Consider the following 72089-nt stretch of genomic DNA (forward strand, 5'->3'; position numbering starts at 1 on the left):
GGTATGATGATGGACACACAGGCCCACTTTCTATCACATGGAATTTGATAAAAAATCAAGAAATGGAATGGTGGTTGATTTTTCTCTTAATCAGGTACCAACACCTCCTGGATAAGATTTTAACTTCTGTCAGAGCAGTAATCAGCTAACACATTCCTAACCAAAGATCAATCACCGAAGTCAGACGCCTTATCCAATCGTTTGAACTCCTCATTTTGTTTCAGTATCATTCAAGCCAAACTTGTAACTCATCAACTTCCATTATACTTCACTGCAACCATGTATTGTTGCATCTAGATGTTGCACTGCAGGGCACCCTGGTGCTGCCCACTGGCACTCTGGCAGTGCCAAGAGGGTGCAATATGAATGGAGATCATGCCTCTCAAATTTGGTTGAGTTTGTTGAGGAGGTGACAAAAACGATTGACAAGGGAAGGGCCATGGATGTCGTCTATATTGATTTTAGTAAAGCGTTTGACATGATCCATCATGGCAGGCTGGTGCAAAAGGTTAAATCTCTCAGGATAAAAGGTGAGCTAGCTAGATGGGTGGAGAACTGGCTTAGCCATAGAAGACAGAGGGTAGCAGTGGAGGGGTCTTTTTCTGGTTGGAGGTCTGTGACTAGTGGTGTTCCGCTGGGCTCTGTACTGGGACCTCTGCTGTTTGTGATATATATAAATGATTTGGAGGAAGATGTAACTGGTGTGATCAGTAAGTTTGCAGACGACACGAAGATTGCTGGAGTTGCGGATAGTGATGAACATTGTCAGAGAATACAGCAGGATATAGATAGGCTGGAACGTTGGGCGGAGAAATGGCAGATGGAATTTAATCCAGATAAATGCGAAATGATGCATTTCGGTAGATCTAATGTAAGGGGGGAGCTATACAATAAATGGCAGGAGCATAGACACAGAGGGACCTGGGTGTACAAGTCCACAGATCCTTAAAGGTGGAAGCACAGGTGGAGAGGGTGGTGAAGAAGGCATATGGCATGCTTGCCTTTATTGGACGGGGCATAGAATATAAAAGTTGGCATATGATGTTGCAGCTGTATAGAACGTTGGTCAGGCCACATTTGGAATACTGCATCCAGTTCTGGTCGCCACATTACCAGAAGGACGTGGAGGCTTTGGAGAGAGTACAGAGAAGGTTTACCAGGATGTTGCCTGGTATGGAGGGTCTTGGCTATGAGGAGAGATTGGGTAAACTGGGGTTGTTCTCCCTGGAAAGACGGAGGATGAGGGGCGACCTAATAGAGCTGTATAAAATTATGAAGGGCGTAGATGGGGTGAACAGTGGGAAGCTTTTTCCCAGGTCGGAGGTGACAAACACAAGGGGTCACAGGTTCAAGGTGAGGGGGGCAAGGTTCGGTGAACAGTAGGAAGCTTTTTCCCAGGTCGGAGGTGACAAACACAAGGGGTCACAGGTTCAAGGTGAGGGGGGCAAGGTTCAACACAGATGTCAGGGGGACGTATTTTACACAGAGGGCGATGGGGGCCTGGAGTGCACTGCCAAGCAAGGTGATTGAGGCGGACACGCTGAGATCGTTTAAGACTTATCTAGATAGCCACATGAACAGACTGGGAATAGAGGGATACAAAAGAATGGTCTAGTGGGCACATGAGCGGTGCAGGCTTGGAGGGCCGAAGGGCCTGTTCCTGTGCTGTATTCTTTGTTCTTTGAGGTGGAGATATGACAGAGGATGAGGGAATGGAATTCCGCAGGGGTGGGGGTGGGGGGTGGGGGGGGGCGGGGGGGCGGTGGAAACTCTTGTCAGGGAACTCTGCAGATGGGGTGGTGATCAGGGTGGGAGGGTAAGGGAGGGAACTTTACCGGGGTGGGAGGGAAGGGATGGGAATTCTCCTGGGGGGGCAATCGGTGTGTGAGGAAAGGGAGCTCTGCAGAATGAGTGGCATTCCGAGGGTGGGAATTAGCTCTGCTTTGTGGGGGGAGGGGTGGTGGTGTGGCGGAAGTACACTGGGAGATTGCGGCATAAGGGACATAAGATGGCATTTTCAAACTTGCCCAAAAAAAGGTCTGAAACTCCCCCATTTTCTTGCTCGCTCGGCACTTGAAGAAAATAGGTGTGTTTTACACCTGTTTTGTGGTCTTGTGGGCAAGATTGGCACTGCAATCTTACCCTACTCAGTTTTTTTGACTGCAGAGTGATTCACACTGGTTGGGGGGGACGGAGCCTCAGATTGCTGGGGAAACCAGCCTCAAAGCATTTGGGCGCCATCTCAGTGTACACTTCAGTGAACCGGGAGACCTCCTCCCACCTCCCCTCCTGTCTCCGCCATGGACTTCAGACCCCCTGCATCACTGGGGGCATTTACATTTCTATAAGACTGCCTCTCTAGCAAAGAATGAAATCCTTTTTGCTTTAAACCTCAAAGAAGCCTGTCAGGTTTGTCTTCCTATCTGATCAAGATGGATAATGGCTCATTCAGGGGGTTAATAACTGGAACCTTACAGAATCTACTCACTCACCAGCCATGAAACAAAGCACCATTGGTTCAAACGTCACATAAACACCTGAAATCATTCTGAAATCTCTGTAATACAGTATGCAGGCTGCAAAAAGTGTGGCATAGTCTGGAAAAGCTGCCAATGGAACAATAAGGAGCTCCCTTCTCTCCAAATAAAAGATTCAGTAGAGAGAGTGATTTTTCCATCAAAAGGAACCTCCGATGCAAAGTTCATGGCAACTGGAAGAGCCAAGTTACGGATTTAAAATAAATTTTCTTTGGCAATTGCAGATACATGGCCTTCAACTCAACTCCAGGAATCAAAAGAAAATTGGAAAAATCTATTCTGGAGCCAAAGTGACGCAGCCAAGAACTCATGAACTGTGAATTTCTTTTTCTATCAGCATTGTACTTCAATTTGACTAAAAAAAATAACTACCTACAGTATGACCTGTATGCTTGTGTGTGTGTGTGTGTGTGTGTGTGTGTGTGTGTGTGTGTGTGTGAATATGGGTTGCAGAAGTTCGAGAAGAGCAGGTTTATCTTTTTAAATATTTTGCTATCTTTGGCTGGGTTTTTAACTCGCTGAAATCCTTTTTGTTTTACACCTCAAAGAAGCCTGTCTGTCAGACTTCTTTCTTTGAAATGAGTTCATAAATGGTTAAACAGACATTGAGTAAAATTCCTTCATCCTCCTATATTTATGATAAACCCTGTCACGGTCAAATTTGGGGTGTGGGAAAGGGGAGTCATTTTTAAATCCCCCTTTACGTGGCCATAACGGTGTTTGATTTGATTTGTTATTGTCACGTGTTAGCATACAGTGAAAAGTATCATTTGTTTTGCACTATACAGATAGAGCATACTGTTCATAGAGAAGGAAAGGAGAGAGTGCAGAATGTAGTGTTACAGTCATAGCTAGCATGTAGAGAAAGATTAACTTAATGCAAGGGAGGTCCATTCAAAAGTCTGGCAGCGGGGAAGAAGCTGTTCTTGAGTCAGTTGGTACGTTGGTATGATGAAAGGAAGACTAAATTGAGCCGATATTTTCTGGAGTTTAGAGGAATGAGGGCCAATCTCATTGAAACTTGCAAGATTTTAAAGGACTTGATAGGGTGGATGTTGGAAGATTGTTTCTGCTGGTCAGGGAACCTAAAACACGGGCACAGTTCAGGGTAACAGCTGATCATTTAGATCACTGAGATGATTTTGTAAATTCAAAGGAACTTGAGTAGGTCCTGTTCAAAACCTCAAGAAGGAAATCAATTTTGAATATTATTATTGTGGAGGGCTAATTCGGTTACAAAAATTATTATTAGTCCTTGTAGCTTTAAATTCCTGATTCATGAGATATATGAAATTATATACTCATCTGTCAAACCTGGTGCAATTCTATTTAGTAGAAAATTAATCAGTTATGTTTTAGAATGATTCCGTTCACAGTTCCAATAATAGGATTCAAGTTCATTAATTTGCTGGTCAATCTCTGGTAGCATTTCTGAAGCACTTTCCTCGCACAAATAAACTAAAGGCACTGTGTATGTGATATTTTCCGTTTCAGTCTCAATTCAATGAGTGTTTCCTACCATGAAGGATTTTTTTGTGTAAATGTTAATCGATATATTTTAATTAACATCACGTGCTGTAATCTAAATTGGATAGTTTCTGGTTTCATCTGAAATTCATTGATTAGATTACAATCTTGCAATTTCACGCAGCCATTATTTTGTATATAATTCAGATTATATTATATCTTGAGCTAGAGTCATCTGAACTCAGTTTATTGTATTCTTTCATGTGTCATTGCACATCAAGCATTATCCTAATGTGACTCTCGTTCTCAAATTATGTAAGGATGTAACAATGCATCAGTGTTGGTACTAAAGTCCAATTTGCATTCTAGAATAATAGTTCTGGGGTGAAGTTGTGTTATGTGAACACAATGTATGAATGTGTGAAAGCATCTGTCTGAAATTCCTTAGCCTAATTCTTTATTTTTTCTTACTAACTGGGATGAGAGAGAACACATGCTCCAACTTCCTTTTCTTACTGTCTGTAATCGGTATGTTTTTTGAAAAGCAAGATGTGTTTTTTCTCAACCACGGTGTGTGATCAATTTTTGGATAATTAACAGCATGCTTTCATTGGTTTAAATATAGAAGACTATTTATTCTCACATTCAACCTGAAAAATTAATGCTACATCACACTCTCATGCACGCACACACACAAACACACACACACAGTTGCAGAGGCTAGTGAACTTTTACCAATTATAAACAAAGGAGCAGTTTGTAGTTCACATCTTTGGTTCACCTTTAGGATGAAGCACTTTGCGGAGCTGTTAGAGGGCATTTTCACTCCTACAGGGATAGTCTAGGCAGGTTCAAACAGCTGGAAGTGTTGCAGGATTCTCTTGAAGAGATGGAATTTTGAACAGGTCACAAAGTTGGTTACTTGTGATTTTCTTACCAGGACGTCAAGTTTCTGTACTGGTGGACTTTGAAAACGAGCAGCTTTAAGATGGAGCCATCACCAGGTTTAAAAATCATGCAGCTGCTGTTTCTTGCTGTTCTACAGGCTTGTCAGTTTCTCTCTGGATCTTGGTATAACAGATTTGTTATCTGAAAGCTGTTTTGATTAGGTGAAGACTATTTAAATTGCCCATCCAGAATGTTTTAAAGCTAGAAACCATTGCTTTGTAATGGAGAATGGTGGGGTGGTGAATCTGTTCACACCTGCTTGTGATGAATTGGCTTCTTGAAGGCTCCCTTTGTTGAGTTTCAAGCTTGGAGCAAGGGAGTCTTGGGCCTGTAGATTTTGAGTTTTGGGCCAGTCCACAAACAATGGCAGATGTAAATCCCACAAATGGGTTTCACCTTAGTATGTCCATTCAAAGAAGAACCCCAGCCATGGTCGTTCACTGAGGAATATTCCAGAGAATTGAGATAGTGTGTGAATGTTGCAAAAGTCACCATACCTTTGTTAGCAATCTTCGCAGTCTTGTTAGTATTAATTTTTCAATTGAAGATAGTTCTGGAAGATTATATACTGAATGCAGTCCATGTTTAAAGTTCCGATGGGACATGCTTTCACAGGACATGACAATTTTAAATGGATCAACATATTTGTTACTATATTCAATGTCGGCATTTCAAACAAATGGCACTATTGCAAAGCAAAATTTTATCCTGTTGCATTATACAGAATTTTTCCAACTATGGTGCTTTACGACACAGTACAGTTAATATATTTCAATATCTCTTTTTATAGAATTGTATTATCACCGGAATTCTACTGCCCTGCCTGCCACGGAATTGGAGCGGGGAGGGGCGCAAATGTCTGACTTCGGGCGGGAATTTCTGATCTCGCTCAAGCGAGGCCGGAAAATCCCGCCCTATTTGACAAATTGTTTTTAAAAGTTCTCCCTCCTTTTTCTCCTTTCCCTGAAGAGGATGCCTCATTGTGATCCACTTCCACAGTTACTTGAGTCCTCCAATAACTTAATGCAGAGACCTAAATGAGTTATGCGATTTGTATATATAGTTTATCTGATTGGCAGTGAGGGGTGGGGAATAGGTCGGGATAGGACATGTGCCTAATTTTTTGTCCATTCCTACTTCAAAGTGCTGAACTTTGATTATAGTGATTCTATATCAATTGTTGATGTCAATTCACTCAGCACAGTTGGAGATAAATGTGGGCCAATGATTTTTAACAACTGTTGTTTAATTACTCTGTAGTTCAAATTTTAGTTTAATCAAATGTTCTGTTAAACTATTTTTCTTTGAGTTTATTGCAACTGCATATAGAGTCATAGTGGTTTATAGCATGGAAACAGACCCTTCGGCCCAACTTGTCCATGCTGCCCAGTTTTTACCATTAAGCTAGTCTCAATTGTCCACGTTTGGCCCATATCCCTCTATACCAATCTTACCCATGTAACTGTCTAAATGCTTTTTAAAAGACCCACAGGGCCTTCTGCCTAACACTCTATATTCACACTTCAGGACCTTGTCCTTTTTCCTACCTATGTCGTTGATACCAATGTGTACGACTTTTGGATGCTCACCCCCTCCCTTAAGAATGTCTATTATGTTATGTTGTATATTGCTCTCGAAGAATTTTAGAATCCGTACAGTCCAGAAGGAGGCCACTCGACCCATTGAGTGTGCACTGACTCTCTGAAAGAGCATCTTACCCAGGCCCATTGCCACCCCCCTCTGCCCCGCATCTTATAATTCCACACATTTAATGGCCGGAATTTTACCGTCCCGCTCGCCACAGGAATCTGAGCGGGAGAGAGGTGGACCATGGAAAGGTCTGTTGACCTCAGCAGTATTTTACAGTTTTGGGACAAGCGAGATCATAAAATCCCACCCGTCATGTCCAATCCACCTAACCTGAACATTTTTGGACTGTGGGAGGAAACTGGAACACCAGGAGGGAACCACTCAGTCAAGAGGAGAATGTGCAAACTCCATACAGGCAGTCAGTCAAGGCTGGAATTGAACCCAGTTCCCTGGTGCTGTGAGGCAGCAGTGCTAACCACTACTACCCCAAAAGATGTTTTTATTTGAATTCAAATTTCACCATCTGCCGTGGTGGGATTTGAACCCAGGTCCCCAAATCTTGCCCTGGTTCTCAAGGTTAGTAGTCTAGTGACAATACCACTACACCATTGCCTTCCCTCTAATTCTCCTGAGATTCCTATTTGTTTGCAATGCAATTATTGTAGACATAAGATTAATGTGAGAATGCTGAATGGAGGTTACTTTAAGAAAGGCCACTATCCTAAACACTATTGCAAACCCACACAACATTTTCATTGCCGAACAAAATAACTGAAATAATCCCAAAATCATGAAAAAAATTGTTTTTTTTAAATTTTGATGAATATCTGGTCAAAAATATTTTATCTGATTCACCTCGAAGTGCTTAGTAATTTAAGATTGTTAATCCTCCTGAGGTAAATTGATATGTGGAAATGTGACCGATGCTGATGTACAGATGTCAAAGAAGGGCCTGATACAAATGATGCAAAGTAAGAAGCTAGGAATACAGTCACACACTCGATTGTGAAGGCATGCAACCTTTTGCTCACTCTTATTTACGGTGTAAAAACAACCAGACTCAGATCTCAGAGCATGAGGCGACTCTGAAAAGAAATTGACTGAGATTCCCCAAAGGAGAAAATCCCATTCTGCTTCATTTTGGAATCCAAAAAGATCATGGTATGTAATTTGCACTCCTTAGTTTAGCATTTGTTCAAACAGATCTTTAACGTACATTAGAATAGTTAAACATGGTGGCAGTTTGAATATTATTGGTGGCATTTCATTTAAAGAATAGAATCTCAAAAACTATCCTGCAGTAAAACCATACTCCAAAGACCGACCTTAAAAACGACCTTCAAGTTTTTGTTCACCTATCCTATTATCTTCAGATCAGTGTCCCTTTTCTCATTATAGGCGTCTGTGAAGTGCCTTGATTTTTTTTCCATGTGAAATGTGCTCTATAAATGCAAGTCATTGTTGGTGTACTATGTGTAAATGCTGGTGGATTACGTGCTCCAATCTTGAGTAGGTATTGAACAAAGAATTTCTGACTCAGATAATGTGCCAACTGTGGCAAGTTGATAACTGTTTCTTCTGGAATTTTCTGCTTAAGCAGAGTAGTCAGTGGAGCATGAAAATGAAATGCATTGATTTTTTTTTTAAGCAAAACTCTGAATAATGTTGTCATTATACAGCTTACAATGGTAATAGAGTAAATAAGTCGAACGAAATTTCACCAGCCCGTTGATCTTGGAGGTGGAGTCTCCAATTATATCAATCACAGTAAATACAAATCGCTGGAGCAAGACTATAAAATCAATGCAACATATTTTGTGCTGATATTAGAAGTGACAGCAAGTCTTAAGCTGTAGGAGAGCAACTGCTTTTCTAAAGGGAGCTCACATCTTTCTTTTACATTAGTTGTCAATCTTGATATATTATTTTGCTATTTTAAACTTTTTCCATCAACATAAAAAACCTCTTCATCACCAATCTATAATGGGCAGCGGTCACTTGAAAAATTACTGTATTTTTATGTTCTCTCCTAAGAATCTAACTTAATGCATTTTAGCATAGCTTGCCCCATCTTCTCTAGCAGTGCATATTGCTGAAAGATTATTGAAGCTTTGCAAAACAAATACAAAGCAAAACTTTTTGTCAAATGCCTGAATTCAACCTCCTTGGCCTCTGTACAGAGCTTGCAAACTCCTTGGCTTTGAATTTTCTTGTTGCCATGGGAACAATTTTGTTAACAATTTGGTTTTCTGCACACCAGTCTGGGGAGAAGGTCTACAGTTGGTTCTAACAGACAATCCCGATTCATGCAGTTGAAAAGAAATTAGAACAATATGGCTATTGGATTTACTGATCATCAAATTTAACACACTGGCCCTGATCTGCGGGAAGTAGCAATGAGCATGGGATTGCTGATTTCCTCAAATACTCCTTGAGTCAATGCTCCTATGCATTTCTATCTGGATCTTCCAACCTCTGCTTCCACAGAAATGCGCAGCATCACTTGAAGAACTCTTGGAGCGGAGTAGAGTCGGAGGAACATTGGATGCAATTAAATGCCGTATAGTAAGTTTCAATGTTCACTCTGAACATTAGTGAATTGGTCAGTGGGTGAATGGCTAAGTGGGTGAGGTTTGTGGATAAGTGGGTAAAGTACATAGATGAAGAGAGTAAGTGGGGGGGGTAGGTAGGTAAGAGAGTAAGTGGATAAGTTGGTAGGTAGGTCAGGGGGTCATCAAGTCTGGTTAGGTAGTTGGGTGATTAGATCAGATAGGTTGTTGATTAGTGAGGGGAATAGTCAGGTCGGGGTGGGGTAGTCGGGGATTAAGGGTTGATCAGGTTAATTTGGGGTGTATTTGAGTGATTGGTCATGTAGTCAAGCCAGGGGTTCATGTGGCTGAGGTGTTCAGTTTTGTGGAGTTAACAAGATATTAGTCCAGGTTTTAATCTGATCAATATTTCCTGGGAAAATACCCAGGTAAATTCCATGAAATTGTTCAAAGTTTCTGATTCTAGCTCCGGGTTGGTGACATTCGCAAAGGGTCCCAGAAGTGGGAAATTGCCGTCAGAAGTTGAAACCTCCCAGGCAATTCCCACTTGGTCAGTGCATCAGGATTTCCACAGGATCCTGACTTGTATTTCAGTCATGCATCCGGTCTCCAACAATCCAGGAACTGGAAGATTTGTAAACTAAATCAACTCCAACAGCACACTCTTTAAAAAAAATATATAATGTAACCTATAACCTGTGGAGACTGGTAACTACCAATATTTTTAATCTGACCATATTCATATGCAGTAATATTACACATTCGTTGCAAAAAATACTCAGCAACTCAGAATTATTCATCTCTTGTTGCCATAAAAATAGAGCTTCCATCAACTATTCCAATGTTATGTACTTCCGTCTTTCTTAATGTTTAAAAGTACATAGATCAATTCTAACTTATTGCTTATACTATTCTATTTCAAGGCACAGATCTACCACAAAAAATAAGTAATGAATTTTCCCTATTCTCTCTTCCTTTCTCTTTGCAAATGTACATTGGCCCAAACACTAAAAGTTGGGCCAGATACTGTTAGGATCCATGCCAGTGAGCTCATGGCAGACATTATATAGGAACCTGCCAAATACTTCACTGTTTCATTTGTTTCTTATAAACAATGCACATGTATTTTTGTGTGTTTGAAATGTCACTAACCATGCTGTTTGTCAGCCTATCCCTCTCTGAGAAATCTGAAGCCTGCGTTTTTGGCGGCTCTCAAAGGAAACTCAACAAGATAGGAGCCCGAATGATTTTTAAAAATGGTTGTTGGCAAAACTAGCTGTCTATAGACCACGCTGAAATCTGATGGCCCAAAAGATTCTCGGCCCATTATGTAAGTAAATTTTAAAAAAAAATTCATTCGTGGGACATGGGCATCGCTGGCTGGCCAGTATTTATTGCCCATCTCTAGTTGCCTGAGCGCAGTTGAGAGTCAATCACATTGCTTTAGCTCTAGAGTCGCATGTAGGCCAGACCAGGTAAGGATGGCAGATTTCTTCCCCTAATGGACAGTGAACCTGATGGGATTTTCTGACAATTGACAATGGTTTCATGGTCATCAGTAGATTCTTAATTCCAGATATTCTTTTTGAATTCAAATTTTACCAACTAACTACTGTGGCCGGATTCAAACCCATTACTCAGTACATTAGCTAAGTTTCTGGATTACTAGTTTAGCAATGATGCCACTAGGCCATTGCGTCCCCTTGTGGCCAGCTTTATGCCACTATGGGCATTTTCTTGTGCACCCATCAGAGGAAGAGAATGGAAAAACTGATATTAAGCTGTTTGATTCATTGTCAAATTGGTCCCTGATGAGACAATATCAGTAAAGCTGTTGAAACTTTGATGAGGGGTCGATGTGCAAAGACCTAAGCCTGGAAGCTCGGGTGGCTTCCACTTCTAATGCAAAGTCCAAGATACCAAGACAATCCTGGTGCCCAGATCATTCAGCATTAGGGAGGCTGTTGGAAAGCTGCTAGGTGAACATGAGTTGCACAAAAGAGTCAAAAGTCCTGTTTCCTACATCAATGTTACTTTGCTGCTAGAAATCCTTGGATCAATTTTTATAAATGTATTATATTTATTTTCAAAGAAAAAATAAATTTAAATATTGTATTGAGACAGTTTCCATAGCAACAGATATAGGCTCCAAAAAGCACTAACAAATGGTAGTTTTGGCCAAGTAGCCATTTGCCAGAATTTTACCGCCCCACCTGTCACGGGAATCATAGCGGGTGAGGGGAGGGCAACAAGAAGGTCCATTGACCTTGGGTGGGATTTTACGGTTTTGGGACGACTGAGGCCGTAAAATCCCACCCATTATATCAGTCATTTGTGTAATAATTCTGTATCATGGCTCACCCTGGGATACCTTTAACATCCATTGCTGGGTCTTGAAATCTAACTGGCATAGAAACTTAAAATATGTTTCTTTGACTTACACAAGGGGAACCATGTGACCTCTGGATGTCCCTGCAGATTGTCAGGAAGATCACCTCTCTAGACAGCCTCAGTCTTTAATTGCAATTTTTTCATTAGAGGCAAGTATTTCCTCCTTTGTTCTTATGACCCTGGTATAGTGGGATCTTAAGTAAAGTTTATTTATTAGGCACAAGTAAGGCTTACATTAACACTCCAATGGAGTTACTGCGAAATTCCCCTAGTCGCCACACTCAGGTGCCTGTTTGGGTCAATGCACCTAACCAGCATGTCTTTCAGACTGTGGGAAGAAACCGGAGCACCCGGAGGAAATCCATGCAGACACGGGAAGAACGTACAAACTCCACCCAGACAGCGACCCAAGAGCGGAATTGAACCCGGATCCCTGGCATTGTGAGGCAGCTGTGCTAACCACTGTGCCACCGTTAAGTATGTTATGAACCTTTGTTCTCTCTTTTTATTCTATCTCCTGCAGTCATGTAACACATTTTCTGCAACTCTAAGGCTGCATCTATCCTGGAGATAGAATTGGGGAATTTTTCCCTGCAGTGTGGTAAATCCCTGAAAAACGACTTTGGATCAGGTTTCCAACATCATTCTGTTCTCCTCCTGGTTTCACCTGGGTGGGATTGAAGGCAAACAGATAATTTGTATGCAGTTGTCAGGTAAAGCATTTAAATATTAAAGGTAATTAATTTCTTTTTTAACCTCCAATTTTGGGTTTAACCGTGAGCTTGCCTCTTTTTCTCAGCTGTCAGGAGCTTATCTGGGTGACTGCACAGTGGTAAATGCTGCTTCAATGAAACTAATAAGGCTTTGATCAGTGAAACAGCAGAGTTCCACTCATAGCCAGATGAGAGGCTACTGTTCCATGCACTCTGACAGAGTGCTTTCACTACTAGACGGGTGATTGTCAATTCCTTGGAAGAGTACTTCAACTGCCCTGCACTTCACTCATTCATCTGCACTTCCCTGTTGCCAGCTTTCCCCATGGCTTATGCGGCTCTACTTGCATCTCTGCTGAGGATAAGTTAAGAAGCAAAATGCACATCACAACCAATAGTAACTCCCTTGTTTTTGGCTCCACATGGCTATGGGTGTGGACGCAGAGATAAGATCCCAACACAGGAATTAAAAGTAGAGAATCCGCTCTCGACTTATGTGAGAACCAGTGCCTCAGAAACCTCGGGCTTTCATAGCAGATAATTGCCTAGAACAAGACCGCCTACCCAGTGTAATAGCTGGGCATGCTTTGCCAGTGGCAGATAAGATGCCTGTTACTGGAGGGTCACCCATGGGTCTCTGGTTCTCCCCAAGGTTGTTCTCTCTTTGACTGGTAGTAGAGAAAGCAGAGTCAGTGTTGGCTTATGTGGAGAGGAGGGAAGGACAACATGACTTCTGAGACGTGAGTGCAAGAGGGCAGTAGGATGAGTGTGAGTGTTTGCTGCTCGGATGAGGATGCAAGGAGGTGCTGGGAGAAAGAAGATGAGTGCAGCTGAAAGATGTGTTGCTGTGTGGAGGGCTGTGGGGCTGGGCATTTGAAAGTGTTATGTCATTCACCTTGATAGTCTTGGTGCACTGTTTCCCAGTTGGAAGGACCACATACCTGCTACTAACTTCCTTGCCCACCCTTACCCATATATGTTTGTGCGGGAAGGTTGTATTCTTCCCCTCGTCTTTGGGAAAGCACACCTCACTGCAATTCATCAAGGCTCCACTGCAGGACCAGAATGAAAGACCTACAAATCCCAGATGGTCTTTCTATTCCTGTGGTTGCTGCAACTGAAAAAAAATCATGTCTCATTCTAGCCCTGGCCAGAGTCTGTTTCATTAGAAATCCTTACTTTGTCAGATCCAGCATATTATCCCACTTTTCTTCCTGCTTGGACCCTGAGTCAGGAAGCTAATGTTGTGGCTCAGATAAAAAGTCTCAATGAAGCCTGCTACTCAGTGAACAAGTTTCTGATCTGATCAAGAGCGAATTCAAAAAGGTTCACCCAATAATTCAAACCGAGATTGAAAACAACAAGTGCCAGTATAAAATGCAGAACACAAAATGCAAAACAACATAAATTGATATTAGGAGGCATTAACACATCTTTAATTAGTGTAATCAAGCATTCAGCATTAAAATATTGGTGGAACATTAGTGATATGTTGTTATCTCAGGGCAGAAAATAGTGCTGAAATCATCAGATGATGTTGCTACAGCTTCACCTCTGTTAACAATTGGTGTTAGCAGTGCAGAACATACTTGAATATAACTTTAAACTTCATAGGTAGGTAAGTGTGTGTAATCAGCCCATAACAGTGTTGAGCCATCAATTTTCCTTTCAAGCTGAACAGCTATTGCGTATCATACTTTGGGATTTTCCACTTTGGCAGAATTCGACTGTAAACTTGGCAGGATGGGTTTTGTGCCTACCCCATGCCTGTGCTCCTGAGGCCTGCCAGGTCTTCAGGCTCAGGCTAACTAGCATTTTTTCAGCAGTCTCTTGTCATGATTCACACCTCCCTTGGGAAACCTGCCTTCAGAGATGGGAGGACAAAGACTTTGGGCACCTGCTGCAAAGATGCATGAAAAGCAGCCTCTTGGGCGGAGAAAATATTACGTTTTGAGAAAAAAATTACATCTTAGTTACGAGGAAAGGTGGTCCCTTAAATTTTAATTCTCCTTAACCACAATAGCAACTCTGGTCACTGGGAATCTGTGGAATACCTAACATATAGCTTTGCTATGGTACAAACGACAGCATATAAATCATGTGATTAATTTTTCTAAAACCAATTTTTGGAGGTTCCTGTAACTTTCCTAGTGTTTTCTCACATTGCCTCAATGCATTGTAGCATTTACTTATTTTTCCCCCCTTTGTATTGCCTGACCAGATCATTTAGTCATGTTTCTTTAAACTGGGCTTATTAATTCTTCTTTAAATAAACTTAGTCACCTGGTACTGCTTTTTTGAGAATTTTGGCCCACTTGTATGTATTCTTTTGGTAGTCTTACTTGCCATTTCTTGTTATTTGGGAATTTATTGAAAACAATCTGACAAATCGCTGTACACTATATTTTTCTTTGTAAAGCTTTTTGGCAGAAACATATATATCTAGCAATCTTCATGGGGAGGAATTTATCTGGTATTACAGCACTGATATTGTAAATACATTCCAAAATAATCTATTTGCTATTTGGCTGCATATAGTGATCAGAGGAATTCTGTCCCCTCCATATGGGTTTCATTCTCTACATCCCAACTGTATGTATGATAGCAATAAATGAGCATTTGTATTCAATGAGATCAGCTCAAAATCATAGAATAAATGGTTAAACTGAACAGAGGGGAGTACGATAGGATGAGGGTGGAATTGGCTAATGTAGACTGGGCGAGCAGACTGGTAGGTAGGACAGCTGAGAAACAGTGGAGGATTTTTAAGGAGATTTTTTAAAGTACTCAGCAACAATATATTCCAGTGATAAAGAAGGACTGTAAGAAAAGGGATAACCAGACGTGGATAACGAACGAAATAAAGGAGAGTATTAAAATAAAAACAGATGCGTACAGAGTGGCCAAAAATAGTGGAGAATTAGTGGATTGGGAAAGCTTTAAAAAACACCGAAGAATGACTAAGAAAGTGATTAAGAAAGGAAAGATAGATTATGAAACTAAACTAGCTCAAAATATAAAAAAGAAAATGATAGTAAAAGTTTTTAAAAATATATAAAAAGGAATAGAGTGGCTAGAGTGAATGTTGGACCCTTGGAGGATGAGAGGGGGGATTTAATAGTGGAAAACGAGGAAATGGCTGAGACTTTAAATAAGTTCTTTGTGTCGGTCTTCACGGTGGAAGACACAAATAGTTTACCGAATATTAGAGATCGAGAGTTGGTGGGAGGTGAGGTCCTTAATACAATTACTGAGGTAGTGCTTGGTAGACTAATGGGACTGAAGATACACAAGTCCCCGAGCCCAGATTTGGATAGGCTGAGCGAGTGGGCGAGGATCTGGCAGATGGAATATAACGTTGGCAAATGTGAGGTTATCCACTTTGGAAGAAATAATAGTAAATTGGAATATTATTTAAATGGAGAAAAATTACATCATGCTACTGTGCAGAGGGACCTGGGGGTCGCAAAAACTCAGGGTACTGAAAGAAATGGCTGAGGTAATAGCAGATGCGTTAGTAGTTATTTATCAAAATTCGCTGGAATCTGGGGTAGTGCCGGTTGATTGGAAACTGCTACTGTTACGTCGCTGTTTAAAAAAAGGAAGTAGACAAAAGGCGGGTAACTACATGCTGGTTAGCTTAACGTCCATCGTTGGGAAGATGCTGAAGTCCACCATTAAAGAGGAAATAGCAGAGCACCTGGATAAGAATGGTTCGATCAAGCAGACGCAGCATGGATTCATGAAGGGAAAGTCGTGTTTGACGAATTTACTGGATTTTTATGAAGATGTGACTAGTGTGGTTGACAGAGGGGAACCGGTGGATGTGGTGTTTTTAGATTTCCAGAAGGCATTCGATAAGGTGCCTCACAAAAGGTTGCTGCAGAAGATTGGGGTACACTGAGTTGGGGGTAAGGTGTTGGCGGGGATTGGGGATTGGCTATCTAACAGGAAGCAGAGAGTTGGAATAAATGGGTGCTTTTCTGGTTGGCAGTTGGGGACCAGTGGCATGCCGCAGAAATCGGTGCTGGGGCCTCAACTGTTTATCATTTACATAGATGATCTGGAGGAGGGGACTGAGTGTAGGGTATCAAAGTTTGCTGATGACACAAAGATGAGTGGGAAAGCGAATTGCGTGGAGGACGCGGAAAGTCTGCAGAGAGATTTGGATAGGCGGAGCGAGTGGGCGAGGATCTGGCAAATGGAATATAACGTTGGCAAATGTGAGGTTGGAGAAAAATTACATCATGCTACTGTGCAGAGGGACCTGGGGGTTGCAAAAACTCAGTCTGCAGGTGCAGCAGGTGATCAAGAAGGCGAATGGAATGTTGGCCTTTATCGCGAGGGGGATAGAATATAAAAGCAGGGAGGTCTTGCTGCAACTATACAAGGCACTGGTGAGGCCGGAACTGGAGTACTGTGTGCAGTTTTGGTCCCCTTATTTGCAAAAGGATATATTGACCTTGGAGGGAGTGCAGAGAAGGTTCACCAGGTTGATACCGGAGATGAGGGGTGTAGCTTATGAGGAGAAATTGAACAGATTGGGTCTGTACTCGTTGGAGTTTAGAAGGCTGAGGGGTGATCTTATAGAGACATATAAGATAATGAAGGGGCTGGATAGGGTAGAGGTAGAGAGATTCTTTCCACTTAGAAGGGAAACCAGAACTAGAGGGCACAGCCTCAAAATAAGTGGGGGCCGGTTCAGAACAGAGTTGAGGGGAAACTTCTTCTCTCAGAGGGTAGTGAATCTCTGGAATTCTTTGCCCATTGAAGTGGTGGAGGCTACCTCGTTGAATATGTTTAAATCACGGGTAGATAGATTTCTGATCGATAAGGGAATTAAAGGATATGGGGAGCAGGTTTGTAAGTGGAACTGATTCGCTTCAGATCAGTCATGATCTTGTTGAATGGTGGGGCAGGCTCGAGGGGCTAGATGGCCTACTCCTGCTCTATTTCTTATGTTCTTATGATAACATTTTTAGTGGCAGATGTAAATGGTAATGTGACAATGTCATCACACCACCAACTGAATCGGTGCATTACCTCCAAAATTAACAGTGACTTTAAAGGAATTTTGCTAATATGACACAGTCCTTTAAGTCTCTGCCTTATCCCTATCTCAGGTTTAATGCTGCCTACTTGAAACTATTAATTATCCTTTTAAATCAGCGGGTCTGCAGTTCTTGTATTTTTTCCCAATCATATCAATATGTAAAATAAATTCTGTCAATTGATTGGTTGGAACATATGTTGTGTATTCAGCCAATGGCTTAGACTGAGTTCCACTGGTCCCATGATGGTCAATGGACAGCAAGACTCTACCACTAGCCCCAGTCCAACACAATCTCTTTTGCTTTAACCCAGGTGGTGTCTCATTCTTCAAGGTCCTTTTTAAGTGTACTTTGCGAGGTCTTCTTTGGATGGCTCCGTCTTCTTCTGCCTGGTGATGTCTATTCTACTGTCATTGCAGCAGGGCATGTGTTTGCGAGGCAAAATACATATCTTGCCAGCCTCCGTCATCTCTCTACCAGTCTCTCATTGGCACCTTTGACCAGTTCTCTGTAGTACCTCATTGGTGATGGTATCTCTCCATGTAATGCCCAGGGTCTTATGTAGGCAGTGCTGGTGGAAGACACCTTTGTTATTCCCTGCTATGTCTGGCTGGCCCTCTGTGCCCTAAAACTAGAGGGCTTCTCAATCCACTGAATGGACCACACAGCGGCCTCAGGCAAGACTAGGAAGGTGGGGCCTGCCTTTTAATCAACACCTCGTGGTGCCTAGACATAGCCACACAGGTGAGTTTCTGCTCCCCAGATCTAGAATACCTGATGCTAAAATGCCGCCCCACTACCTTCTGTGTGAGTTCACCTCTGTTATCCTGACAGCAGTTTACATCCCATCCCCCACACGTGAAGACCGTGATGGACAAAATATACACCACCACAAATAGCCTTGAGACGAAACATCCCGAGGCCTTGTTCATCGTGGCCGGGGGCTTCAATTAGGTCAAGCGCAAGAGCATTCTACCAAGATACCACCAACACACCTCCTGTCCCAGCAGAGGTCCAAACATCCTAGACCACTGCTACATAAATGTCAAAAATGCCTACCTCTCTATTACCCGCCCACACTTTGGTAAATCAGACCACAAGGCTGTGCTCAGAGCAGGACGAAGGGTCATCCAGACTTGAAACGTTAGCTCTGTTCTTGCTCCACAGATGCTGTCAGACCTGCTGAGATTTTCTAGAATTTTCTGTTTCCATCCCAACAAGGTAGTTAACGCTCCCAGTCTGAGTCACTCAGTATTTCTGGTTCACGTTGACGTCATCTATCCTCCGTAAAAACTTCATGATGTTTCAATTCAGTCTGTGACTTCTCTGCAGGTGCTGAGAAGAGGAACTTTGCCAGAGAAATGGCAAACTATATATGTTGCAGCATTAATAAAGGGTTTTAATAAGTATTTAATTTTTTGTAAATGTTTAAAATATTGTTCCTGATTCTCAACATTGTTAAAGAAGATTATTGTATACAATCTAGTGTTTGATAACATTTATTTGTATTTGTCTGTCTGGTCTTGTTACAAATGCAACAATGACCTTCCATTCCATTCCCCTAGGGGAGAGGGGAGGTACCCCAGAAGATGAGCAACCCTTAGTAGTCCCCATGCAAGGACTGCATGGAAATTGCCTGGGAAGTTTAAACTTTCGTTTTGCAATTACCGTACAGCTGCAGCCATCAGATATTCTGATTCTAATCAGAGACTTTGGATGGTTCCAACTCTCTGAACAGAAGAGCTACCCCAGGCAAAGGCAGAAGAACTAAAATTACTTCTAACTCCTGGGTAACTGTGGTACTGACAACCCGCTGCACCCGCAAGCCCCCCCCCCCCCCCCCAAGCCCACCAGCCCTTTCAGCTTCTTTTAAGTTGAATGATTTTTCCTGACTGCTCAGGAATATCTTTTTACAGACTGCCTTAGGTGCCTCTATCTCCCTGTGCAGTTCAGGCATTCTTCTTTGGAAAGCTTCTTCCCTTGCCCTCTCCCTTTCCTGTCCTGTCTCTCGTTCCATTTTCTTTGGAAGCCTTTCTCCTTCCCTTTCCTCTTTATTTCCCTTCTTCTCCTCTCAGATTCTAATTCTTGGAGTTCGAACTCTGTTCGCAGCAATTCTACTTCTTTTGGTTGCCTTGTCTTAATGTTTGTGCCATAATTTGTTGGCCATGGGCATCTCATCTCATCTCACTTGAGGGAATTTTTACTCCTAGACAGATCTTTTAATCCTTTGAGGGCAAAGAACGTTTAAATCCTCAAAAGTAACTTCTCCTCCCTCAAGAAAAGCACTTGAGCCAAAAGTGGACATTTTTACCCTATCACAGTATAGACTCAAGAAAGCCTTTTTGCAGTTTCTTAAGAGTGGTTTGAAAGGAATAATTTACTTTTCCCACTCTAATTCATCCATTTTGTCTTTGGGGACAATTTTGGCCATGAGCCCTCAATTGGTCAAACCAGTCCCTGGGCAGGGTCCCCAAACTTGTTACCTTCCATCCCCTCTATGGGAACTGTCTTGACATGAGTCCCAATTCATTAAATTTCATGTGGGATACCCCAAAATTATGCACCCAGGTGAAGGGATGAACTGGCTCCCTTTCTTAATTCAACCCTCTTGGTTGGTTGCAACAAGATTACTTCAAAAGGATCCCTTCTCTCGAGGATACCTTTTCCCATTCCAAATATATGTCTTAAAAGGAACTAATTTAACCAAGCTTTCTCGAGTTAAAAAAAGAATGAATTTATTAGCTACGGAAGTGCAAGAAAATTCTAAAATGCACACACATACATGCATAGAACATAGAACATAGAACAGTACAGCACAGAACAGGCCCTTCGGCCCACGATGTTGTGCCGAGCTTTATCTGAAACCAAGATCAAGCTATCGCACTCCCTATCACAGACTAGAATGAGAATTGAATCCAAAAATAAGTCTTTTAAAAAATCAGAATTGGTCCTTGATTGTCCATGAGGAGTAGGTGGTGAAAAGTTAAGGCCATTTGAGATTTGTGATTTCAGTAGCATTGACTAAAGCAATTGAATTGTTGGTTGAGATTCCAGGGTTCTGCAGTTTAGCTGACAAGAGTTGTCCTGCTTCCTTTTCAACTGTGGCTTTGCTGACCTGGCTTGCTTTTAGTGATCAGAAAGAGAGTGAGACTTTTATTTTACTTGCCACAGCAGGGGTGGCTTCTGTGCCACACACTCTGACACACCCAACACGAGTCCACACTCTGTATCCTTGGAAGGTGAAAATCCACAAAACAGGTTTGGAGCATAATTTGCAGGAAATAATTCCTGCTGAAGTGATAATTAACTTTCATTATCTCCACAGGAGATGGCAGTTTATATTGGCATGTCTTCGTTGTTTGCAATAGCTGTCTGAGAAAAGGTGTGACATTCCATTCTCTCTCTCTTAGTATCACCCACAAATAAACCTCTCAATCACTGAATTTTACATTCTCAGAATTTACATCTTCAGCTTGTATGTCCATTTTTAAATCACATGTCTTATTTAAAAGTCCATATGTGATTCAGGGCTTTTCTCCATCATGACATATAGCAGTATCAGATGGAGGAACAAAATATTAATCCTACAGTGAATGTGGTTTCAAGAGTAATTTGATTTCATTTTCCCATCTCAATATAGTCTGTTGATCAATGTGGCCGGGTATATGCTGCTGCTAACAACCTTCTCCATTTTTTTGTGAGGGGGGGAGCCAAAAGAGTCATATTACAACAGAATGCACTTATAAATCTTGTGTAACCTTGTGAGAAGACTCAATGCACGTCTCAAAAAGAAGCTTTATGAAATGAAATCAGAGAACAAGAATAATTAAGATGTGGTTGAAGAGAGAGATTTTGAAGTTTTTGAAGAGAATTCTAGAGTGCAAGGATGTCGCTCAAATATTGGAAAAGTGATGGGTTTGAACTGGAGATATCAATTTTATACTAAAAAGCAAAATATTTTAGATGCTGGAAGTCTGAAATAGAAACAGTGAATTCTGGGAAAACTCAGCACATCCGGCAGCATCTGTGGAGGGAGAAGCTCTTTTTGAAGAGTCAAATGGACTCAAAATGTTAACCCTGTTTCTCTCTCCACAGATGCTTCCAGTCATGATGAGCTTTTCATAAACATTGATCACTGTTGAGAAAGATGAAATCTCTTTGTAACCTCGGATAGCCTTTATCAATATAAAATTATGCCATTTGGAACAAAAAATGTACCAGCTACTTTTCAAAGGCTATCAAATCAAGTTATTAATGGACCATCGAACAATCTTGCCTGATGATTTATTGGTCTACAGTGACACTTGGCAAAACATAGAAACTAGAAGCAGAAGTAGACCATTCGACCCTTCAAGCCTGCTCCGCCATTCATTTTGATCATGGCTGATTTTCTAATTCAATATCCTGATCCTTCCTTCTCCCCCCCCGCCCCCCCCCCCCCAATATCCCTTGATCCCTTTAGCCCCTAGAGATGCATCTAATTTCTTCTTGAAATCAGACGTTTTGACCTCAACTACATTCTGTGGTAGTGAATTCCAGATATTGACCACCTTCTGGGTGAAGAAATTTCTCCTTACCTCAGTTCTAAATGGTTTACCCCTTATTCTCAAACTATGACCCCTATTTCTGGACTCCCCCACCATTGGGAACATTCTTTCTGAATCTACTCCATGCATAACATCTCAGTGCAGTATTTGAGAAACCACAAAAAAGCTAACTTTGTGATAAATTTGGCAAAAAGTGAACTTGCTAAGGCCACTTATTTGAAAAGTTTTGCTGGGCAAATTTGAGTGTTGCTCAGAGAATCTAACATTCAAGCAATTATGCACTTCCTGTTCCTAAAGGCAAATGAGAGATGCTGCGGTTTCTTGGAATGTGTGGATTTTACAGGAAGTTTTCCGAATTTCAGTAAAGTAGTTGCTTCATTAACAAACTTATTAAAGAAGGAAGTCAGATATGACTGGACAGTGTGTTAGGCTGCCTTTGAGATATTAAAGGCTGTCTTAATAATGAGCCGGCGTTGTTTGTTCCTAATTTAAAACAAATCAAGCTAGCAATTGATGTCAGTGATGTGGGTGTAGAAGCTGATGCTAACATCCAGTTAGTAATTTTTTTGAGAAAACTTAATCCTTGTCAACTAAAGCACTCCACAGATGAAGCATTAAACCTTGTTTTGGCTCTTAAGCAACTTGAAATTGCCAGAATTTCCAGAAATGCCAGAGATACTGTGACCTACATGGACCGTAATTCATTTGTGTTTTCGGAGAAATTCTGGTGCAAGAATCCATTTGTTTCACTGGAATCTGATGCTGTAATCATTTATTTCAAAAAAATGTTCATTTTGCATGAGGGAACAACATAATTGTAGATGCTTTATCCAGAGTTTGACTATTTGTTTAAATAACTTATAACTGCATCAAGGAGAAATTCAAAATTTATTTATACAAAACACTTGACCACAATCACGCCATCTGTTTAAACAGTCATCTTTTGATCAAAGACCTGCAATCATAAGACGTTGGACATTTTGATTGACTTACAGAATGGGAATTAATGTGTATGTTGCAAGGGGGGGGGGGGCAGGGGCAGGGGAGGGGGGGGCAGGGGAGGGGAGGGGGGGGCAGGAGGAGGGGGGGGGGGCAGGAGGAGGGGGGGGGGGGCAGGAGGAGGGGGGGGGGCAGGAGGAGGGGGGGGGGCAGGAGGAGGGGGGGGGGCAGGAGGAGGGGGGGGCAGGAGGAGGGGGGGGGCAGGAGGAGGGGGGGGCAGGAGGGGGGGGGCAGGAAGGGGGGGGGGGGAAGAAAAAACTTTGTCAGCATGATGGCCCCTTTAAGAGTTGGGTTTCTCTGAAATATTGCTTCTTTAAAAAAAAAACCTTGTTTCCAGTACCTGATCAGGTGACCAAACTGTCTGGGAGATAAACAACAGAAAAAAATGGTCACCCAAAAGTTAATTATAGGGGTGAGCAGATTCCTGTGTATGGTTCTGTGTTTAAGCAGTTTGGGTTTAGTTTTGGAACAACCTGACTAGCGAGAACATTTATTTCAGGGAGGATTCAGCTGAAATTCTGTTGTTGGGCTAAATGGTTTCAAAAGCCCCTTTAAGGGGAAATCTCAACCCTTATAATCTTCAAAGCAGTGCTCAGACTAAACGGTTAAACTTACAATTTCTGCTAAGTGTCTTGAGTTTTGGGAGTTTTAATCAAATGAATGTAGAAGGATATTTTAGTGAAGAGGTTCAGTTTAGAGTTTAAACAAATGTGTTCTTCATACTTTTAATACCTTAAATGTAACTGATTAGTTAAGGTACAGTGTAGTCATTAGTATTCATGTTCTTTGATTTTTTTTTTAGTAATTCTTTTTTGTTTCACCCTATGAACCTTTTGGCTTCATTCTTTTAGTAGATCCCTGGGTTTTTGGATTTCCAAAAATAAACATTACTGACCTCACAACACTAGCCTACTGCTATTATACTAAAACTTGTATCAAATTTGAATATATTTACACTCCAACATTTCACTTTTTATATTGTGAAAAGTAGGAAGTTACACGATCTACTGATGAATGCTTAATTTTTCATACTATACATAAACTGTAAATAATTTGATTTTGATTAATGCTCATGTGGCACGGTGGCACCGTGGTCAGCACTACTGCCTCACCGTGCCAGGGACCCGGTTCAATTCCCGGCTTGGGTCACTGTCTGTGCGGAGTCTGCATGTTCTCCCTGTGTCTGCGTGGGTTTCCTCCTACAGTCTGAAAGACGTGCTGGTTAGGTGCATTGGCCATGCTGAATTCTCTCTCTGTGTGCCCGAACAGGCGCTGGAGTGTGGCGACTAGGGGATTTTCACAGTAACTTCATTGCAGTGTTAATGTAAGCCTACTTGTGACAATAATAAATAAGTTTGATTAAATCTGTCTATCTTGCCAGCACTTTTAATTGGTTGATAGTAAAGTTGACTAAGGAAATAATTTCCCTCCATTTTATCCGCAGTTTTGATGCTATTGCATTATGTGAATTAACTGGATAATTAAAACATAATAGCAACTGGCAACTGAATGTTCAATCACCAATTTACATGAAACTGCATGAATTGAGTTAATGTTTAACAGTTTTGAAAGACTTCTTAAGCAGACAGTCCTAAAAAGAATGGTTGATAGTTAATGCTGCCCAAATGGATGAAGAGATCTTTGGTCTGATGTGGCAATGAGTGATACGGCTAAGGAATTCAATCAGGTTAAATTATTGATCTGTTCTGAGCTTGCCAATTTCAGCCAGACATTGCTGTGACACAAGTGAGTGCATTTATTTCCAGGCTATAATACTTTAGTTGTACAGTCATGCAGAAATATTGCTATACACTTTATTTTTGAGGATTTTTTCTAATAAACTCAGTTATTTTAAACTAGGTGCAAAGCAAATCCCTGCTTCTGTCCAGGCCCAGGAGCATTGGGATTTCCTATCTCTGGATCACAGGACAGGGTATAGTGCTTGAGGAAACAGTGTCCTAGGAACTAAGAGCAGGAGTAGGCAATTTATCCCCTCAAGCCTGCTCCGCCATTCGATACAATCATGACTGACCTCCTCTCAGCCTCAACTCCAGTTTCCTGCCTGTTCTCCATAACTCTTCTACCCATTTCTAACTAAAAATCTGCCCATCTCTTAAATTTGCTCAATGTTCCGTCATCCACCTCACTTTGGGGTAGGGAATTCTGCGGATTCATGAGCCTTTGAGAGAAGTAATTTCTCCTCATCACTCTTTTAAATCTGCCACCCCTTATCCTAAAGCTATGACCTCTCATTCTGGATTGCCCCGCAAGACAAAACATTCTCTCCATGTCTATCCTGTGAATCCCTTTCATCATCATGTATACCTCAGAGATATATCTGAGGACAAGCCCCTCTATTCCTAAATGGAAATGAATGGTTAGAAAGTCCTGATTAAAGTGAATATCCCGACAAAGAAATATTTTTAAGTTGAGACAGTTTAAGTGCAATTTATGATCTGCTTGATCAAGACACCTGTTGACCTTTCAGTCACCATGACTCATGAGTCTCGCCAAAATACTGATTTCTCGGGTGGAAACAATTCTTTTTGTGTTAGTTAAATTGCATTAGATATTGGTGCAGAAAACTACCCTAATTACCTCCATGACTGGAGAAGCAGGTTTTCTACATGGACATGCTTTAAAAAAATTAGTCCTCCATAGCAACTACAGGAAAAATATATCCTGCATTGCACTAGAACTTCCAATATATCTGTAGGTCAATGGGTGGCTGTGCTGCCATCACTTTTGGGTGACCATTTTTTTCTTAAATTAGGGAAATAATTAATAGTGGAGCAAATTGACCCCCATCACGGGGAACTATATTGATACACGAGACAACGCAGCAGACAAATAAATCACTCAATCCCTTACTGCCCCCACAAGTAGCAGTACATTTTCTAAAGCAAGGTTTGTGGTAATTTTGAGGTTAAAGTGGGTAAGAATTGATTTGTATGATGTTCAGGTCTTTAGCTATTGTGTTGACAAATCTTATTAATGTGGGACTTGTAAATAAATCCTTTAACATGTTCCTACATCATTATCAACTCCATGCCCCTTCAATATGCTGATTAATACAGTAAGATGTTGACTTTAAAATGTGCAGGTTCGGGAAAGGGTTTATTTAGAGCACAATTTGTGTGTCACACTGACCTGATGCCTTCATCATCCGTCACTGCCACAAATCAAAGTGCAGTAGCTGTCAGCCTTGGTTCAGTGGTAGCACTCATTCTACTGAACCAGAGGTCATGGGTTCAAGCCCCATCGTAATGACTAACACTTGAGCGCAGGTGTTATCTTTCAGATCAGTTAAACCAAGGCATCTGCTGCCATCTCAGGTGAACATAAAAGATCCCACGGCACTATTTGAAGAAGAGTAAGGAAGTTCTCTTGTTGTGCTAGCCAAAGTTTATTCCTTAACCAGTATTTAAAACAGGTTTACTGTTCATTGACTCACTGCTGTTTGGGAGACCTTGGGGGGGATTTTCTGGTCATGCCCGTCGGAAGTCAATGGACCATTCCATGGTCTGCCCTCACCTGCTACGATTCCCATGGTGGGCGGGATGGGAAAATTTGCCCGCTTGTGTGCCAATTTGCTGCTGGGTTTTTTGACATATCAACAGTCATTGCACTTGGAAAAAAAAAAGCACTTCCTTAGCTGTTAATGTGCTTTCGGGTCATGTAAAAGATTCATAGAGAAATCATAGAAACCCTACAGTGCAGAAGGAGGCCATTCGGCCCATCGAGTCTGCACCGACCACAATCCCACCCAGGCCCTACCCCCACATATTTTACCCGCTAATCCCTCTAACCTACGCATCCCAGGACTCTAAGGGGCAATTTTTTTAACCTGGCCAATCAACCTAACCCGCACATCTTTGGACTGTGGGAGGAAACCGGAGCACCCGGAGGAAACCCACGCAGACACGAGGAGAATGTGCAAACTCCACACAGACAGTGACCCGAGCCGGGAATCGAACCCGGGACCCTGGAGCTGTGAAGCAGCAGTGCTAACCACTGTGCTACCGTGCCGCCCCCACTGTGCTACCGTGCCGCCCCCACTGTGCTACCGTGCCGCCCACGGTACGGTATTGTATAAGTGCAAATCTTTCCTTCTGCAAACTAAATTAGCAGATTAAAGAGCTTGATAGAATTCTTCGGGGTGGGTTTTCCTCTGTGAGTCCACCTATAATGAGGCAGGATAAGGACAGAGAATGCGTCCTACAACGGGATTCACTGTCCTGACCCCAGTTTTGCTCCCACCATTAAAACTATTGCATGCACAAGCCATTTCCCTCCTGGATAGAATCCGTTCAATGTGAAGGAGGACATTCAGCCCATTGAGTCTGTACCGACTTTCTGACATGGCATTTTAACCGGGTCCTAGCTCCATAACCCCTGCTAATCCCCCTAACCTACCCAATTTAGGACGCTAAGGGAGAATTTAGCATAGCCAATCCGCCTAAGCTGCGCATCTTTTGACTGAGGAAAGAAACCGGAGTACCTGGAGGAAACCCACGCAGACACGGAGAACATGCAAACTCCACACAGACCATCCATCCTAGTTGCCTCTGCTCCCCAAAGAAGGGTGGTAGAGGTAATTACTGGGATGTGGCAGTCATTGTCCCTGACATCCTGGAATATGAGAAACTAGGATGTGGTTTTACAGAAGCAGCCTATTGGTAGCTGTGTCTCCAAATCCCTTTGAAAAACAAATGGAGTATGAAATTTAATTGTTCCTTTGTGTGCAGCATTGTTTTACTGTCAGGCCCAGTGGCAACAAATGTTTAATCTTAAAAATAAAATCAGCTGTAGAGTGTACTTCACTTGATGTGAAGGAGACTGTTTAAAATTGATACATTTGACAAATGTTGCCAAAAATCTCCATTAACTTTTTCATTGTTGGCTTATTAATTCCTTATCGCAAAGACTGATCGTAGACATCTGTCTTACTTTGAAATTACAACTCAAATGCTGTTTAATTAGAGTTCCAGATTTAAAGCAACTGACGGAAGACAAAAAGAGAGATCTTGCAATTAGACAATGTCTTTTACCTCCTCAGGACATCTAAAATAGTTAATGGCCACTAACTATTATATTTGATGAGGACTCGTCTACTGAGGTAGTATGGGCTGAGGTTAGAAACAGGAAAGGAGAGATCACCCTGTTGGGAGTTTTCTATAGGTCTCCGAAAAGTTCCAGAGATGTAGAGGAAAGGATTGCAAAGATGATTCTGGATAGGAGTGAAAGTAACAGGGTAGTTGTTATGGGGGACTTTAACTTTACAAATATTGACTGGAAACGTTATAGTTCGAGTACTTTAGATGGGTCAGCTTTTGTCCAATGTGTACAGGAGGGTTTCCTGACACAGTATGTAGATAGGCCAACAAGAGGCGAGGCCACATTGAATTTGGTACTGGGTAATGAACCAGGCCAGGTGTTAGATTTGGAGGTAGGTGAGCACTTTGGTGATAGTGACCACAATTCGGTTACGTTTACTTTAGCGATGGAAAGGGATAGGTATATACTGCAGGGCAAGTGTTGTAGCTGGGGGAAAGGAAATTATGATGCGATTAGACGAGATTTAGGATGCATAGGATGGGGAAGAAATCTGCAGGGGATGGGCACAATTGAAATGTGGCGCTTGTTCAAGGAACAGCTACTGTGTGTCCTTGATAAGTATGTAGCTGTCAGGCAGGGAGGAAGTGGTCGAGCGAGGGAACCGTGGTTTACTAAAGAAGTTGAATCTCTTGTGAAGAGGAAGAAGGAGACTTATGTAAAGATGAGACATGAAGGCTCAGTTAGGGTGCTTGAGAGTTACAAGTTAGCCAGGAAGGACCTGAAGAGAGAGCTAAGAAGAGCCAGGAGGGGACATGAGAAGTCTTTGGCAGGTAGGATCAAGGAAAACCCTAAAGCTTTCTATAGGTATGTCAGGAATAAAAGAATGATGAGGGTAAGATTAGGGCCAGTCAAGGACAGTAGTGGGAAGTTGTGTGTGGAGTCCGAAGAGATAGGAGAGGTGCTAAATGAATATTTTTCGTCCGTATTCACACAGGAAAAAGACAATGTTGTCATAGAACATAGAACATAGAACAGTACAGCACAGAACAGGCCCTTCGGCCCAGGATGTTGTGCCGAGCTTTATCTGAAACCAAGATCAAGCTATCCCACTCCCTATCATCCTGGTGTGCTCCATGTGCCTATCCAATAACCGCTTAAATGTTTCTAAAGTGTCTGACTCCACTATCACTGCAGGCAGTCCATTCCACACCCCAACCACTCTCTGCGTAAAGAACCTACCTCTGATATCCGTCCTGTATCTCCCACCACGAACCCTATAGTTATGCCCCCTTGTAATAGCTCCATCCACCCGAGGAAATAGTCTTTGAACGTTCACTCTATCTATCCCCTTCATCATTTTATACACCTCTATTAAGTCTCCCCTCAGCCTCCTCCGCTCCAGAGAGAATAGCCCTAGCTCCCTCAACCTTTCCTCATATGACCTACCCTCCAAACCAGGCAGCATCCTGGTAAATCTCCTCTGCACTCCTTCCAGCGCTTCCACATCCTTCCTATAGTGAGGTGACCAGAACTGCACACAATATTCCAAATGTGGTCTCACCAAGGTCCTGTACAGTTGCAGCATAACCCCACGGCTCTTAAACTCCAACCCCCTGTTAATAAAAGCTAACACACTACAGGCCTTCTTCACAGCTCTATCCACTTGAGTGGCAACCTTTAGAGATCTGTGGATATGGACCCCAAGATCTCTCTGTTCCTCCACAGTCTTCAGAACCCTACCTTTGACCCTGTAATCCACATTTAAATTTGTCCTACCAAAATGAATCACCTCACATTTATCAGGGTTAAACTCCATTTGCCATTTTTCAGCCCAGCTTTGCATCCTATCTATGTCTCTTTGCAGCCTACAACAGCCCTCCACCTCATCCACTACTCCGCCAATCTTGGTGTCATCAGCAAATTTACTGATCCACCCTTCAGCCCCCTCCTCTAAGTCATTAATAAAAATCACAAAGAGCAGAGGACCAAGCACTGATCCCTGCGGCACACCGCTAGCAACCTGCCTCCAATCCGAAAATTTTCCATCGACCACCACCCTCTGTCTTCGGTCAGACAGCCAGTTGCCTATCCAATCGGCCAACTTTCCCTCTATCCCACACCTCCTCACTTTCATCATAAGCCGACCATGGGGGACCTTATCAAACGCCTTACTAAAATCCATGTATATGACATCAACTGCCCTACCTTCATCAACACACTTAGTTACCTCCTCAAAAAATTCTATCAAATTTGTGAGGCACGACTTGCCCTTCACGAATCCGTGCTGACTATCTCGGATTAATCCGCATCTTTCTAAATGGTCGTAAATCCCATCCCTAAGGACCCTTTCCATCAATTTACCAACCACCGAAGTAAGACTAACCGGTCTATAATTACCAGGGTCATTTCTATTCCCTTTCTTAAACAGAGGAACAACATTCGCCATTCTCCAGTCCTCTGGCACCATCCCCGTGGACAGCGAGGACCCAAAGATCAACGCCAAAGGCTCTGCAATCTCATCCCTTGCCTCCCAAAGAATCCTAGGATACATTTCATCAGGCCCAGGGGACTTATCGACCTTCAGTTTATTCAAAACTGCCAAGACATCCTCCCTCCGAACATCTATTTCCTCCAGCCTATTAGCCTGTAACACCTTCTCTTCCTCAAAAACATGGCCCCTCTCCTTGGTGAACACTGAAGAAAAGTATTCATTCATCACCTCGCCTATCTCTACTGACTCCATACACAAGTTCCCACTACTGTCCTTGACCGGCCCTAACCTCACCCTGGTCATTCTTTTATTCCTCACATAAGAGTAAAAAGCCTTGGGGTTTTCCTTGATCCGACCCGCCAAGGACTTCTCATGTCCCCTCCTAGCTCTCCTAAGCCCCTTTTTCAGCTCATTCCTTGCTAACTTGTAACCCTCAATCGAGCCATCTGAACCTTGTTTCCTCATCCCGACATAAGCTTCCCTCTTCCTTTTCACAAGACATTCCTCCTCTTTTGTGAACCATGGTTCCCTCACTCGGCCATTTCCTCCCTGCCTGACAGGAACATACCTATCAAGGACATCCAGTATTTGTTCCTTGAAAAAATTCCACTTTTCATTAGTTCCTTTCTCTGACAGTTTCTGTTCCCAACTTATGCCCCCTAATTCTTGCCTAATCGCATCATAATTACCCCTCCCCCAATTGTAAACCTTGCCCTGCCGTACGGCCCTATCCCTCTCCATTGCAATAACAAAAGACACCGAATTGTGGTCACTATCTCCAAATTGCTCTCCCACAACCAAATCTAACACTTGGCCCGGTTCATTTCCCAGTACCAAATCCAATGTGGCCTCACCTCTAGTCGGCCCATCCACATATTGTGTCAGGAAACCCTCCCGCACACACTGCACAAAAACTGCCCCATCCAAACTATTTGACCTACAAAGGTTCCAATCAATATTTGGAAAGTTAAAGTCCTCCATGACAACTACCCTGTGACCCCCACACATATCCATAATCTGCTTAGCAATTTCTTCCTCCACATCTCTATTACTATTTGGGGGCCTATAGTAAACTCCTAGCAACGTGACCGCTCCTTTCCTATTTCTAACTTCAGCCCATATTACCTCAGTGTGCAGATCCCCCACGAAGTGCCTTTCCGCAGCCGTTAAACTATCCTTGATTAACAATGCCACTCCTCCACCTCTATTACCAGCTTCCCTACACTTAGTGAAACATCTATACCCCGGAACGTCCAACAACGATTCCTGTCCTTGTTCTACCCACGTCTCCGTAATGGCCACAACATCGTAGTCCCAAGTACCAATCCACGCCCCAAGTTCATCTACCTTGTTCCGGATGCTCCTTGCATTGAAGTAGACACACTTCAACCCACCTTCCTGTCTACCAGTACCCACCCTTGACCCTGATACCTTCCCCAATACCTCACCACCCTCACTGACTTCTGGACTACAACTCCCTTTCCCACTCCCCTGACAAATTAGTTTAAACCCCCCTGAAGAGCCGTAACAAATTTCCCTCCGAGGATATTGGTGCCCCTCTGGTTCAGGTGCACCCCGTCCTGTTTGTACAGGTCCCACCTTCCCCAGAACGTGTTCCAATTATCCACGTATCTGAAACCCTCCCTCCTACACCATCCCTGCAACCACATATTTAACTGCACTCTCTCCCTGTTCCTCAACTCGCTATCACGTGGTACCGGCAACATACCAGAGATGACCACATGTTTTGTCTTGGCTCTCAGCTTCCAGCCCAGCTCCAGAAATTCCTGCTTTAAATCCCCCTGTCTATGGCCATCTCTGCGTCCCTGATGTCGAAGAGAATACTGAGATACAGGCTATTAGACTGGACGGGATTGAGGTTCATAAGGAGGAGTTGTTAGCAATTCTGGAAAGTGTGAAAATAGATAAGTCCCCTGGGCCGGATGGGATTTATCCTAGGATTCTCTGGGAAGCTAGGGAGGAGATTGCAGAGCCTTTGGCTTTGATCTTTATGTCATCATTGTCTACAGGAATAGTGCCAGAAGACTGGAGGATAGCAAATGTTGTCCCCTTGTTCAAGAAGGGGAGTAGAGACAACCCTGGTAATTATAGACCAGTGAACCTTACTTCTGTTGTGGGCAAAGTTTTGGAAAGGATTATAAGAGATAGGATTTATAATCATCGAGAAAGGAACAATTTGATTAGGGATAGTCAATACGGTTTTGTGAAAGGTAGGTCGTGCCTCACAAACCTTATTGAGTTCTTTGAGAAGGTGACCAAAGAGGTGGATGAGGGTAAAGCGGTTGATGTGGTGTATATGGATTTCAGTAAAGCGTTTGATAAGGTTTTCCATGGTAGGCTATTGCAGAAAATACGGAGACATGGGATTGAGGGTGATTTTGCGGTTTGGATCAGGAATTGGCTAGCTGTAAGAAGACAGAGGGTGGTGGTTGATGGGAAATGTTCATCCTGGAGTTCAGTTACTAGTGCTGTACCGCAAGGATCTGTTTTGGGGCCACTGCTGTTTGTCATTTTTATAAATGACCTGGATGAGGGCGTAGAAGGATGGGTTAGTAAATTTGCGAATGACACTAAAGTCGGTGGAGTTGTGGACAGTGCGGAAGGATGTTGCAGGTTACAGGGGGACATAGATAAGCTGCAGAGCTGGACTGAGAGGTGGCAAATGGAATTTAATGCGGAAAAGTGAGAGGTGATTCACTTTGGAAGGAGTAACAAGAATACAGAGTACTGGGCTAATGGTAAGATACTTGGTAGTGTGTATGAGCAGAGAGATCTCGGTGTCCATGTGCATAAATCCCTGAAAGTTGGCATCCAGGTTGATAGGGTTGTTAAGAAGGTGTACAGTGTGTTAGCTTTTATTGGTAGAGGGATTGAGTTTCGGAGCCATGATGTCATGTTGCAGCTGTACAAAACTCTGGTGCGGCCGCACTTGGAGTATTGCGTACAGTTCTGGTCGCCGCATTATAGGAAGGATGTGGAAGCATTGGAAAGGGTGCAGAGGAGATTTACCAGGATGTTGCCTGGTATGGTGGGAAGGTCTTATGAGGAAAGGCTGAGTGACTTGAGGCTGTTTTCATTAGAGGGAAGAAGGTTAAGAGGTGACTTAATAGAGGCATACAAGATGATCAGAGGATTAGATAGGGTGGATAGTGAGAGCCTTTTTCCTCGGATGGTGATTGCTAGCACGAGGGGACATAGCTTTAAATTGAGGGGTGATAGATATAGGACAGATGTCAAAGGTAGGTTCTTTACTCAGAGAGTGGTAAGGGCGTGGAATGCCCTGCCTGCAACAGTAGTGGACTCGTCAACATTAAGGGCATTTAAAGGGTCATTGGATAAACATATGGATGATATTGGAATAGTGTAGGTTAGATGGGCTTTAGATTGGTTTCACAGGTTGACGCAACATTGAGGGCCGAAGGGCCTGTACTGCGCTGTTATGTTTTATGTTCTATTGGCAAACACAGCAGGCAAAATGAACATAGCAAAATCCTATAAAAAGTAATAAGATAAATAACAAGATGATCTATTTTAGTAGAGTTTGGTCAACATTGGATATTTTAAGTTTATTTATTAGTATCACAAGTAGTCTCACCTTAACACTGCAATGAAGTTATATGAAAATCTCCTAATTGCCAAACTCCAGCACCTGTTCGGGTACACTGAGGGAGAATTTAGCATAGCCAATGCACTTAACCAACATGTTTTCAGACTGTGGGAGGAAACCCATGCAGAACGTGCAGACTCCGCACAGACAGTGACCCAATTGCTGGGAATTGAACCCAGGTCCCTAGCACTGCTAACCATTGTGCTACTGTGTCACCCTATTGGCTAGATCACCAGTAGAACCCCTGTATTCTCCTCCAAAGAATGCCAGAGGACACTTTTCTGTTTACCCGAATGGCAATCAGGTCCCATGCACATCAACAGAAATAGGGCACCTCTTCAGTGCTGTGCAGCAGTATAAACCTAGAATTCAGCTTCAATGCACAATCTTTTGACTGATAAACTTAGAGTACCATCGCTGAATCAAAAAACCACTATACTATAACCTTATGGCTACAGAGTGCAGTCTTTCTGCCCATTGTTACTTTGAGACAGTCATTCAGCCACTCATGAAACTGCAGCACAATCGCTACAAAAATAGCAGATTCATATTTCTTGTGCGCCCATGAGCTATTGGGACCACTCCTTGAGTGCAAAATTGGAGTTTGGATTTAGCAGCGAGAGGGTGCTTTAAACCTTTTAAATTTCAGACAATTTAATGACTTTGCTATTCAGTGACCAAGATTCAAGGCTTGCACATGTTTCAGAGCCCAAATTGTTAAGGACATTTTTCCAAAGAGCTGAATCTACAGGCAAGCCAGTGACTGATTTACTCACTGTTCCAGGTTGATCTGCATTAATCCCTCAGTTAACTGTGAGCAGCCAGTATGAGATGAATTCCAAAATTGAACTGTAGACGTAACAGGTAAAGATTGATTTAGTGGAAGTCAGATTGTGAAATTACTTTAAATATCTTATAAAAATAAGTTTCTATCAGGTTAGGGCTTAAAATTCAAACTGCTGCACACACTTCAGTCCTGTTCTCTCTAAATCAAGATTAGCCATGGAAAATGTGTGGGGTTACGGGAATACAGTGGGGGAAAGGTAAGTTACTCTGTCAGAGAGTCAGTGTGGACCCTATGGACTGAATGGCCTCCTCTGCACTCTAGGGATGATCACATGGGGATGGGAGGACTTATGGTGCTGTGGATACCATCCCTACCTCTGGGCCAGAGGCTCTGGGTTCAAATCCCACTTCAGGATTTGATGGCCACGGAGGTTCGTTCATAGACTGGCTAAGCAGCTCGATTGTCAGCTTGTACATCCTTCCAATATAGAATCATAGAAACCCTACAGTGCACGTGGAGGTCACTCGGCCCAGCAGGGGGTCTGCACCGACAATCCCACCTATGCCCTATCCCTGTAACCCCGCTAATCCCTCTAACCTCCGCATCCCGGGACACTAAGGGGCAATTGCACATCTTTGGACTGTGGGAGGAAACCAGAGGAAAACCATGCAGACATGGGGAGAACGTGCAAACTCCACGCAAACAGTAACCCAAGCTGTGAATCGACCCGTGCTAACCACTGTGCCACCTGGCACTATCTACACCAAAAATCCATTTCAACTGTAGCCACGTAATATCTACAATGCAAAGTTTTGCAATAGGTTCTTTTAACAGCTCCTAAAGCTACATGTTAATAAACAACAGCATTTTGTGATTAACTATACCAGTACTGTTTAAACAAATTGTAGTTCACAATATACTTTTAATTAAATGCTTCAGAATCTACAACCTAAATAATTTTCTGGAATCATCAATCACCGTTAACTCAGGTATTCTCTGACAATTATATAATGATTTTGGTTCTATGAAATGGTTTTACATGAGGTAACAGATCTGAGCTAACAGAAAGTTGTAATTTGCTTGATGCAATCATTCATAATCTTAATATGGGTATGGCTACAGCCAGTTGAAACCCGTTTCACATTTCTTGCATTAATTATTAACATAGGTGTACAGCTTCTGATCAGCAGGGTAATGCCTTCAGCTGCCGAATGCAATGGTTCAGAACAGGATGTAATGTTTCAAGCTGGAAAATTCATTAAACCAAGCCTCCTGGCAAAAATACAAATAAACTGTTTAATAGTTCTGTTTGCTTTTAACTTCATCTAAAGAGATTTCGGAGCAAATGAAATAATGAAAAGTTTCAATTACACGTTACATTCCATATCGATGCATTTACAGGACAGACTGGAAAAAAAAAATACATGGACTATGCTTCACCCATTCATTAAGCATGAAACAGAAGCAACAAGGTCTAAATTTGTGGAGCTCTGTCCCATGCCCCAAATGCACCTCAAATACATCTGCCATCAAATGGCTAATAAGGTACCTAATGACTGTTTAAGGATTGTACTCTGAAATGGATCAAATATTAGGCAGCTGTACAGAGGTGTCAAAAGGGACAGCTGAAGGTGCCATGGACAAGGTAAGTAAATGTTTTTTGCATTTTGTGAAGCCAGGAAGAGGTCCTGCTGCTCTCCCCCAACACACACACATGCATACCCACACACACATGCAAACCCCCCCCTCCACACACACACACATCCACATGCACACCCACCCCACACACGCACACACCCAAGCACGCCCCCCACACACGTTCTCACACACACCCCTCCACACCCCCCCCCACACACACACCCATCCACACACACACCTCCACACCCCCCCCAACACACACACACACACACATATCCCCACACACCCCCCTCCCCACACACCCCACAAACACACACACACCCCCCTCCACGCACACCCCACACACCCCACAAACACACACACACCCCCCTCCACGCACACCCCACACACACACATCCCCAACACATCCCACAACACATGCAACCAAATCACTTTGCAGCAAACCAACAGGCAGACTCTGGATGCTCAATTGGCATGTGTAGCTGGCCAGAAGTATTCAAGCAAAGCCCGAGAGCCATGTTTTGATGATGTTCAGGCCTCTGGCTTTTGGCTCATACTATGGGCATGTCAAATATTTCATGCCTGAAAAATGATCCTGTAAAAATTTCTCTGCCAAATGCTACATTCCAAAAATGCAATGTATTTCTCCTAAATTACTTCACCTTAATTGTCAATCACTGGCTAGCTAACTAACCATCTAGATTCCCCAGAAATTGCAGCTTCCATTGCTCACACGCTCAGGAATCACAAATGGAGAATTTTTCTTGAAAGTTAGCATAAAGTTACTTCTGAACATACTCAGAGCATGTTAGAGATGATATACTAACTTTATAGAGAAACTGGATTTACAGTATAAATCAAGAGCTGGTCAATGTGGACTGAAGTGGTTTCATAGTTGTGGTCTGATTTTATCATCCTGACCATCGAAGAGCAGGACAAGATTAAAATTCCTCCACATTTGAGCAACCCAATCCCAGCCACCTTAATATTTTTAGCTACGATTCAGGACCTGCGGACTGCACCTGCTAAAAACAGACTGGGGCTGATCCAATATTCAAAAGTCATGGCCAAATTATACAATTGACACAAAACTTGTGCTTAATCTTACCAAGAGTAGCCACTCACTCTCTGTTGATTGGCAGCAGAACTTCATGGGGGGGAGCCAACTGGCCAGAAGGGGCAGGTCAGCCATTCAATTCTGCCTATTTTTAAGGTTCCTGTGGGCCAGGAAGATTGCTGATCCTCCAAAGCTTAGAAGGAAGCTTTCAGTTTTCCCAGCCCCAACCATTCACACTCTGTTGCCCCTCCTGTTTACACTGACTGTTGGGGACAATTGCCATCGGTCCCCAGCTGCAGCTTCTTGCTGCTAATCCCTGCTTCCAGCCTTGATCCAAGCAGTCAATCTAACTGGCTGAAAAACAGAAAATGCTGGAAAATCTCAGAAGGTCTGGGAGCATCTGTGGAGAGGGAATAGAGCCAACGTTTCGAGTCTGGATGACCCTTTGTCAGACACTTTGGGCCCTATTTTACCATTTTGATTCTAAGTGCTGGGGGAACTTGAAACTGGGTGTGTTTCAGATCTGACTTTAAGACCCGTTCTCAGTGCCCCCATACGCACTCTGCCTGCAAAAATATCAGAGAGTCTGAATCGTGCTGCACAAACCTGTGGGCGGGGCTTAATGCACCCAAAACCCTGCAGCTCCGATTGGTGCCTCCAACTGCGCATGCGCAGAAAAAAACTGGTAGAATGCTGCTCCCCTGCCACATCCCTTCTGGGCCGGATAATGGCTCCCTCTAGCCTCCACAGACATTGCCCCACCCTCACAACATTACTGACCCCCTTATTTCCCCCCCCCCCCCCTCACCACCCAAACAGATTGCGGCTCCCCCTTCCCCCCCACCAATCTCAGGCAGAGTGGCAGTGGACCCCCCTTCCCCCCCACTGATCTCCCTCTCTCTCCCCTGACCCAATCATTGAGGCACTGGTCCACAACCACTACCCCTCCCTCAACCCCCCCCCCCCCACCCCTTCCACCATTCAGCACACCTGCAAGTGCTCACTTGCCTTCCCCTCAATGCTAACAAGCAAACTGCATGGAACTTGCTGGAATGCTCTGCCAACCTGCCTGTAGCTGATCTGCCCTAATGAGGGGCAGCTCCATTAAAAACCCAAGGATGGAGAGGCAGCGCAGGCACTGCAGGAAAAAAAATGAGCACACGACCAGCCCCCCGATTTACTGAGGGTGACCTCAGGAGGCTGCTGGATGCAACAGAGACGAGGCGGGACACCCTCTTCCTTCCAGGAGGATGCAGACTCAGGGAGGCTGATGGCAATGCAGCCTGGGAGGCAGTTGCTGCCTTGGTCAGTGCCAGGGCACTGGCCCCCAGAATGGGGAAGCAGTGCTGCAAGACGGTCAATGACCTAATCCGCGCAGCAAGGGTGAGTGTTGAACCCCATCTTGTATCTTCCCCCAAATCTCCCCCAGATCCTCCCATCCCCAGCACCCTGCATGTTTCCACCTCTGACCCCAAAGCACCTCCTTCCTATCCCTCCCAAGAGCCCCACTACGCTTGTCCTCTAAGGGCCACCACCTGATACTCCACAGGAGTCACGCCATCATTTCTTTCATGACTCCTTCTGTCTCAGTAAGAAGTTTAACAACACCAGGTTAAAGTCCAACAGGTTTATTTGGTAGCAAAAGCCACACAAGCTTTTGGAAGCTTGTGTGGCTTTTGCTACCAAATAAACCTGTTGGACTTTAACCTGGTGTTGTTAAACTTCTTACTGTGTTTACCCCAGTCCAACGCCGGCATCTCCACATCCTTCTGTCTTCACAGGAGAAGACCGACCATAACGTCAGAGAGAGGGCAAAGATGGGGTGGTGAGCCAGACCTCTTACCACCTTTGAAGAGCGTGCTGGAGCTCTCAAGGGAAGGGGAGATGCGGGCGGTCAGCGACAAGATGGTCGGGCTGCCATCAATACGTGAACACCTGTCAGTCCTCCACTCAATTTGAGGCAACATCTCGGGGGCATGAGTTTTGGGTGCGAGGGGCAGGTTTAAAGGAGATGTTTGAAGCATGTTTATTTGCACAGAGAGGGTAGTGCATGTTTGGAACCCGCTGCCAGGGGAAGTTGCGGAGGCAGATACGATAGTGACCTTTAAGGGGTGTCTTTACAGCTACGTGAAAGGGATGGGAATAGAGGCATATGGTCCCAGGAACGGTAGGCGGTTACAATTCAGGTGGGCAGCCTGGTCGCTGCAGGCTTGGAGAGCCGAAGGACTTGTTTCTGTGATGTAATCTTCTTTGTGCTTTGTTCTATGTTCAATGGAGAAATGTGAATCACGTGTTTTGTATCCCGGATTCCTCTCCCTCCCTTGCACTTAATCTTGTGGCCTGTGTTGCAGGGACAGAACCGGATGCCCTGGGGCCTTCTGGAATTCAGGCCCCTACTGCAGCTCCTGTACATCCTGATCCAGACAGCTTTGACAAGTCCTCAGAGGACATGAGTGAAGAGACCTCCGAGGGTGGCACCGTTTTGGTGTCAGCTTCCACCTTGCAGTTCACCATCCCAGACACTGACACATCGGTGGGTCCAGTTAGTTTTGAGGCTTCTGAGTCACTCTCTGGTGAGCACGACACATCTGATAATGTACATCGTGTGGAGGAGGGAACGTCCGAGGCCTCTGGCAGGCGGGGGCCTGCCAGAGGTGAGGACTCAGCTGGCCCCAGGCTACACGCTGGGCCTCTGAGATCACTTCTCCCTCAGCTGCTGGAGATGCAGCAACAGAGCCAGGAAATGCAGGAGGGGCTGACGGCCACACTGGACCAACTGCGAGGCTGCTGGGAGGGATCCCAAAGCTTTCAGACGGACCAGTTATTGCCTGTCTTGCGTGCTTCTCAAGCCAACACTGCAAGGGTGGAGTCTGTAGTGGAAAGCCTTGGGCAGGGGATCCTCACCATGAGTGGCAGGCTCCAAGCGATGGCCGAGTCACAGCAGGCCACAGCGGAGTCCCAGAGGGCTGTGGCCAAATCATAGTGGACCACAGCTGAGGGACTGAACAGGCTTCTCGAGATTCTGCGGCCCATGACTGAGAGGCTCGAGAGCTTTAGGAGACCCACCGGACAGCGCTGAGACACAGCGGGCTACGGCAGCAGTCCCTGAGAACGTGGCCCAGTCGAAGAGGGTCATGGCTGAGGGCTTGCAGAGTAAGACCCAGTCTCAGAGGGCACTTGCTGCGGCCATTGACAGGTGGCCCCCGACTCAGGTGGCCATCGCAGAGGGCTCGAACACCATGGGTAAGACGCAGGTGTTCCTCCAGGACTGGCAGTGTCAGGTGACACCGGAGCATCTGGAGCTCACTGCAGAAGCACCGCTGTCCCATGGAGTGACCCAGGGGACCACAGGAACCCCAAGGGAGGAGGAAGGGTTCGAGCCCATGCCAGGGCCTTCCAGCCAGGAGACTGTAGCTGCGGCTACACCTTCTGACTCCCCCCTTCCTGACACCGGGGCATCTCAGGGGCAGTGGGATGGAGAGGGTGTTATGGAAATGTCCCAGACACCTGGAAGCCGGCCAGGACCCTCAAGGTCCAGGGCCTCCAGAGGACGCCCGCCACGCGCATCACAGGCAACGGGGCAAGGTAGGTAGCTGGCCCCCTCCGCCTCAGATGTACATTCTGGGGAGTCACTGAGATGTAGTGGTAGGCCACATAAGGTTAGGAAGTTGTAGTTGCACTGAGTTGGCACAGGTGAAAGGCTGCACTAGTTAGAAAGATATTTAAGCACCTTAACGTTTTCCATTCACAAGTTTTTAAATTAGAACTTATTATTTAAACACCTTTATTGCAATCATTAAATGTTCTTTCACCACCCACCTGTGACTAATTTGTCTCAGATTTGTCTCGAATAGGAATCTCTTCCATTGATGATCGCCAGAGGGATGCTTTATGTTGATGTCAGTTGGGGAGGCCCCTCAATGCTGTGTCACTGAGGAAAGGAAGGCATTGGTTCCCCAGACCCCACGAGCGATTCCCTCCTGTCCCCTACCCCACCCGCCCCAGGGCCCGTATGGGGGTTTCAGATCCCATACCCACTACACAGACGCGGGCCCAGGTACCAGTGTGCATACGGAGCTCAGGTAGGAGTCAGACTAGTTTGCACCAGGGCATCATCATAATGGTGCTTATCGTGTCGTCATCACCCTCCTGTCGGCCAAAAAACAGAGTACCCAGGCCCATCACTCTGGTGTGACAATGTTACAGGAGATGGAAGGATTTTGTGGGCTGGGGAGGATTGAACCCACAGACACAAGCCCCTAGCGACTGAACTGATAGGTGATCAGGGCCTTCCTAGCTACCCTCGCATGCCTCATTTGCGCTGCCAGCCCTCCAGCATCTGGTTGGTGTTCCTTGGTATGCTCTTCCTCATCCTCCTCCTCTTTCTCTTCCTCCTACTGGTCATCCTCCCCAGCGACGTCTGGCTGGTCAGCCTCCACGTCCTCCGCTTCCTCCTCCAATAGGTCACCTCCCTGTAGTACCAGACTGTGCAGGGCACAGTACACCACCACAATGTGGGAAGAGATCACTGGGCCATATTGGAGGACCCCGCCTGAGCAGTCCTGGTACCAATCTCATTTTGAGGAGCCCAATGTACCTCTCCACTATCACGCAGATGGCTACATGGGCCTCATTATATCGGGTCTCCGCCTCAGTCAGCCATGTCCGAAGCGGGTAACCCATATCACCCAAGAGCCACCCCCGCAGCCTGGGCTCCTCTTCAAATACCTCTGGGATGTCAGCGTTCCTGACAATGAAGCTGTCATGCCCGCTGCCTGGGTGTCTTGCGCAGACATGCATAATGTTCATGTTATGGTCACACACCAGTTGGATATTCAGGTAGTGGAACCCCTTTCTGTTGAAGGTCTGAAAATTGATAAATCTCCGGGCCCAGATGGGCTACATCCTAGAGTTCTAAAGGAGATAGCTGAAGAAATAGTGGAGGCGTTAGTTATGATCTTTCAAAAGTCACTGGAGTCAGGGAAAGTCCCAGAGGATTGGAAAATCGCTGTTGTAACCCCACTGTTCAAGAAGGGAACAAGAAAAAAGATGGAAAATTATAGGCCAATTAGCCTAACCTCAGTTGTTGGCAAAATTCTAGAATCCATCGTTAAGGATGAGATTTCTAAATTCTTGGAAGTGCAGGGTCGGATTAAGACAAGTCAGCATGGATTTAGTAAGGGGAGGTCGTGCCTGACAAACCTGTTAGAGTTCTTTGAAGAGATAACAAATAGGTTAGACCAAGGAGAGCCAATGGATGTTATCTATCTTGACTTCCAAAAGGCCTTTGACAAGGTGCCTCACGGGAGACTGCTGAGTAAAATAAGGGCCCATGGTATTCGAGGCAAGGTACTAACATGGATTGACGATTGGCTGTCAGACAGAAGGCAGAGAGTTGGGATAAAAGGTTCTTTCTCAGAATGGCAACCGGTGACAAGTGGTGTCCCGCAGGGTTCAGTGTTGGGGCCACAGCTGTTCTCTTTATATATTAACGATCTAGATGACGGGACTGGGAGCATTCTGGCCAAGTTTGCCGATGATACAAAGATAGGTGGAGGGGCAGGTAGTATTGAGGAGGTGGGGAGGCTGCAGAAAGATTTAGACAGTTTAGGAGAGTGGTCCAAGAAGTGGCTGATGAAATTCAACGTGGGCAAGTGCGAGGTCGTACACTTTGGAAAAAAGAATAGAGGCATGGACTATTTTCTAAACGGTGACAAAATTCATAATGCTAAAGTGCAAAGGGACTTGGGAGTCCTAGTCCAGGATTCTCTAAAGGTAAACTTGCAGGTTGAGTCCGTAATTAAGAAAGCAAATGTAATGTTGTCATTTATCTCAAGAGGCTTGGAATACAAAAGCAGGGATGTACTTCTGAGGCTTTATAAAGCACTGGTTAGGCCCCATTTGGAGTACTGTGAGCAATTTTGGGCCCCACACCTCAGGAAGGACATACTGGCACTGGAGCGGGTCCAGCGGAGATTCACACGGATGATCCCAGGAATGGTAGGCCTGACATACGATGAACGTCTGAGGATCGTGGGATTATATTCATTGGAGTTTAGGAGGTTGAGGGGAGATCTGATAGAAACTTACAAGATAATGAACGGCTTAGATAGGATGGACGTAGGGAAGTTGTTTCCATTAACAGGGGAGACTAGGACGCGGGGGCACAGCCTTAGAATAAAAGGGAGTCACTTTAGAACAGAGATGAGGAGAAATTTCTTCAGCCAGAGAGTGGTGGGTCTGTGGAATTCATTGCCACAGAGGGCTGTGGAGGCCGAGACGTTGAGCGTCTTCAAGACAGAAATTGATAAATTCTTGATTTCTCGAGGAATTAAGGGCTATGGGGAGAGAGCGGGTAAATGGAGTTGAAATCAACCATGATTGAATGGTGGAATGGACCCGATGGGCCGAATGGCCTTACTTCCGCTCCTATGTCTTATGGTCTTATGAATCTTCGTGGATTCTGCAGGGGGGCCTTGAGGGCGATGTGGGCGCATCGATGGCCCCCTGTACATTAGGCATTCCCACAATGGCTGTGAAACCTGCAGCCCGGGCTTCCTGATGGGCCTGGTCCAGATTAAATTTGACGTACTGTCCAGCCTGGGCATACAGGGCTTCTGTGATCTGCTTGACATAGTTGTGCGCAGCTGACTGGGAAATGCCATATACATCTCCGCTAGGGGTCTGGAAGGAGCCAGCTGCATAAAAGTTCAGAGTGGCCGTCAATTTGACTGCTGCCATGAGTGCTGCAATCCCACCCCCCCCCCCCCCACCTCCTGAGGGCCAGGTCCTTCAACAGGTGGCACAGGTGTCGCACTGTCTCCTTTCAGAGGCGGAGATGTCTGTGGCTCACAGTGTCCGACATCTGTTCAAATGACACTCGTGCATGGAACTGCCGGGGTCTCTGCTCCCTCATTCTCCTGCACCCCCCCTCTGGGTGAATGGAAGCTACCTCCTGCCTCTGGTGGTCGTCTCCCTCTTCTCCTGCAGGTGGTAAGGCCCGGGCCTCCTGTGCCTGCAATTCTTCCTCCACCTCCTCCTCCTCAGCTCCAGCAGCAACCAAAAGAACAGCAAGATCAATGGGTTGCATCACAAAAGCCATCTCGTCACTCTGAGGGGTGGGGAGGGTGGGGGGTAGTGGGGGGGGGAGGGGGCAGTGGGGAGGGGGGTGCAGATGGCGAGGAACACATGTAGAGGTTAAGGAATGCTGTTTGCCCCTAGCCCATCAACAGTCACTGTCCATTCTGCCCATTCCCCCTGCCACATGCTCCCCACAATCACAGCCCCTCAATTCCCCCAGCCACATGCTCCCCACAATTCCAGCCCCCGCAATTCCCCCAGACATCTGTTCCCCAAAATAGCAGCTCCTTGAAAAGTTGAGAGGCTGCAGCAGTGCAATTTGCAAGGGCTTTGTGCACATCCTTCAGCTGGAAGAGTGCTGAGTGCGCTAGGACCCAGCAGCTCCCACAAGCCCCAAGGTCAGTGCTGAGACCTGGGTCCGTGCTGTAAGTCAGACATTGGAGACCTTACTGAGCAACAGCCCCCCACCGCTCCCCCCACATACTCGCAGAGCCCACGCCGACCCGAGAAAAAATGGCCACAACGAAAGAACACCCATAAGCAGCAGAGAGCCGTCGGACGCTATGCACTTATCTCCTCAGTAACCCACACTGATGGAGCACCCAAATCGGACTTATATGGAGCATGTCTGTTTTGTGCCGATTCCAGATTGGCGAACGCAGTGGTAAAAGGGGAGGTGCTGGTAAAGTTGGGCGTGCAGCCCATTATGTCAATTTAAATGCAGACATAGGGTCCCAATCGCGTCCATTTTCGGGCCTTGGTAAAGGGGGAACCAGCGCAGAAGTGGGCGTGGATTGCGCTACTTGCCTCATGCCCGACTTTACCAGGTTTTTGCACCTGAAAACAGGTGCAACTTCATAGTAAAATTGAGCACTTTGTTTCAGATTCCAGCATTGGCAGCATTTTGCTTTTAATCCAACTGCCTGTTAGGATATGATATTAAAGGAGAAATATTCCCCATCCATATCACTTCAAATAAGTAACATCACTTATCTAAACATAGATCTCCACTATACGTAAGAACATAAGAAATGGAGCAGGAGTAGATAATTCAGCCCCTCAAGTCCGCTCCACCATTCAATGGCTCAGGTCTTCCAGTCTCCAGATGGTCACAAAGAATGCAATAGCAGCCCCCTCAGAGTCTGTAGCAAGGACTATGTGGCCATTGTCTGGGAAGTTTCAACTGCTAATGAAGAATTCCCCTGCATCTGGAACCTGCCAATAATTCCCTGGATTGTTAGCCAGGAAATATTAGATAAGATTAAACCATGTCTAACTCCTGGGTAACTCCCGGCCACCAATTAAGACATTAATGCACAGTTCTGTACCAACTTAGTATACACACTTGCAGAATACAGAAGATCATTAAATCTTTTACGACACTGGAGTTGAGTGCAGCGCACAACATCATGCCCACTCACCTGGGCAGCTGCCTCCATCCATGCTCTCTATGTTCGATGAGTTAGCCTCCTCTTACCATCCCACAGGATTAAAATCTCCTGCCGTGCACTTAGTGCCTCCAGCAGAACACACAAGTATTCGTATGAGCGCCAACAGCAAAGCCCAATTGCCTGGCATGGGCTGAGGGTTCATAATTAATTAAATAAATTAGTAACTCTTTTGAGGCAATGACAAAGGGTCGACAAGCTGTCTGAGATTTCTGTACATCTTTTGGCAGCTTTAAGGAACTCCCTGTCCAATTTTAAACCCGCCGTTCCGGTACCCTATGGACCTGATACTGGCCCTGCTCGCACCCCCATTGGCAATGCTGAGCTGTTTATGGAAAGGGTACCAATCAAACGGGCTGCCTTCGCCTGGATGTTGTCAAGCTTCTTGAGTGTTGTTCGAGCTGCACTCAACCAGGCAAGTGAGGAGTATTTCATCATACTCCTGACTTGTGCATTGTACATGGTGGGCAGGCTCTGGGGAGTCAGGAGGTGAGTTACTCGCTGCAAGAATCCTAGCTTCTGACCTACTCTTGTAGCCATAGCATTTATATGGCTAGTCCAGTTCATTTTCTGGTCAATGGTAACCCCTGGGAAGTTGATAGTGGGGGATTCAGTGATGGTAATGCCATTTTTATGTCAAGGGGTGATGTTCACATTCTTTCTTGTTGGAGATTGTCATTGCTTGGCACTTGTGTGGCACGAATGTTACTTGCCACTTATCAGCCTAAACTTGGATATTGTCCACACCATGCTGCATTTGGGCATGGATTGCTTCAGTATCTGAGGAGTCGCAAATGGTGCGGAACATTATGCAATCATCAGCGAAAATCCTCACTTCTGACCTGATAAAGATGGAAGGTCATTGATGAAGCAGCTGAAGATGGTTGGACCTAGGACACTACCCTGAGGAATTCTCGCAGTGATGTCCTGGAGCTGAGATGATTGATATCCAACCACCACAACTATCTTCCTTTGTGCCAGGTATGCCTCCACCCAGTGGCATGCCGCTATCCCTTAAAGCCATATTACAATGATGTATCAACCTATACCTCAGAAGATTTGTTTTGTTCCACCTTCAATTTTGAGGATGCTCCCCTGATGAAACAGTTTATCTATGTGGGTGATATTTTACATTCACTTTTAATTAGGAAAGAAGGAACTTTCACTAATATCACATTTTCAGACCTGATGTTGCAAAGTACTTTACAGTCAATTAACTACTCTTAAAGTGTTGTCACTGTTATTTTAGAACAGCTGTTTATTTAACTCCAATCACTATACATAGGCAGTTAAAATAAAATACAGGATCTGTTTGTTATTTGAAGGAAACCAAGTCAATTGGAAACTTAAGGAGGTAAGTGAATTAATGTCCATGGTTAGAAAAGCTTGATAGAAAGGGAAGGACTACATTCATCAAAGTTGCCTTCTGACTTGTGCATTGTACATGGTGGGCAGGTTCTGGGGAGTCAGGAGGTGAGTTACTTGCTACAAGAATCCTAGCCTTTGACCTGCTCTTGTAGCCATAGCATTTATATGGCTAGTCCATTTCATTTTCTGGTCAATGGTAACCCTGGGATGTTGATAGTGAGGGATTCAGTGATGGTAATGCCATTGAATGTCATGGGGTGATGTTCACATTCACATAAAAAGCATTTAGATAGTTACATGGGTAAGGTGGGTATAGAGGGATATGAGCCAAACACGGGAAATTGGGACTAGCTTAGTGGTTGAAAAAAAGGACGGCATGGACAGGTTGGGCCGAATGGCCTGTTTCCATGCTGTAAACCTCTGTGACTCTATGACCTATGAAACAATAATTTAATATCAGATTTTCTTTCAATGGCTGGAATCTTCTGAGCAGCTGTACTGGTGCCTACATTGCTGCTGCCTGCGAAGGTTTGTCTGACTTGACATTACTATGCATTTCTTCCAGGATCTGCTGACCGAGGCTGTCGCAGGAATGTGCAGTGTGGCATCTGCGTGGGAAATCCATCAGAGTGGATTAGAGTCAGGGCAAGAGATGTGTCCTTACATGTGTATGGAACTAGCTGCTGTATTCAGATAATTTTTTAATGATATAATGTGCAATAGTGAATGGATGAATGAATGGGTATATGGGTGAATGGGTGAGTGAGGGAATGGGTAAATGGGTGAGTGAGTGGATGGATAGGTGGGTGAGTGGATGAGATATGTAAGTGGGTGAGGTGGGGAAGTGGGTGCGGTGGTAGGTGGGTGAGTGGGTATTTAGGTTGGGGGGTGTAGTCAGGGGGTATTTGGGAGTTAGTCAGCTGGTTGAGAGTAGTCGGGTGGTAGTTGGGTCAGGTTGCAGGGATGGTCAAGTGGTCGGATGTTGGTTGGATCAGGGGGTTTTGTCGGCTGGTAAGGGGGTAATTGGATCGGATCGCGAGGGATAATCAGAGGAGATGTCAGAGGGGGTAGTTGGGTTGTGGGGTAGTTGAGTCAGGGGTAGTCAGGTTGTCGGGGAGTTAGTTGGGGGGGGATCAATGGGTAGTCAGGTGGGAGGGTAGTCGAGTTGGGTCAGGGAAGTAGTTGGGTGGTCTGGGAATGATGTGGTGGAGGGGGCAGGGGTGAAGGTCAATTGTAGAGTTACCCAAGTGTTAGACTGGATGTTAAAGTGTTTAACATTTCTGTGGTAACTATCAAAGTAAGTTGTGTGAATCTATCCCAAGTTTCCGGTTCTAGTTCAGAGTCCTCTCACTGGGCTTCCCATCTCGCGATCCTGCCAGCCGTCCATAATTAGATGGCAAAAGCAGAGGCAGCCAATTAAGGAGACCGTCTTGTGTAACGTTGCTGTGACCCGTGAGCTGAGCCAATGCACAGGCTGAGGCCTCGCTTGTAATCCTGACATGGGCTCCATACACCCATGGCGTAAAATTCAGCCCAATGTGTTTGTAATCCAACCAATGGAGAGAAACACATGAATCTGGTGATGGCTGGAGAGCAGGCTGGTGCCTCTAGGGTAGCTCTAGAACCTTGTTACTGACTGTGTAGAGCCACAGAGCCAGTTTGCAACCTTACACTCCACTTTTATATTCATTGCAGCAAATGGGGTTTATATAAACGCATTAAACAGTCACCAATTTTGCAAATCTTGAAAAGGTAGAAAACTGCTGACCCTGCATCTTGGAAACAAGACACCCCAGAAATTTCTACTAATCTAGGCACACTGCTGCCTCACAGCACCAGGGACCCGAGTTTGATTCCCGGCTCGGGTCAATATCTGTGTGGAGTTTGCACATTCTCCCCGTGTCTGCATGAGTTTCCTCCGGGTGCTCCGGTTTTCTCCCACAGTCCAAAGATGTGCAGGTAGGTGGATTGGCCACGCTAACTTGACCCTTAGTGTCGGGGGGACTAACTAGGATCAATGCATGGGGATAGGGTCTGGGTGGGATTGTGGTCGGTGCAGACTTGATGTGCTATATGGCCTCCTTCTGCACTGTAGGGTTCTATGGTTCTAAATACCCGACAGATCTACCAACAATACAAAAGCAAAGTACTGTGGATGCTAGAAATCTGAAATTTCAACATAAAGAAGCTGGAAGTACAAAGCTGGACATGAGCTGAGCATTAATTCTGTTCTCTCTCCACAGATGCTGTCTGGCCCCATGTGTATTTCCAGCATATTCTGCTTTTATTTTAGTTCAGTCAACACCCATGAAGGGAACACTTCAGGGCTCGACCCTTCATTAGAAGGTTTCTCAATGTGGGGGGAAAGGTTCAGCTAGCTGTCTTGTACGTCTCCTGGGAGGTGATTTAATCGGGTGTCTGAAATGGGAAAAACCTTCCAATTCCCACTGCATACATCCCTCACCTCACATTTACCATAAAAAGGAATGAAAAGTTGTAGATGTGCAGATGAATACATGCTGCATATTCAGAATGGCAGGTTTATAATAGTTTTATCATCCTTTGCTTGAATTAGGCACTGCACAGACCTGCTTGAGTGGTTGCAACCTGCAACCACGTTCCTTTATCGATTGATTTTGTCGGTGTTTTTTTTCATAAACAATAACAATAAAAGTGAGAAGAAAACAAAAAATAATTTCAGGCATTATTAGTTTATAGAAGAATGAAAGTACGACTGGAAGAGAATGTGGAAGAGCTGCGAACAGAGGTCAATGTTCAGAAGGACATAAAACATCTTTAGGACTGCAAGTATTGCGGTCACTGGTCTCAGATGCCATGTCAACCAGAGCATTAAAGCAAGTTGGTTTGGAGCTAACAGTGTTGCTAACTATGATTTTCCACAAATCTTGAAAATAAGAATGTTAGATGACTAGGTGGTGGCAAAATTAAAAGCCTCGAAATTATGGCTCATTAGTCTAATCTCAGTTAAGGATAAACTTCTAGGGATCAATTTCCATGTCCCCCCCTGCCCTATGTGTATGAATTAACAGGCATAACATACTGGGAAAAGGCCCAGATTTGCGAAGGTCCAGATTTTTGGAGGCTGAGTGAGGCTGGGATGTCGAGCAACATAACCCAGGCATGAAATGGGCAGGACTTTCATTTACGACATTCAAATCACATGGAGATAGCTTCCCCACCTTTTTCCAATCTTTGCAGCACCTCAAAGTTGTGCTCATATATAATGGGCATTTAATGTTCAGCATTGCGCTATATTTAGGAGTAACTTTAAGTGACCTAATAAGAAGATGTATTCCTTACATAGAATTACACACAATTACACAGCACAACAACAAACCATTGAGCCCAATCTTTCCACATCAGCATTAATGCCTCACTCAAGCTTCCTCCCAGCCTTTCTCAGCTGACTCGAGCAACATAACCCTCTATTTGCTTCTCCCTCATATGTTAATCTGGCCGCTCCTTAAATGCATCTGTACTATTTGTTTCAGCCACTCTGTGATGGCAGGTTTGATATTCTTACCACTCTCTGGATAAAGAAGATTTTCTGAATTGCCTATTTGATCTCTTGTTGACCAGTGATGGCCTTCGGGTTTTCTCTTCCCTACAAGTGAAAACAAAGCCCTTGTCTTCCATGGAGGAGAAATCATCCTCAGATTGCCACTCCGTTCAAACTTTCCCCCAACTCGATATCACTCCGTCATTCTGGTTGTGTCTTCCGAGCCTGACTCTGCCAGAAATGTGGAGTGGAGTGTTTCTTCCGAGCTCTGTGGCAGCGCAGTAGAGTTGGGGGTGGTGGGGGAGGGTTATAGGATGCACCCCCTTTTTATGGCACCAGTTCTGAATCTTTCAAGGAATTGGCTGGGACATATGTGGGGTTTACTGGTAGACCAAGAGGGCTAGTGACTATGTGAGCTATTGAACTGACCTCGACAGTCAGGCAAGAGGTCCATTGGAAACAAAAACAGAAACTTCTGGAAATATTCAGGTGCTCAGGCAACATCTGTGGAAAGAGAGAAACAACGTTTCATGTCAGTGCCCTCTCATCGGAACTGGGAACAATTAGAGCTGCACTAGATTCTGAGCAAGGGGACTGGACAAGAACAAAAGAAAGGTAGTGATAGTAGAGACTGAATGACAACATGGCCTGACAGGGCCAAAGGGAATGGTGCCGAGGGCAGGTGCGCTGCTGACTAAAAGCAAAATTAAAAGAAAAACCGAAGCACAGAAAGAAAAGGAAACAAAATGTGACGGAATTTCCATGCTGAAATTGTTGAACTCAGTGTTGATGAGGTACTGTTCCTCAAGCTAACATTGAACTTCATTGGAACAGTGCAGCAGGTCAAGGACAGAGATGTCAGCATGTGAGCAAGGCAGAGAATTGACAGGTTGCTGGAAGCTTGGGATCACTTTTTAAACATTCTTTTGCATTGCTGGCTAGGGCTATTACTCATCCCTAATTTCTCTTGATAAGGTGGTGGTGAATCATTTTCTTGAACCAGTGCTGTCCATGTCACCCACAGTGCTGTTAGGAAGCGAGTGAAAAAAGGTGTTCCACAAAGCAGTCACTCAGTCTGTGTTTGGTCTTCCCAATGTAGTGGAGAGACACTGTGAGCAGCAAAACTGATGAAGATTTTCAGTTCTGGGCTGAGTAGGACACAGCACTGATACAGTCATCAATGTACCAGAGAAAGAGTTGAAGAAAGGGGCCCATAAGCTGGCGAAACTAGAACTCAAAGGGACATTCAGGAGCTCACAATCTCCAATGGATTACTACGATTGCTGAGATGCTGCCCCTGGTGACTGATAGTGGCTCCACAAAGCATGAATCTACTACTCTCCAGTTTGGTAACCACATTGTCCCAAGACAAGTCACACAAGTCATTTTTTAAAAATGAAAGCTCCTTTTATTATTGGTAAACAAGTCAACTCTCAGTCACTTTGTTATCTGAATGCATTTCAAAGTACACATCCTATGGATTCACCCATTCTTCATACTGTTGAAAGTACAAAATATAATCAAAACGTTATTGCATAAATGGATGTTTTATTGACTTCAAAACAATGTGCATTTTTTGATTACAAATGAACTATAAAACACTGATAAAGTTGAATATGTGATGTAAACCACATTGTGACATAATACTTCCCAATTCAAATGGTTTTTCTTACTGAACAAAAGCATCTTGGGAAAAAGGAACTCCAAACTTAATTTTATAATACTCAGCTCATAAACATTACACATGTCATATTTTCACAATCAACTGAAAAATATTGTTAAAATTAAAAACACTTTTGTACATGCTGGACAACTATTGAGGTTTTTTCACAAAATGTTGCACTAGACAAAATATCAAATTGGACAACATCTTATCACTGAGTCTAGCACAATGAGGGTGCATGATAATGCCACCATGATATTGCCTTTGTGATAATGCCATCATGATATTGCCTTAATGATAATGTCACCATGATATTACCTTCATGATAATGCCATCATGATAATGCCATCACGACTAACAATGTTGTGATTATGCTTGTGTGTGTTGATGACCTGCTCCCCTATCCCCCTCCCCTGTTTTTCTCCCCGGTCCCTCTCTCCTGTTCTTCTCCTCTGTCTCTGTGTTAGGATACCTGGGCAGAAACTGCAAAGTATGTTACGAAGCTTGACTAGGCACCAACAGTTTTTTATTTTGGCATTAGTGTGTGGATAAGGTGTTTCACTTCAGGTGTGATCCCATTGGCATACTAGGAAGCTTTTATTAAAATAAGTTTTATTTAACAATACAGTTTAATTAAAACAAATGAATTAACTTAACTTTTACCATTTGACATACTCAAACAGGACAAGATACAATTCTTAACTGCTAATCTATCTCAGTTAGTTCCAATTTAAGTAATATTCCTCTCATAGACTTAAACTACACTTCAAAATCAGTTAGTGACACACAGGCTCACGTGTTTGTACTTGTTAACAATCCTAGAGCCTTTGAACACCTCGGAAGATGACCGAGCGACAGCTGTCTTCTGGCAACTTCAAAACAGCACCTTCCAGAGAGAGAGAGACCTCCTGCCTCCTCTGGAGCCAAACAGAAACTGCTTGCCTTTCCCTCAAGCCTTGCTCCCCTCACCTCATAAGACTCTGCCTCTGTCAATCACCCCAATCAAACCTTTCCCCCAGCGAAAAACTAAAATAAACAAAAATGCATTCACTAAGATGAAAATAAAACACCCATTAGCTAAAACCAACCATTAGTCTGCATTCTCAGCATGTGAGCTGCTTGGTACAGACAAATATTCACCATGCAAACAGAGCTGAAATTGAAAACACACCTCTCACAAGAAACATGATACAAATACATTTCCCAAAGGCACAGCATTGTCACACCTGTTCCTCTCCCCTGTCCCTTTCCTCTGTCCTTCTCCCATGTCTTTCTCCCCTGTCCCTCTCCTCTGTCCTTCTCCCCTGTCCATCTCACCTGTCCCTCTCCTCTGTCCTTCTGCCCTGTCCCTCTCTCCTGTCCTTCTCCTCTGCCCCTCTCCCTGTCCCTCATCCTTGACCCTCTCCCTGACCTTGTCCTTCGCCGTTGTCTGTCTCCCTTGACTTGCTCCTCTTTCCTTCTCTTCTCAATATCTCTCTTGTCCTGGTCCCTGCCCCATTCCCCTGTCCCTTTCCTGGTTTCTCTGCCTTGTACCACTCCCCTGTACCAAACCCCTGTTTTTCTCATTGTGGCCCCGCCACCCGTCATGGGCCCACTCCTCCAGGCCCCGCCCCTCCAGGCCCCTTCCCTTTCCTCTGGCCCTTCGCACTGCTCAGTGCCCTGTTAGCAGTGCCAGGGTGCCAGGCTGGCACTGCCAGAGCTGGCATTGCCCAAGGTGCACTGCCTGTCCCTGTCTCTGACCATGTGGCGGGGGGGGCTTCAATGTCCCACCAGTGAGGCCATCATGTCTGCTCCCCATTGGTGGGGATCATACTTGATCCTCGCTGGTGAGGACCTCCACTAGCGAGCAGGTATGGATACCACTGATAGTGAAGCCTTGAGCTGCCATGGCTCTAAGCTTGGCATTCCCAACTAAAATCTCCCCAACTCTACCTTTCTTCATTTAACACACTTCTTAGAACTTTGCGCAAACTTTTTACCATCAGCCCCGACATTGTATTTTGTGTCTTGGTGTCTACTTCTGCTTTATAATACTTTTGTGAAGCGTCTTGGGACGCTTTCATCCCAAAACCATAAAATCCTGCCCAGGGTCAACGGATCTATCCGTGGTCCGCCCCTCACCCGCTCCGATTCCCGTGGGGGGGGGGGGGGGGAGTGGAGGGGGCTGGTAAATTCTGGTCAACGTGTTGTTGCTGTTGCACTACTACAGGGCTCCTTCAGAGTGGTGCAGGCAAAGGAATTATTGCTTCAGCTATCCAATGGCTTAATCTATAATGTTTCATCTGACAACATGGATCTGAATATATGTATGCTGGCCACATGTGGGTGGGTTGCAGGCAGAGTTATGAGCCAGATGTTAACCAGATAGCCCTTGTCAACTTGCACCTTTGGTTTGACATGGTGGCTCAAACACTGAGGGAACAGCTGACTGGTATGAAATGAAGGCATTATGGCCGGAATTCTCCAACCTCGCCTGCAGCTGGGATTCTCCGGTCCTGCTGCAGTGAATAGAGATTTGACTGAGCGCCAAATTCTCTGTTCTCAGTCAATGGCGCTTTCCACTATGGGAAAGTTTGCTATTCTGGCAAAGTCACCTGTGTGGTCCACTATGTTCAGAGGGGAAGCAATTAAATCCCTTCTCCTTGCATGAAGAGAGTCTGACACCTTTCTTATGCTGAAGTGGACAGTGAACTGGGACCTTACAGGTGATGCATGGTGTAGTTTGGAAGGATCCTGACATGTATAAATTCAGAGCCACAGCCACTTTCACAGTCACTGAGAGTGCCGTCCTTGCCCTGGAACTTGCAGATCTGGTGGCAAGAGGTGTTATGGTTCTGTGAGCACAATGCATACACTGGGTCTAGCTTATGTTGAGTAAACATAAGTGCCTCTCGAACACCCTAAGTCAGTAAAGACTCCCACTAAAAATCCTTCTCTTGTGCTTCCCTTTGTGAACATAAGGATATAAGAAATAGGAGCAGGTGTAGACAATACAGCCACTTGAGCCTGCTCTGGCATTCAATATGATTGTGGCTGATCTTCTACCTCAGCTCCTGCCTGCTCCCCATATCCCTTTACTCTCTGACAGACTAAAACTGTGCCTGTAACACCCAACAATGGAGCATTCACAACGCACTGGGGCAGAGAATGCCAAAGATTCATAACAATTTGAATGAAGACATTGCTCCTTGTCTCAGTCCTAAATGACTGACCCCTTATCCTGAGACTGCTCTCCTGTTCTAGTGTCCCCAGCTGGGGATACAACATTGCAGTGTTTCTCCTGGCAAATCCCTTCAGAATCTTGTATATTTAAAGTTTATTTATTAGTGTCACAAGTAGGCTTTCCTTAACACTGCAATGAAGTTACTGTGAAAATCCCCTAGTTGCCACACTCCGGCGCCTGTTCAGGTACACTGAGGGAGAATTTAGCATGGCAAATCCACCTAACCAGCATGCTTTTTGGACTGTAGGAGGAAACCAGAGCAGCCGGAGGAAACCCACGCAGATACGGGGGAGAACATGCAGACTCCGCACAGACAGTGAGCCAAGCCGGGAATTGAACCCAGGTCTCTGATGCTGTGAGGCAGCAGTGCTAACCACTGTACCACCATACCGTCCCACAATGAGATCATCTCTCATTCTTCTAAATGCCAGAACGTAAACACTCAGTTTACTCAGTTTCTCATCAGATGACAACTCTCTCACCCCAAGAAACAATCCAATGAGCCTTCGGTTGACTGCTTCCAGTTTTCCCCCTCCCTTTGTTCTTGAGTAACAGTATTACGCTGGCTAACTTCCAGTTTGTTGTTCTAGAATCTAGGCAATTTTGAAAAATTATATCCACTATGTCTTCTATAGCCCCAGGATGTAGGGGCCACTAAGTCAATGAGAATTATTGGCTTTTAGTCCCTTAAGTACCTTTTCTCTGCTGATATTAAATTCTTCACTCTTATTTGCTCCTCTGGTATGTAATGTTTGTCTCCTACTGTGAAGACAAACATAAATTATTAGCTCAGCATGTCTACCATTTCCTTGTTTCCCATGATAATTTCTCCTGTCTCTGAGGGACAAATGCTTATTTTTGCCACTCTCCTGTGCTGTCTTTGCTCAGCCTCCCTCTCCGTCAGCAAACCGATGGGCATGGTATTAACAGCACCTAGGATTAGAAGAAAGTGGCCAGACCAGAAGCCTTGTAGCCAGGACCAGGGCCTTCTCCACACCTGTCAACTTCATCAAGTTGAACCAGTGGAAATTACCAAGCTCTTTTACAGACTCAGTAGAAATTAACCAGCAACTGACATGAGAGTGGTTAGCAATTTAAATAGCTTTATTAGTGTAGTGGTGGGGGAGCCCTTTATGCTGCTGAATGCATGTTCAACTCTGCCTAATTAAGAGAGGGCATTAGCTGGAGTGACAAGGCTGAAAATGACAGCATTATTATCAGATTAATACTACACACTCACCAATGTTCTGAAGTGCCTATCTGCATACATCCAGTGCGCACACTTAACATTTAGGTTAATGCCTCGATCAAGATAATGTTTGGCATGAGATGTTCCATTTGTGCATATGGCAAGGATGCCAATTTAATAAAAAAGCAACACTTGTAGCCCCAAAACTAAAGTAATATGGAGCCCCGATTTTGCAACTTATGTCTTTAAGAACAGTTTTCATTTCTCGCAGTCCTTAATGAATAAATCCTTTCTGACACCTTACCCGATTGTCACACTGGTAGGAACTTGTGAAAACTATTTGCTAAATTGTTTAGAGCCACGAAAGCCACTTTAAACCATTTTAAAACCCAGTGTTGATGCTCTAAATAATCAGAAATCAGCAACTGTCATCACATCTCTGTTTCCCTTAATACAATTTGTGGACAGCTCCAGAAGTCAGTCATAAATGCTCTTGAAATAGAAACTAACCAAATGAAAAGAACAACATTGAAGACTGGACATTATGGCAGTAATATTCCAACACTTTCATTCTATGTGCGTTTAATGGAGTAGAAAAAAAATCTAATTGCTAAGGCATTGAAACATGAGTCGGTTGCAAACAGCATGATGTTAGGAGACAATGATTCAGTAACTTGTTAACTTGATGAAGCCACTTTATAAAGTCCCTTATGAATGAGTTGCAAGCTGACTTTATCCACATTATCCCCACATTATCCACATTTGTAGTGAATTATGTGCATGCTGTATGAAAACTGGTTTGGAAAAAAAAACCTACCCTAGTTCTCATGGAGGAAATTGATTTTGCTGTCTCGTTTTTTAAGAGGATCACAATACAGGTAAGTGATTGGAAAGAGTGTAATACTCGAGTTTAGAGGAGTTCTTGGGCTGTGGGCTAAATCTGCTTATTGAAAAGGTGACAATAGCTCTTTAAACAATAACTCCTTACTGGACATGTTTTACAGAGCTTCCATCCTTCAGTGTGAAAGGGTTTGTACTGATACTGAAGTTAGATTATAAATGGGCCCTAACAACATCAGGAGGAAGCTGAGTGAGAATGCCAGCAGGCGGAAGTCTCAGTCTGCTTAACGTTCGTGCTCAATTTGCTCTGATTATACTATCAGTTTGCAATTTGTATCAATGCTAAACACGTTGAATATGAATGCATCTTTTCATCCCATTGTTTAATTTGGGGTCAAATAGGCACTATTTGGATGAATCCTTCAGCCATTTTAGGCTTTCTGTCTGAAGCGGGAGTCCTCTCTACAATGACCTTGGCTCAAGGGGCATTTTTTCTACCTTGGCATCCAACTTATTGGCATCACTGATTTCTATGGGAAAAAGAGAGCACATTTATAACAAATTGCAATTAATTGTGTCATTTCAAGAAAATTATGAACATTTTTGTGAATTTGTCAACTGCTCGTAGAGATTGGAGGACATTTTGCAGTGTAGAGATTCTGACGCATTCAATGGAGGATCCAGTTTAATCTTTCCATATCTCTTTGAATGTGACCAATGTTCCCAAGTCTAATGATCTGGTGGCCATAATTCATTCTATGAGTAGCATTAACTGCAGTGGAGCAGATTTCTGTCAAACTCCCCCAGCCATTTGTCCTCAGATACAGCTCTGTCAATTAACTGTTGTCTTTAATTATCAAGCATGTTTCAATCAGTTAGCTCGTTTTTCTCTTGATTCCATGCTTCATTAGCTTCTTCAATGCTTGTCTTAAACTAAGGGTGCGATTTTCTGGCCTTTCCACAAGCGGCATCTTCCGGTCCTGCTGTAGGCGAGCCTCCACAGTGGGTTCGCTGCAGCAGATGCCACAGATGTGGATGGGACTGGAAGAACCCGTTGGCGGCCAAATGCGAACTGCCTCTGCCATCGAAAAACATGCCGTGGGGGGCATGGGGGGTGCGGTGGTCACAGTGCCATCAATATGGCTTCAGAATCATAAAGCATCTATACTATTGCTTATTTAGTCATTCTTCCGGTATTACCTAGACCCTCTCCTCCAACTTATTTACGGTACTTTGATGACTGTGCTGTTGCCATTTCCTGCTGTTGCCTGGAACTGGAAAACATCATCAACTTTGCTTCCAATCTCCACCCTGCTCTCACCTTCACATGGTCCATCTCCAACACCTCCCTTCCTTCAGTTCTGTCTCAATTTCTGGGCATAGGATTCCAACTAATGTTTAAGCCCACTGACACCCACAGCTACCTCAACTGCTCTTCCTCACACTATAACTCTTGTAAGAACACTATTTTATTCTCACTGTTTCTTTGTCTCCATTGCATCTGTTCTGATGATGCAACCTTTCACAACAGTGCTTTTGATGCATCTTCATTGTTCCTCAACTGAGGATTCCCCCAATTATGTTTGACAGGACTTTCAACTGTGTCCGATTTATTTGCTTCGTTTCTGCTGTCATCCCTTCCCTCCCTCCCTCTCAGAATTGCAATAGGGTCCTCACTTTTCAACCCCCCAGCCTTCACGTTTAAAGGATCATCCTCCACCATTTCCTTCACCTTCCACATGATGCCATCACCAAACACATCTTGCAACGACCCCTCACCCCGCTCCTCTGTCAGCATTCTGAAGTAAGGAGTCTAACAACACCAGGACTACAGATCACTGGTGTTGTTAGACTCCTTACTGTGTTTACCCCAGTCCAACGCCGGCATTTCCACAGCATTCTGAAGGGACAGTTTCCTCCATGATACCATAATCCACTTCTCAAACACACCAACATCTCATCTCCTTCCCACACCACCTTCCCATGCAACCACAAAAGATGTAACCCACTCTCTCCTCACCGCCCAAGCCCCAGACACTACTTCCAGACAAAGCAATGATTTAAATGTACTTCTTTCAATTTAATATACTCTTTATTCTGCACTGGGGAGACCAAATGCAGATTGAGGAACTACTTTGTGGAAGACCAATGCTTCTGTTTGCTTGCCTTTTTAATTCATCACCTTGCTCTCACACTCGCATTTCTGTCATCGGCCTGCTGCAATGTTTCAGTGAAGCTCAACTCCAGCTTGGGAAACAGCACCTCATATTCAGAATAGGCTCTTTACAGCCTTCAGGGCTCAATATTAAGTTCAACAATTTCAAACCCTGATTTCTGTCCCCAGTTTCGATTCTGTCTTCTTGCTGTGTGCCGGTCTGGGTCTTATTTTTCATGCTTCTACTTTTGAGCAGAGCTGTTCATTATTCTGCATTTCACACTTACTCTAGACAAATGCTTTGTTTCTTTACAACAACCATTACTACTCCCTTTGTCTTTGTACCACGACATCTTTGTCATGTAAACTTTCCCACCCTATACCCGAACACAGAGCTTACTTTTTGTTCTTCTTCCCCCTTCAAATGCATAAAATTCATTACATTTCTACCTCTTTTTAGTTTTGAAGAAGAGTCATATTTGACTTGAAACGGTGGCCACGATTCTCCCAAAAGTGCTGAATTGGTGGGCGAACTGTTCTAAATCCCGACCGTTCTGTCAGTTCAGCTTCTCACCTGAATCTCTGCACTCTGTGCTCTGCAGAGGTCCCAGTCGGGAATCTCACTAAAAACCCGGGGGCGGGGCCTATTCACACCGGAGTCTGACAGTTCTGGAACTCTGCACATGCGCAGTGGTCCTGATCTCTCAGTCTCCCCGTTTGCTGGCCAGCTCGATTGCTGGCCAGCCCTGGACCCCCGCAGTGCTGCCCCTCCAGACCCCCCACAGCCCGATCGTGGCCCCCCCAAAGCAATCCCCAGGCCAGCCCCGATTCTCCCCGCCCCGGAGCACCCTGGTGTACAGCCCACCCCCCCACCCCCCTCACGCTGGCAGACCACACCTCCCCGCCAACCCCCTGGGGTCAGACCCCCCCCCCTTGGAGGCAGCCCTCCCCCCCCGGCAGATCACCCCTATCCCCATGCCGTTCCAATCGCTGGCCTCCCTCCATCCCAGACCGATCCTGTCTGCAGAGTGGCAGCAGGACCCCCCAGCCCACCGATCGCCCCTAGGTCCTGCCCACAATAGGCCCTGCCTCCTTGGTACTGCCCGATGTCCCTTGGCAGTGCCAGGGGGCACAAGCTGGTGCTGCCAGGGTACCCATGCCCAGGGGGCACCACCCCCCCCCCCCCCCCACTGCCCGACCCTCTGGGGGGCCCCGATTGCCCCCCTTCATTCTGGCGGGGTCTCCCGCTAGTTCCCCGAATGTGTAAACCCCGCCAGAATGAAGTACTCCTGGTGGGGTGGGAGATTCAATCGGGACCTGAAAGGTCCTGATAATTAACTAATATGCATATTTCAAATATATGCAAAAAAAATATTTAAATGACTTACCTGCCTTCGCGCTGGTTTCCAGCGTGGTCTGACCGGCGACTGTTCGCTGGCTCTGGGAGGTGCGCATGTGCTACCGGTGCATGCGCAAATCCCTGTTCAAGGCCGGAGACGTGTGACTCCCACTGCGACCTGACAGAAAAGTTCAGGTCGCAATGGGAGAATCGTGGCCGTTAACTCTCTTTTCCGCTTCACAAATGCTGCCAGACATCATAGAATCATAGAATCTCTACAGTGCAGAAGGAGGCCATTCAGCCCATCGAGTCTGCACTAAATACAATCCCACCCAGACCCTATCCCCATAACCCCATGCATTTACCCTAACTAGCCACTCTGACACTACGGAAACACTGAGTTCTTGCCTATCGCGATCTTACCGGCCCCAGATTTCCGTCATGATCCAGATGTGAGGCTGATTTAAAATATTTAAATCAGAGTTTCCATGTTATTAGTGAGACCGAGATGGAATCGTCCAGGCTCATCTGTCTTAACAGCCTCGCCAGTGGAGGACCTCACTGGTGAGGATTACATATGGTCCTCATCAATGGGGACCTGACGTGGTGGTCTCGTTGGTGGGACAGAGATCATTGGTGGTCGGGGACAGGGGGAAGTGCCACTTGGACAGTGCCAGCCTGGCACTGCCAGCCTGGGACTGCCTACTGGGCACTGGACAGTACAAGGGGTGAGGCCATGATGTGGTGGGGCCTAAAGAGAGGCGGGTGGGAGAACTGCACCAGGGTGATGATTAGCCAGACTAGAGGTGGCGGGGGCGGGGGGCGGTGGTGATTGGCCAGGGGGGTGGGCAGGTGCTGCACACTCTGCAATTGGTCGGGGGTACGGGGGGGGTGGGCGATATCTGGGGGAGATCTGCGCATGCATGATAGTGCCATCTAGTGAGAATAGCTGGCTTTCTGGTAAGAATAGAATGTCCACTCCCTCCACTGGTGGGAATCAGATAGTGCATAATGGTTTGCATTGAGTGGCATAAGATTTCATTCTGTGGCCTCGCCGAAAAAACAGATCTGAAACTCTCCCGTTTTCACGCTCATTCGGCACATAGAACCTTTTTGGTAAGATCGCCTCCTACATTTCATTAACATTAGTCTGTTGCCGCACAATAATATAGAAAGGTGATGCGCGATTGATTCACACGGGAGGCTAGGACGTACCCGGGAATAAAGGCTTTTATTCACGACAAATGGGAGCACACTACTCAACAATATTATCCCAGACTAAAGACGACTAGGAAGTAGCAGTGACCTTTATACTCCTGTAAGAAGGCGGAGCCGAACGGAGTGTACCACATAAACAGTAATAACAGGTGGAACACCCAAACCCTAACCCCAACAGTAACAAGAGTAACATATGTACAAGTACCCATAGTGGTAACCATCTATGGTTCATCACATTCACCCCTCCTTTAAAAACAAAGGCCGGTGGGGTAAGGAGACAATACGAACTGTCCACATGTTCACAAGTTCAGCCGTTTCGGGGGTCCGCACCGTCTCTGCGACCTCCCCAGCACTGGCTCCAGTGCCAGTTCTGGTGACCGTGGTGACGACCCTCTCTCCGAGGTGGTGTCCACTGACTCCTCCAGTTCCTCTCCTGACCGCCGACCTCGAGATGGCGACAATCCCCTGGACTCAGGCAAGCTGCACACGGGAGTAAGAGGATTAAGTTGAGGTCCCGATGCTGCTCGCGCCGTGTCAGGAGGGGGAGAGAATAGACAAAGGGATCCTAACCAGGGGTGCGGGAGTGACGGGGGTTTCCAGGTCCCCTGCAGGCGCCAGATATCTGATAGAGACCGTGTCCTCTCGCCCGTCAGGATATGCCACATAGGCATATTGAGTGTTGGCGTGGAGGAGATGGACCTGTTCAACCAAAGGGTCGGACTTGCGGGCCCTAACATGCCGCCGCAGGAGGACAGGTCCTGAGTACGTCAACCAAGACGGCAGTGAGGTCCCAGAGGAAGACCTCCTAGGAAAGACAAACATCCGCTCATGTGGGGTAGCGTTGGTTGCCGTACACAGGAGGGACCGGATCGAATGGAGCGCATCAGGAAGTACCTCTTGCCAACGGGTGACTGGAAGACCCCTAGATCGTAGCGCCAGTAAAACAGCCTTCCAGACTGTAGCGTTTTCTCTCTCGACCTGTCCATTACCCCTGGGGTTGTAACTCATAGTCCTACTTGAGGCAATTCCCTTAGAGAGCAGGTATTGCCTCAAGTCGTCGCTCATAAACGACGAACCCCTATCATTGTGTTTTATAACTGGGGTAGCCGAACAGGGTAAAAAGACTCCGCAGGACCTTGATGACCGTGGCAGAGGACATGTCAGAACAAGGGATGGCAAAGGGGAATCAGGAGTATTCGTCAACAACGTTGAGGAAATACACGTTCCGATCCGTCGAAGGGAGGGGCCCCTTGAAGTCGACACTCAGTCGTTCAAAAGGGCGAGTGGCCTTAATGAGGTGTGCCCTGTCAGGCCGGTAGAAGTGCGGCTTGCACTCAGCACATACCTGGCAGCGTTGAGTTATCGACCTGACATCCTCTATGGAGTAGGGCAGATTCCGAGCCTTTACAAAATGGAAAAACCGAGTGATCCCCGGATGGCAGAGATCATTGTGGAGGGCCTGTAACCAGTCCTCCTGCACACTGGCACATGTTCCACGCGACAGGGCATCTGAGGGCTCATTGAGCTTCCCCGGACGGTACATGATATCATAGTTGTAGGTGGAGAGTTCGATTCTCCACCTCAAGATTTTATCATTCTTAATTTTTCCCTTTAACGTGTTGTTGAACATAAAGGCCACGGACCTTTGGTCCGTGAGCAGAGTAAACCGTTTGCCAGCCAAATAATGGCGCCAATGCCGTACGGCCACCACAATGGCCTGAGCCTCTTTCTCCACAGAGGAGTGCCGAATTTCAGGGCCTTGGAGGGTGCGAGAGAAAAAGGCGACGGGCCTGCCCGCCTGGTTAAGTGTGGCGGCCAGGGCGAAATCAGATGCATCACTCTCCACCTGAAAAGGGATGGACTCATCGACAGCGTGCATCGGGCTTTCGTGATACGGCTTTTATCCCTGCAAAGGCTAAGCGAGCCTCTGCTGTCAGGGGAAATGAGGTAGATTTTATGAGCGGGCGGGCTTTGTCCGTGTAATTGGGGACCCACTGTGCACAGTACGAGAAGAAGCCTAAGCATCTTCTCAGTGCTTTGATGCTAGTGGGTAGGGGACGTTCAAGGAGGGGACGCATACGGTCTGGATCGGGGCCGATGACCCCGTTTTCCACCACGTATCCGAGGATTGCTAGGCAGTGCTTGCTGAACACGCACTTCTCCTTGTTATAGGTCAGGTTCAGGAGAGTCCCAGTGCGTAGAAACTTCTGGAGGTTGGCGCCGTGGTCCTGCTGGTCATGGCCGCAGATAGTGACGTTGTCCAGGTACGGGAAGGTAGCCCGTAGCCCGTTTTGGTCCACCATTTGGTCCATCTCACGCTGGAAGACCGAGACCCCATTAGTGACACCGAAAGGGACTCTTAAAAAGTGGTAGAGACGGCCATCCGCCTCAAAGGCCGTGTATTTGCGGTCCTCTGGGCGAATGGGGAGCTGGTGGTAGGCTGACTTCAAGTCGATGGTGGAGAACACCCGGTACTGCGCAATCTGGTTGACCATGTCAGATATGCGCGGGAGAGGATACGCGTCCAGCTGCGTGTACCTATTAATGGTCTGACTATAGTCTATGACCATCCGGGGCTTGTCTCCAGTCTTGACCACCACGACTTGCGCTCTCCATGGGCTAGTGCTAGGTTGAATGACCCCTTCCCTGAGGAGCCGCTGAACCTCTGATCTAATAAAGATCCGATCCTCAGCGCTGTAACGCCTGCTTTTAGTCGCGATAGGCTTGCAGCCTGGCACGAGATTTTCGAATAGGGAAGGCGGGGTAATTTTGAGTGTTGAGAGGCTGCATGTGGAGCGCGCTGGACAATTTGGAGGCTGCTGTTCTCCCACTGAAAGTGGAGGGAGTGGCCCATCATACTGCAGGGTCACACTCCTCAGGTGGACCATAAAGTCTAGCCCCAGGAGTACCGGAGCGCAAAGGTGCGGTAGCACGAGGAGCCTGAAGTTCTCGTAGACTGTGCCCCGCACCGTTAGAGTTACCACACAGCTCCCGAGAACGAGGACAGATCAGGACCTCGACGCCATGGAGATTGTCTGCCTGACAGTTTGCACACGGAGAGCGCACCGTTTCACTGTATCCGGATGGATGAAGCTCTCCGTGCTCCCGCTGTCAAACAGGCAACGCGCCAGGCGCCTGTTTACCTCTATGTCCATCATGGACTTGTCGAGTCTGTGAGGCTTGGCCTGGTCCAGGATGATTGACGCCACTGTTGGATCCCGAGTGTAACTGCAGGCAGTTGAGATAGCCGACGACGAGGACCCCTGCTGGTCTCCTGCGACCGGTGTCGACCAAAGTGGCTGCGCCCATGAATCGCACACGGTCGAGGATGTTGAAAGCGGCGGCACCCGCAGGTTGCACGTGGCTAGCGTTGTCGTCATAGGAAATGGCGGCGCCCGTGGATCGCACGTGGCTGAAGACATCGACGAGGCCGGAGACGAGGAGATGGATCCTGGAGAGTCGCACGCAGCACTGCTGGGCCTGGAAGGGGTCTTTGCTCGGCACACTTTTGCATAGTGCCCTTTCTTTCCACAGGCGGAGCAAAACACCGCCCTGGCTGGACATCTTTGGCGAGGATGCTTCGCCAAACCACAGAAATAGCACCGTGGGCCTCCAGGAGCTGCCGCAGCCGTCAGGTCTGAAGTTGGGAGCATCATCGCGCAGTTCCGAGGAGCCGCCGAGTACAGCTGAGGCGGCGGCTGTGCTTGCCACGCTGTTCCCACGTGGTCGGTGGGGTAGGCTTCGAGATTTCTGGAGGCTGTTTCCATTGCGTCGGCCAATTCTACCGTCTTAGCCAGGTCCAGGTTACCCTGCTCTAGCAGCCGCAGGCGGATATAGGATGAGCCGATTCCCGCCATGAATGCGTCCCGAATGAGGTCGTTGGTGTATTGAGTAGCCGACACCGCCTTGAAGTTGCAGGCTCTGGCTAGCTGTTGAAGTTCGCGCAGGTACTGTCCCGTAGTTTCGCCGGGCTGCCGCCGTCGAGTGGCTAAGAGGTGACGAGCATGAATTTCGTTCGGCTGTTTGTTATACAGCCTCTTGAGCAAGTCGATAGCATCTTTATAATTTTGGGAATCGCGAATTGTTGCATACACAGTGTCGCTCACCCTGGCGTGGAGGACCCGCAATCTGTCGGCGTCGGACTGGACTGCTGTCGAGGCCTCAACGTAATCCTCGAAGCGCTTTAACCAATGGTCGAAAGTGTTCGATGCCCCAGCGGCACGCGGATCCAAGGTTAGCCAATCGGGCTTTAGCATCTGCTCCATTTTCTTTGAACAAAATTTTCAGTATTTGTCGTGAATAAAATTGATGCGCGATTGATTCACACGGGAGGCTAGGACGTACCCGGGAATAAAGGCTTTTATTCACGACAAATAGGAGCACACTACTCAACAATATTATCCCAGACTAAAGACTACTAGGAAGTAGCAGTGACCTTTATACTCCTGTAAGAAGGCGGAGCCGAACGGAGTGTACCACATAAACAGTAATAACAGGTGGAACACCCAAACCCTAACCCCAACAGTAACAAGAGTAACATATGTACAAGTACCCATAGTGGTAACCATCTATGGTTCACCACAAAAGGTTGAATTTATTTTCATTCGTTCACAGGCTCTGAGCACTGCTGGCTAGGCCAGTATTTAATGTGCATCCCTATTTACCCTTGCCAATGCAATAGTGAGCTACCTTCTTGAACTGTTGCATTCCATGTGGTGTGGGCATACACACATTGTTGAGAGGAAGTTTCTGGATTTTGATTCTGCAACAGTAAATATTGATATACTTCCAAGTCAGGATGGTGTGCGATGGACAGGAACTTGCACGTAGCCGTGTTCACATGTGTCTGCAGCCTTTGTTATGCTGGGCGGTAGAGGTTGCAAGTTTGGAAGGTGCTGTGGAAGAAGCCAAGGAGAGTTGCTGTAGTGTTTTGTGTACACTGTGCACTGTTGGTGGAGAGAGTGAATGCTTACAATGGTGGATAGATACCAATTAAGTGGGTTGCTTTCTTCAGGATGATATGGAACTTCTTGAGTGTTGTTGGAGCTGCACTGATCTAGGCAAATGTAAAGTATTCCATCACATTTCAGACTTGTGTCTTGTAGATTGTGGACAGGCTCTGTGGAATCAGAGATTTCATAGCCTCGGACCAGTTCTTGTGGCCAAAGTATTTATATGGCTGATCCAGTTAAGTTTCTGAGCAATGCTAAATCTCAGGACGTTGATGGTGTGGAATTCAGCCATAGTAATGCTGACAAATATCAAGGGGAAATCATTCTTTTTGGTTGCAGATCATTATTGCCTGACACTTGTGTGATGCGACTATTACTAGCCACCTATCAGCTCAAGCCTCAATGTTTTTCTGGTCTTGCTACATGAAGGCACAGACGGCTTCTGTATCTGAAGAGTTGTGAATCATACTGAACATTGTGCAATCATCAGTGAACATACCCACCTCACCTTATGATGGAGGGATGGTCATTGATGAAGCTGGTGCAGTTTGTTGGATCTAGGACCGTGCCTCGAGGAACTTGTGGAGTGATCTCCTGGAGTTGAGACGATTGGTCCCCAACAACTACAATCCTCTTCCGTTATGCTATAAAGTATGGTTCTAACCAGTGGAGAGTTCTCCTGCTGATTCCCTTTGACCTCAGTTTTGCTAAGGTTCCTTAAGTTAATATCAGATCAAATGCTGCCTTGATATCAAGGGCAGTAATCTCATCTCACCTCTGGAATGTTGCTTTTTTGTCCACTTTTGGACCAAGGCTGTACTGAGCTGGAGTTGAATGGCCCTGACAGTGTAACATTGCTTAGTCAATGCCACTGCATGTTGCACTTGATTAAATATTCTCTGAAAAATCTGTGATTATTATATTCATCGGAATGAAAATTGGCCTGCCCTATTATTTGGCTGCAGGGGTCATGATTCACCACCTCCCTACCTTGGTCATTTCGGACAGAATGTAAATTTGTTCTTGTGACCTGATTGCCATGATTAAATGTAGAGCCGATTGCCCGCCACACTGATTGCTGTTCTGTTGATGTCAGAGACAAGTATGTTTCACGAGCACATGGTGTAGCCAAATTTCTCTTCTTAAAGGTAGTCTGTCCTTATTAAAGGGATGTAGCACTGAATAATATTACTGCAATTTAACACAAGGAAAATGAAATGCCAGGGCAGCGAAAGGATTATGGCTGGGATTCTCCTAAAAGAATTCTAAGTTCCCAATGTGTGGGAAAATGGGAGTAAATCCTGCCTAGTTTTGTAGTATGATTTCCAGAATGAATCTCCAGCACTCTGTACATCACAGAGTGCCCAAGCGGGATTCCCTCTGAAAATCTGGGGGCGGGGCCTATTCCTGCTTGAGAGACTGGCAGCATAGCACTAAGTGGGCCACTGCGCATGTGCCGATGTGTCAGAGCAGAGATTGGCGCAGGCACAGTGGCCCTCCCCATTGCCGGTCTCCAGGTCACTGGCCAGCATGATTGATAGCAACCCCGCAACCCCCCATCGCTTGCCTTCCGAACTCCCAACTCCCCAATCACTGGCGTCCTGCACCTCTCCAGGCCAGCCCTTATGTTCCCCTGCCCCCACCAGCCCCAATCTCCCCCTCCCACCAGCCCCGAGCCCCCCATCCCCCGCCAACTCTGATCCCCCTTCCCGACCTGGGTGGCCAGCTCTGATAGCCTTCACTTCCACCCCCTCCCACTGATCCTCTGGCAGAGTGGCAGCGAGTTCGTCCCACCCACCGATCGCCCCCCCCCAAAATAGGCCCTGCTCCCTCTGGCACTGTCCCTTGGAGCTGCCTAATGCCCAGTGGGCAATGCCAGTTTGCCCCTTGGGTATTGCCAGTTTCCTCCTTTGGCAGTGCCAGGGTGCCAGGCTGGCACTGCACATGCGGCACCCTCCTTACCCACGACCTCCCAGGGGGCCCTCAATGGTCTCACTTCCCTCCAGCAGGGTCAGGCTGCCTGTTCCCCATTAGTGGGGAGCAGGAATAAACCCCGCTGGAGGGAACCACTCCTGGAGGTGGGAGGAGGGGGAGACGGTAGCGGGCCTGGAGAATTCAGTCCTGGGCCCGCCAATTTCTGGTGTGAAAGTGATTATGCAAAAAAACTTAATGCCGGAGATGCGTGGAGGCCATGTTGCCCAGCAGGGAGCCCGCAAAATGGCCCCCGCTGATGCCCCTGGGCCCGCTGTGCTACTCGAGCAGTGTAGGAGGCTGGGAGCATCGCTCCCTATATCCTCCATCACCAGTTGAAAGCAATTGAGGAAGAGATTAATGCAGGGAGTTCCACTCCCAGTAGTTGGTTGCAATGCAGGAAAAAGCTCAATGATTAGTTTTTATTAGTTTATCCATTAGTCACAAGTAAGCTTGCATTAACACTGCAATAAAGTTACTGTGAAATTCCACTAGTCGCCACACTCCGGCCTCTGTTTGGGTACATTGAGGGAGATTTTAGCATGGCCTCTGCAACTAACCAGCACGTCTTTCGGACTGTGGGAGGTAACAAGAGCACCCGGAGGAAACCCATGCAGACACGGGGAGAAAGTGCAAACTCCACACAGCCGGGAATCAAACCCAGGTCCCTGGTGCTGTGAAGCAGCAGTGCTCACCACTGTGCCACCCAATGATGTCACCAATGTTATCAAATTAGGAATCCTAATTCTCAGTTCTGTTACCCTGCTCACCTTTCCATCACCTGCAGCCTGACTACTCACATTACTCCCTTCCAACATTCCCCTCACCTTCCTACACTCACTGCACCACAGTTCACTGAACCACATACACACTCTGCATTCCTCATATATAATAGAGTAATATCTTTATACAACTGTAATGTACAGCTGTACAATTCAACAACTTCCACATGCATTACTAGTGGTTCATAAGTGGGTATCATCTAGCAAAATCAGCAATGTTGAAGTCTTGTCAAGAGCCAGTTCAAAAAGGCAACAAGAATTCACATGATGTTTAAAAAGTAAACCTTCATTGGATTGGCCACACTGCTCTTACTAGACCCTGGGGGCAGGATTTTTGCCTTCAAGGTGGAAATTGGGATTCCACAACTCCACCTAGGGATTTTCACAGAAACTTCATTGCAGTATTAATGTAAGCCAACTTGTGACTGAAAAATAAACTTTACTTTACTTTACACCTTCATCATGGCAGCATCTGCACATCATGTTTTCTTCCCAAAGAGGTGGGAAAGGACTGGACCTAGGACCACTGCCTCCTGAGGCAGGCCCTAGCACAACAGGGATGAGAAAATAATGGCCAACAATTTAGAAGGCCCACCTCCATTTACTGGGACACTGGCCTACAGTCGTTAGGCTGCATCCACCTCCATGCCCCTCTGTGCCTCCCACGCTAAATAGATGGCCCTATTATGATTGCTTGGCTGAACTTTAAGAATTAATAGTGGATTCAACCCTGTTGGTGATGTGGGTCAGGTCTTCTTAGGACAATCATGATAGAGAGGGGAACGCTAATCTGTTTGATTGACAATTTTCTGAAATTGTAATAAGTTCATCTATTTTTAAGTAGTTTCTCAATGCCGGTTTGCTTATTTGAGCAAGATTAAGAAGTGTTAAGAGGATTAAAATCTTCTTCAATTAAATTTTCACTGACTATTTTTGATTGACGGTTTTATGAGAATGTAAAAAGAGCAAGGTTTTTTTAAATGGCTGACATTTGTTAAAATTTCCGAGCATTTCAAAAACTTGCCAGTTACAAAAACATTAAATATATACTTAAATACTTTTAAAATGTGATCATACATCATCTAAACACATTTTAAACTTATTTCAAAAGATTCTCAATACCAGACTAGAGTTCCCCTCTCTATCATGATTCCCCTGACAAGCCCTGAACCACGTCTCCTGCAAAAGCAGGCCTGACGCCATCAAAATTGTAGGAGGGTTAAAGCACTCTTCTTTGCAATGGATACAATTTAAAGATCTTTCATTTCAGTTCTGATACAGACTAAAAATCTGGATACAAAGGGTCATCATGACTCGAAATGTTGGCTCTATTCTCTCCCCACAGATGCTGTCAGGCCTGCTAAGATTTTCCAACATTTTTGTTTTTTGTTGTTGAAAATCTGGCCCTTTGCTTCCTGAATAAATGCTTCACTTTGAGCTAAACCTTTGTGCTGTAGGTAAAAGAAGTGGAACAAAATACCTTGAAATATAACATCAACACTTTTGAGGTTGTGCACTAAATATCTCTGATTTCAAAGCAAGTGCTAGTGTGAGTTGAAGAGGAAGTAAGAAAATCGCAAAACAATATAATGCTTGCAGCAACAAACTGACCTCATAGAGATCAAACATCAGGCAACCAATGGACAAAGATTTGTGGATTCTTCATTGGGCCCATTAGTTACTAGCAGTTGCACCAGAGGGACTGGATGTGGGTATGATGTTCCAGTTAAGTAGAGGAACAACTGCAACATCTCGTTTGATGGATTTGTTTTGAAGTTGTTTGCAGCACCTGAACCAGACTCGGGTAACACACGTCCACTTGATTCCCAATAGATAGCCAGCATTTCACCTGAGCTGTTACAGATTAGTGAATAGCGTGCTTGTCATTAC

This window comes from Mustelus asterias, unplaced genomic scaffold (assembly GCF_964213995.1).
Source record: "Mustelus asterias unplaced genomic scaffold, sMusAst1.hap1.1 HAP1_SCAFFOLD_829, whole genome shotgun sequence".
Classification (NCBI taxonomy): Eukaryota; Metazoa; Chordata; class Chondrichthyes; order Carcharhiniformes; family Triakidae; genus Mustelus; species Mustelus asterias.